Source organism: Coffea arabica, chromosome 2e (assembly GCF_036785885.1).
Source record: "Coffea arabica cultivar ET-39 chromosome 2e, Coffea Arabica ET-39 HiFi, whole genome shotgun sequence".
Taxonomy (NCBI): domain Eukaryota; kingdom Viridiplantae; phylum Streptophyta; class Magnoliopsida; order Gentianales; family Rubiaceae; genus Coffea; species Coffea arabica.
In genome coordinates, this window is record NC_092313.1 from 21,925,582 (window position 1) to 21,986,529 (window position 60,948).

General features: G+C 38.8%; 3 protein-coding genes across 5 annotated transcripts; 1 reads left to right on the forward strand and 2 right to left on the reverse strand.

The window, feature by feature from the left end:
• The first annotated feature begins 36,179 nt into the window (after positions 1 to 36,179).
• LOC113731786 (tubulin-folding cofactor D-like) lies at positions 36,180 to 51,865 on the forward strand. 2 transcript variants are annotated; one of them, XM_027257215.2, is made up of 17 exons: positions 36,184 to 36,768; positions 37,863 to 38,410; positions 38,977 to 39,079; positions 39,733 to 39,909; positions 40,487 to 40,675; positions 42,815 to 42,931; positions 43,429 to 43,533; positions 45,259 to 45,429; positions 45,538 to 45,753; positions 46,632 to 46,830; positions 47,548 to 47,753; positions 47,836 to 48,060; positions 48,141 to 48,707; positions 48,785 to 49,036; positions 50,054 to 50,098; positions 50,211 to 50,396; positions 50,539 to 51,865. In XM_027257215.2, exons 1-17 carry the CDS (start codon positions 36,568 to 36,570, stop codon positions 50,821 to 50,823), a joined length of 3,792 nt encoding a protein of 1,263 aa, XP_027113016.1. In that variant the 5' UTR covers positions 36,184 to 36,567; the 3' UTR covers positions 50,824 to 51,865. The 2 variants fall into 2 exon arrangements, with proteins under 2 accessions (XP_071936068.1, XP_027113016.1); XM_072079967.1 differs by lacking the exons at positions 50,054 to 50,098; positions 50,211 to 50,396; positions 50,539 to 51,865 and having other exon boundaries at positions 36,180 to 36,768; positions 48,858 to 49,004.
• Positions 51,407 to 58,063, reverse strand: LOC113731787 (methionine aminopeptidase 1A-like). Of its 2 annotated transcripts, XR_011840451.1 has the most exons (18): positions 57,762 to 58,063; positions 57,568 to 57,654; positions 57,256 to 57,306; positions 56,824 to 57,003; positions 56,372 to 56,447; positions 56,059 to 56,106; positions 55,912 to 55,956; positions 55,117 to 55,216; positions 54,398 to 54,449; positions 54,269 to 54,310; positions 53,759 to 53,820; positions 53,569 to 53,667; positions 53,037 to 53,110; positions 52,862 to 52,931; positions 52,576 to 52,641; positions 52,398 to 52,486; positions 52,227 to 52,293; positions 51,407 to 51,864 (listed from the first exon to the last, which is right to left on the reverse strand). XR_011840451.1 is itself a non-coding variant. In XM_027257217.2 (17 exons), exons 2-17 carry the CDS (start codon positions 57,642 to 57,644, stop codon positions 51,787 to 51,789), a joined length of 1,209 nt encoding a protein of 402 aa, XP_027113018.1. In that variant the 5' UTR covers positions 57,645 to 57,654; positions 57,762 to 58,008; the 3' UTR covers positions 51,407 to 51,786. The 2 variants fall into 2 exon arrangements, 1 of the variants encoding a protein (XP_027113018.1); XM_027257217.2 differs by lacking the exon at positions 52,227 to 52,293 and having other exon boundaries at positions 57,762 to 58,008.
• Positions 58,064 to 58,711: 648 nt separating this feature from the next.
• Positions 58,712 to 60,746, reverse strand: LOC113728745 (pectinesterase-like). The gene is made up of 3 exons (XM_027253109.1): positions 60,206 to 60,746; positions 59,604 to 59,933; positions 58,712 to 59,403 (listed from the first exon to the last, which is right to left on the reverse strand). The coding sequence occupies exons 1-3, from the start codon at positions 60,744 to 60,746 to the stop codon at positions 58,712 to 58,714; spliced, it is 1,563 nt and encodes a 520-aa protein (XP_027108910.1).
• Positions 60,747 to 60,948: the final 202 nt, after the last annotated feature.

Below are 60,948 nucleotides of genomic sequence, written 5' to 3' on the forward strand. Positions count from 1 at the left end.
CTGAAGCCTAAGCTCTGATACTAACTGTGACGACCCCACTTCTCCCAAGGGCGAACCCAAGGGTATCGGCGGGCCGCCTGCCTAGCTCGCGCCAGGACTCAAAACTTAAAACAATAAAACGAGATAGATCAAAAGAGCACTATACACAATATATACAATCCCAAAAAAAAACTTCAGGAGTCTCGAGTCAAACCACTCTAATACACTATAACCACCACCAGCAGAAGATAGACCCTAAGAAGGGTTCTTATATAAATCACCAAAACAAAAACAAACATCCTAACTGTTCAACTATTACAAGCCAATCTAACTATACTAGTATACGAGCCAAAAGTCCCCGCGTCGGCCCCTGCTAAGGAAAACAAAAGGAAAGGGGTAAGCTATATGCTTAGTAAGTAAACAGGGGCGAAAGCATAAATTTACGTAGCAACAATTACACAATAAGAGTAAAGCAAAAGCAGAAAAGTAACATCACATAATAAGGATACGGGTGGCTCCAAAGCCAATTCATGTGCCATGTATGATCTCCTGCCGACACTCCGTCGACCGCAAAAATAGTCCGTAGAACTTCACTTGTACACCCACCGACACCTTATCACCCTCACTGGCCAGTCACCTCACAAACTTGCCCGGGCGAACGAAATCACAAACTTGAGCTTGAGTCACAAGCTCGGGTCACAAACTTGGTCACCTTCTCGGTGAACCGGATTCACAAAATTGGTTCATAACATGAACCCAAAAACTTGGTCACCTTCTCGGTGAACCGGATTCACAAAATTGGTTCATAACATGAACCCACAAACTTGGTCACCTTCTCGGTGAACCGGATTCACAAAATTGGTTCATAACATGAACCCACAAACTTGGTGACCTCAGACTAAGTTGGACTGACTTCGACCAAGCCCTGACCGGCTCGAATAGTCCATCTAGGTCGGAAGATCAACTGCAAACTCACAAACTTCACAAAATTATTCAAAAGTCACCCCGAGCCACAAGCTCAAGGGTCTTGGTTCCAAAAGGGTCATATACATATGCCAAGTACAATTATACATTCAAATTAGGGTTTAGGTCGAGTGCGATAAAGTACACCCTCGCCTAAGTACCCTTTTCACATATCTCAAACACATAACAAAGAAAACACATCAAACTGGCCTGAATACTTACTCAGAAACTGAAATAGCAAAAGTACGAAGTCGGATCGAAATGAACAGCTAGTAGTGGGCCCCACCAGTTCCGCCCAGCTCACCACCGTCTGAAATAGAAGATTGTGTCACATAATATCGCAAACGGCTACTATCGTGCCTAAAACAAGCAAAACGGCAAAAACGGCACGCGCGCACATATATATGACGAACGGAGACGGAGACGGCCGTTAGCGGAAACGGCAGATTTGACACTCGTTTCTAGTTTACTCATAAGTTGAGCTACGAATATCGGATTAAGGCATATGAGACGCCATATCGAAGCTTAAAGGATGAACAACAACTGTTATGAAGACATCCAGAACTGAAACTGGAGGCTTTAGTCCCAAATGAACCAAACACAATCACTTACGAAATCTGGCAAATGCACAAATGGTCAGTTTTGAGTGCAAACTGTTTTCTATGCTACACATGGTCAAAAGAGCTGAAAATTGGCAGTTAGATAGTTCATTCCAAATGGAACAACTTTCATGAAGGTCGGCAACCCAAATTCGGAACGGAAATTGGTCATCAGGACCAAAACAGATTTCTGGTCATTTTCACGGGCAGGCCTTGTTTGCTCGGCTATATCTCAGGTTTTATAAATCCGATTCATGAAATTCCAAGGGCGTTAGAAAGCTCTGATATAGGGCTATAAGTTTGGTGTTTTGGTCGGAAGTCCAAACAGCTTGTAACTCAGTCAAATGTGAAGCCAAAGTTCCAGCCATAAACTTTCCAAAAACGTACCAGAATCACAAACCGTATTTGACCTCAATATGCGGTAATGGCACCAAATTCACTACGGTTATCGGATGGGGGTGTAAGACCCACCGTTTCGAAGCTAAGAAACAGGAGTACAACAATGTAGAAGGCCACTCAGTCCAAATCCTAGCACAACTAGGACAAATATGCAAAATACAAATCCAGAATTACCAAAACAGGTTTGCAAATCACATAAAACTGTAATCGGTATATCTCAGTCCATACAAGTCCAAATGCCGAAATTCCAAAGGCATAAGTTAGCTAAAACGTCCAGCTACATTGCATCAGAAGACACCAACAACAAAATCCAAACCAATTCCAGTGAAAACAAACGATTACTATTGCAGTTCGGACATTCTGTTCACCAAAAACAGCAACAGTAAAAACGGCATAACTCACTCTATATTACTCCAAATGCCCTGAAATTTTGCAGGCACTTCAAACTCATCAATACCTACAACTTTCATGTTTTGAGCCAAGGCCAATTCGGCCTCTATCTAGGACCAAAAATTTCGGACAGAATGAAGAACCAAGAACCCTAATTTTCCAGATTTCCTTCCAAATCCAAAATTGATTGCAATTTTCTATCATATGCACCTACTAGAGCCAAAGCCCCTTATTACCAACCATAAAAAACAATCACACCATCAAGATCATATGAAACCAGAAAATTCCTCAAAAAATAAAAAACTCAACCAAATCACTTCAAACCAAGAAATAAACCATATATATCATCACTTTAGCCACTACTAAGCATAACCTAAGCTTTATTAAGTGAAGGAGGAAGATACACACACCACTCACCTAGTAACAAGAGAGGTAGAGATGTTGGACACCTTAACTCTTCCAAAAAGCTTCACCAAATCAACCACTAACACCAACTAGAAAGATTTTATGGAGTAGAAACTAATCTAGGCAATTGTTTTTGGAAGATTGAACCAAATGGAAGCTAAAATGGTGAAGTATTTCTTTCTTCTTAGCCCAAGGGAGAGCCGGCCATGGAGGGAAAAGAAAAATGGTGAATTTTGGTGATTTTTGAAGATATTTAACAACTTGGTCAAAAGTCAAAAAAAAAATGAAATAGTAATTCATAAGTCTTCTCCAATGAAATGGTGACACTTGTCACCACCATTAATGCATTCCTATCCTTTCTTTTCTCTCTCACATCAATCATTTCTCACTCTCTACTTATCTCTTAACACCCGATAAATTTTACACAGTATCCGGAATTTAACCTAATTGGCCGAATTTTTCCGAACTTTTCGCACTAGTGGGTCCCACGTCCGATATACGTTCTTAATTTCTCAAAAACTAACTAATACTAGAAAAATCATCTAAAAACTATATTTACTCATAAAAATTATCTGGGAAATTTTCTAATAAAGAAAATGTAGAAAAAAAACGGGTTTTCAATCTTAACCGGAACTTAGGGTTTAAATCGTAATTCCTACTTAGGGTTTTCGAAATACTCCCAAAACCAAACGTTACCGCCAAATTAATGAATATATCAACGTAGTACGAACTGGGGCCTCACAATCTCCCCTCCTTAAAAGAATTTCGTCCTCGAAATTCCAACTTGCACTAATCAGATCAAATAATCCTCAAAAGCAGTCAAGTACACAACAGGCAATGCCTCAAAAGTTCAACCACACGAGTAGTAGCCGGTCTACAACCACACAAGTACTCAAATAAGTTCAAAAGCCGGGTTCAAACAAATAAGCTCAAAAGATTATACTCAAATATACATATTTTTACAAAGTCACACTAAAAATATACAAGTTATCCGACATCCGGTCGGTGCAAAATCCATTATTTACGTGAGCACTACGGCTCCAAAAATGTAGTCAATCACCGGGTAACAAAAGAAACCAGGCATACTGGTTATAACAAAATAAACATGGCAGATATAACAAAATAAACATATCAGATAGTTAAAAGGAAATCCCATCAACGGCCCTACGCGCCTCCCCTACGGAACCTACCTAATCCACCAGCACCGCCCCGGCGGCCCTAGGGTGCAAGCCTAAAGAATAGGTCCAAATAGCTAACTTCAATATTAAGTAAGAATCAAATCGATTCACACTGGGACTGGCCATCTCCAAGTGTAATCAACTCAATCCCCACTTTGCCTTATGAAAAAAAAAAATTACAAAAGTCAATATCAAAATCTTAGCATTCAATATTTACCTTAATAGCCAAGTATCCCACAGTCCGGCATCCTAAACTTCAAGCCTAGGATACACTACAGAAATCTGAAGCCTAAGCTCTGATACTAACTGTGACGACCCCACTTCTCCCAAGGGCGAACCCAAGGGTATCGGCGGGCCGCCTGCCTAGCTCGCGCCAGGACTCAAAACTTAAAACAATAAAACGAGATAGATCAAAAGAGCACTATACACAATATATACAATCCCAAAAAAAAACTTCAGGAGTCTCGAGTCAAACCACTCTAATACACTATAACCACCACCAGCAGAAGATAGACCCTAAGAAGGGTTCTTATATAAATCACCAAAACAAAAACAAACATCCTAACTGTTCAACTATTACAAGCCAATCTAACTATACTAGTATACGAGCCAAAAGTCCCCGCGTCGGCCCCTGCTAAGGAAAACAAAAGGAAAGGGGTAAGCTATATGCTTAGTAAGTAAACAGGGGCGAAAGCATAAATTTACGTAGCAACAATTACACAATAAGAGTAAAGCAAAAGCAGAAAAGTAACATCACATAATAAGGATACGGGTGGCTCCAAAGCCAATTCATGTGCCATGTATGATCTCCTGCCGACACTCCGTCGACCGCAAAAATAGTCCGTAGAACTTCACTTGTACACCCACCGACACCTTATCACCCTCACTGGCCAGTCACCTCACAAACTTGCCCGGGCGAACGAAATCACAAACTTGAGCTTGAGTCACAAGCTCGGGTCACAAACTTGGTCACCTTCTCGGTGAACCGGATTCACAAAATTGGTTCATAACATGAACCCACAAACTTGGTCACCTTCTCGGTGAACCCACAAACTTGGTCACCCGGATTCACAAAATTGGTTCATAACATGAACCCACAAACTTGGTGACCTCAGACTAAGTTGGACTGACTTCGACCAAGCCCTGACCGGCTCGAATAGTCCATCTAGGTCGGAAGATCAACTGCAAACTCACAAACTTCACAAAATTATTCAAAAGTCACCCCGAGCCACAAGCTCAAGGGTCTTGGTTCCAAAAGGGTCATATACATATGCCAAGTACAATTATACATTCAAATTAGGGTTTAGGTCGAGTGCGATAAAGTACACCCTCGCCTAAGTACCCTTTTCACATATCTCAAACACATAACAAAGAAAACACATCAAACTGGCCTGAATACTTACTCAGAAACTGAAATAGCAAAAGTACGAAGTCGGATCGAAATGAACAGCTAGTAGTGGGCCCCACCAGTTCCGCCCAGCTCACCACCGTCTGAAATAGAAGATTGTGTCACATAATATCGCAAACGGCTACTATCGTGCCTAAAACAAGCAAAACGGCAAAAACGGCACGCGCGCACATATATATGACGAACGGAGACGGAGACGGCCGTTAGCGGAAACGGCAGATTTGACACTCGTTTCTAGTTTACTCATAAGTTGAGCTACGAATATCGGATTAAGGCATATGAGACGCCATATCGAAGCTTAAAGGATGAACAACAACTGTTATGAAGACATCCAGAACTGAAACTGGAGGCTTTAGTCCCAAATGAACCAAACACAATCACTTACGAAATCTGGCAAATGCACAAATGGTCAGTTTTGAGTGCAAACTGTTTTCTATGCTACACATGGTCAAAAGAGCTGAAAATTGGCAGTTAGATAGTTCATTCCAAATGGAACAACTTTCATGAAGGTCGGCAACCCAAATTCGGAACGGAAATTGGTCATCAGGACCAAAACAGATTTCTGGTCATTTTCACGGGCAGGCCTTGTTTGCTCGGCTATATCTCAGGTTTTATAAATCCGATTCATGAAATTCCAAGGGCGTTAGAAAGCTCTGATATAGGGCTATAAGTTTGGTGTTTTGGTCGGAAGTCCAAACAGCTTGTAACTCAGTCAAATGTGAAGCCAAAGTTCCAGCCATAAACTTTCCAAAAACGTACCAGAATCACAAACCGTATTTGACCTCAATATGCGGTAATGGCACCAAATTCACTACGGTTATCGGATGGGGGTGTAAGACCCACCGTTTCGAAGCTAAGAAACAGGAGTACAACAATGTAGAAGGCCACTCAGTCCAAATCCTAGCACAACTAGGACAAATATGCAAAATACAAATCCAGAATTACCAAAACAGGTTTGCAAATCACATAAAACTGTAATCGGTATATCTCAGTCCATACAAGTCCAAATGCCGAAATTCCAAAGGCATAAGTTAGCTAAAACGTCCAGCTACATTGCATCAGAAGACACCAACAACAAAATCCAAACCAATTCCAGTGAAAACAAACGATTACTATTGCAGTTCGGACATTCTGTTCACCAAAAACAGCAACAGTAAAAACGGCATAACTCACTCTATATTACTCCAAATGCCCTGAAATTTTGCAGGCACTTCAAACTCATCAATACCTACAACTTTCATGTTTTGAGCCAAGGCCAATTCGGCCTCTATCTAGGACCAAAAATTTCGGACAGAATGAAGAACCAAGAACCCTAATTTTCCAGATTTCCTTCCAAATCCAAAATTGATTGCAATTTTCTATCATATGCACCTACTAGAGCCAAAGCCCCTTATTACCAACCATAAAAAACAATCACACCATCAAGATCATATGAAACCAGAAAATTCCTCAAAAAATAAAAAACTCAACCAAATCACTTCAAACCAAGAAATAAACCATATATATCATCACTTTAGCCACTACTAAGCATAACCTAAGCTTTATTAAGTGAAGGAGGAAGATACACACACCACTCACCTAGTAACAAGAGAGGTAGAGATGTTGGACACCTTAACTCTTCCAAAAAGCTTCACCAAATCAACCACTAACACCAACTAGAAAGATTTTATGGAGTAGAAACTAATCTAGGCAATTGTTTTTGGAAGATTGAACCAAATGGAAGCTAAAATGGTGAAGTATTTCTTTCTTCTTAGCCCAAGGGAGAGCCGGCCATGGAGGGAAAAGAAAAATGGTGAATTTTGGTGATTTTTGAAGATATTTAACAACTTGGTCAAAAGTCAAAAAAAAAATGAAATAGTAATTCATAAGTCTTCTCCAATGAAATGGTGACACTTGTCACCACCATTAATGCATTCCTATCCTTTCTTTTCTCTCTCACATCAATCATTTCTCACTCTCTACTTATCTCTTAACACCCGATAAATTTTACACAGTATCCGGAATTTAACCTAATTGGCCGAATTTTTCCGAACTTTTCGCACTAGTGGGTCCCACGTCCGATATACGTTCTTAATTTCTCAAAAACTAACTAATACTAGAAAAATCATCTAAAAACTATATTTACTCATAAAAATTATCTGGGAAATTTTCTAATAAAGAAAATGTAGAAAAAAAACGGGTTTTCAATCTTAACCGGAACTTAGGGTTTAAATCGTAATTCCTACTTAGGGTTTTCGAAATACTCCCAAAACCAAACGTTACCGCCAAATTAATGAATATATCAACGTAGTACGAACTGGGGCCTCACAATCTCCCCTCCTTAAAAGAATTTCGTCCTCGAAATTCCAACTTGCACTAATCAGATCAAATAATCCTCAAAAGCAGTCAAGTACACAACAGGCAATGCCTCAAAAGTTCAACCACACGAGTAGTAGCCGGTCTACAACCACACAAGTACTCAAATAAGTTCAAAAGCCGGGTTCAAACAAATAAGCTCAAAAGATTATACTCAAATATACATATTTTTACAAAGTCACACTAAAAATATACAAGTTATCCGACATCCGGTCGGTGCAAAATCCATTATTTACGTGAGCACTACGGCTCCAAAAATGTAGTCAATCACCGGGTAACAAAAGAAACCAGGCATACTGGTTATAACAAAATAAACATGGCAGATATAACAAAATAAACATATCAGATAGTTAAAAGGAAATCCCATCAACGGCCCTACGCGCCTCCCCTACGGAACCTACCTAATCCACCAGCACCGCCCCGGCGGCCCTAGGGTGCAAGCCTAAAGAATAGGTCCAAATAGCTAACTTCAATATTAAGTAAGAATCAAATCGATTCACACTGGGACTGGCCATCTCCAAGTGTAATCAACTCAATCCCCACTTTGCCTTATGAAAAAAAAAAATTACAAAAGTCAATATCAAAATCTTAGCATTCAATATTTACCTTAATAGCCAAGTATCCCACAGTCCGGCATCCTAAACTTCAAGCCTAGGATACACTACAGAAATCTGAAGCCTAAGCTCTGATACTAACTGTGACGACCCCACTTCTCCCAAGGGCGAACCCAAGGGTATCGGCGGGCCGCCTGCCTAGCTCGCGCCAGGACTCAAAACTTAAAACAATAAAACGAGATAGATCAAAAGAGCACTATACACAATATATACAATCCCAAAAAAAAACTTCAGGAGTCTCGAGTCAAACCACTCTAATACACTATAACCACCACCAGCAGAAGATAGACCCTAAGAAGGGTTCTTATATAAATCACCAAAACAAAAACAAACATCCTAACTGTTCAACTATTACAAGCCAATCTAACTATACTAGTATACGAGCCAAAAGTCCCCGCGTCGGCCCCTGCTAAGGAAAACAAAAGGAAAGGGGTAAGCTATATGCTTAGTAAGTAAACAGGGGCGAAAGCATAAATTTACGTAGCAACAATTACACAATAAGAGTAAAGCAAAAGCAGAAAAGTAACATCACATAATAAGGATACGGGTGGCTCCAAAGCCAATTCATGTGCCATGTATGATCTCCTGCCGACACTCCGTCGACCGCAAAAATAGTCCGTAGAACTTCACTTGTACACCCACCGACACCTTATCACCCTCACTGGCCAGTCACCTCACAAACTTGCCCGGGCGAACGAAATCACAAACTTGAGCTTGAGTCACAAGCTCGGGTCACAAACTTGGTCACCTTCTCGGTGAACCGGATTCACAAAATTGGTTCATAACATGAACCCACAAACTTGGTCACCTTCTCGGTGAACCGGATTCACAAAATTGGTTCATAACATGAACCCACAAACTTGGTGACCTCAGACTAAGTTGGACTGACTTCGACCAAGCCCTGACCGGCTCGAATAGTCCATCTAGGTCGGAAGATCAACTGCAAACTCACAAACTTCACAAAATTATTCAAAAGTCACCCCGAGCCACAAGCTCAAGGGTCTTGGTTCCAAAAGGGTCATATACATATGCCAAGTACAATTATACATTCAAATTAGGGTTTAGGTCGAGTGCGATAAAGTACACCCTCGCCTAAGTACCCTTTTCACATATCTCAAACACATAACAAAGAAAACACATCAAACTGGCCTGAATACTTACTCAGAAACTGAAATAGCAAAAGTACGAAGTCGGATCGAAATGAACAGCTAGTAGTGGGCCCCACCAGTTCCGCCCAGCTCACCACCGTCTGAAATAGAAGATTGTGTCACATAATATCGCAAACGGCTACTATCGTGCCTAAAACAAGCAAAACGGCAAAAACGGCACGCGCGCACATATATATGACGAACGGAGACGGAGACGGCCGTTAGCGGAAACGGCAGATTTGACACTCGTTTCTAGTTTACTCATAAGTTGAGCTACGAATATCGGATTAAGGCATATGAGACGCCATATCGAAGCTTAAAGGATGAACAACAACTGTTATGAAGACATCCAGAACTGAAACTGGAGGCTTTAGTCCCAAATGAACCAAACACAATCACTTACGAAATCTGGCAAATGCACAAATGGTCAGTTTTGAGTGCAAACTGTTTTCTATGCTACACATGGTCAAAAGAGCTGAAAATTGGCAGTTAGATAGTTCATTCCAAATGGAACAACTTTCATGAAGGTCGGCAACCCAAATTCGGAACGGAAATTGGTCATCAGGACCAAAACAGATTTCTGGTCATTTTCACGGGCAGGCCTTGTTTGCTCGGCTATATCTCAGGTTTTATAAATCCGATTCATGAAATTCCAAGGGCGTTAGAAAGCTCTGATATAGGGCTATAAGTTTGGTGTTTTGGTCGGAAGTCCAAACAGCTTGTAACTCAGTCAAATGTGAAGCCAAAGTTCCAGCCATAAACTTTCCAAAAACGTACCAGAATCACAAACCGTATTTGACCTCAATATGCGGTAATGGCACCAAATTCACTACGGTTATCGGATGGGGGTGTAAGACCCACCGTTTCGAAGCTAAGAAACAGGAGTACAACAATGTAGAAGGCCACTCAGTCCAAATCCTAGCACAACTAGGACAAATATGCAAAATACAAATCCAGAATTACCAAAACAGGTTTGCAAATCACATAAAACTGTAATCGGTATATCTCAGTCCATACAAGTCCAAATGCCGAAATTCCAAAGGCATAAGTTAGCTAAAACGTCCAGCTACATTGCATCAGAAGACACCAACAACAAAATCCAAACCAATTCCAGTGAAAACAAACGATTACTATTGCAGTTCGGACATTCTGTTCACCAAAAACAGCAACAGTAAAAACGGCATAACTCACTCTATATTACTCCAAATGCCCTGAAATTTTGCAGGCACTTCAAACTCATCAATACCTACAACTTTCATGTTTTGAGCCAAGGCCAATTCGGCCTCTATCTAGGACCAAAAATTTCGGACAGAATGAAGAACCAAGAACCCTAATTTTCCAGATTTCCTTCCAAATCCAAAATTGATTGCAATTTTCTATCATATGCACCTACTAGAGCCAAAGCCCCTTATTACCAACCATAAAAAACAATCACACCATCAAGATCATATGAAACCAGAAAATTCCTCAAAAAATAAAAAACTCAACCAAATCACTTCAAACCAAGAAATAAACCATATATATCATCACTTTAGCCACTACTAAGCATAACCTAAGCTTTATTAAGTGAAGGAGGAAGATACACACACCACTCACCTAGTAACAAGAGAGGTAGAGATGTTGGACACCTTAACTCTTCCAAAAAGCTTCACCAAATCAACCACTAACACCAACTAGAAAGATTTTATGGAGTAGAAACTAATCTAGGCAATTGTTTTTGGAAGATTGAACCAAATGGAAGCTAAAATGGTGAAGTATTTCTTTCTTCTTAGCCCAAGGGAGAGCCGGCCATGGAGGGAAAAGAAAAATGGTGAATTTTGGTGATTTTTGAAGATATTTAACAACTTGGTCAAAAGTCAAAAAAAAAATGAAATAGTAATTCATAAGTCTTCTCCAATGAAATGGTGACACTTGTCACCACCATTAATGCATTCCTATCCTTTCTTTTCTCTCTCACATCAATCATTTCTCACTCTCTACTTATCTCTTAACACCCGATAAATTTTACACAGTATCCGGAATTTAACCTAATTGGCCGAATTTTTCCGAACTTTTCGCACTAGTGGGTCCCACGTCCGATATACGTTCTTAATTTCTCAAAAACTAACTAATACTAGAAAAATCATCTAAAAACTATATTTACTCATAAAAATTATCTGGGAAATTTTCTAATAAAGAAAATGTAGAAAAAAAACGGGTTTTCAATCTTAACCGGAACTTAGGGTTTAAATCGTAATTCCTACTTAGGGTTTTCGAAATACTCCCAAAACCAAACGTTACCGCCAAATTAATGAATATATCAACGTAGTACGAACTGGGGCCTCACAATCTCCCCTCCTTAAAAGAATTTCGTCCTCGAAATTCCAACTTGCACTAATCAGATCAAATAATCCTCAAAAGCAGTCAAGTACACAACAGGCAATGCCTCAAAAGTTCAACCACACGAGTAGTAGCCGGTCTACAACCACACAAGTACTCAAATAAGTTCAAAAGCCGGGTTCAAACAAATAAGCTCAAAAGATTATACTCAAATATACATATTTTTACAAAGTCACACTAAAAATATACAAGTTATCCGACATCCGGTCGGTGCAAAATCCATTATTTACGTGAGCACTACGGCTCCAAAAATGTAGTCAATCACCGGGTAACAAAAGAAACCAGGCATACTGGTTATAACAAAATAAACATGGCAGATATAACAAAATAAACATATCAGATAGTTAAAAGGAAATCCCATCAACGGCCCTACGCGCCTCCCCTACGGAACCTACCTAATCCACCAGCACCGCCCCGGCGGCCCTAGGGTGCAAGCCTAAAGAATAGGTCCAAATAGCTAACTTCAATATTAAGTAAGAATCAAATCGATTCACACTGGGACTGGCCATCTCCAAGTGTAATCAACTCAATCCCCACTTTGCCTTATGAAAAAAAAAAATTACAAAAGTCAATATCAAAATCTTAGCATTCAATATTTACCTTAATAGCCAAGTATCCCACAGTCCGGCATCCTAAACTTCAAGCCTAGGATACACTACAGAAATCTGAAGCCTAAGCTCTGATACTAACTGTGACGACCCCACTTCTCCCAAGGGCGAACCCAAGGGTATCGGCGGGCCGCCTGCCTAGCTCGCGCCAGGACTCAAAACTTAAAACAATAAAACGAGATAGATCAAAAGAGCACTATACACAATATATACAATCCCAAAAAAAAACTTCAGGAGTCTCGAGTCAAACCACTCTAATACACTATAACCACCACCAGCAGAAGATAGACCCTAAGAAGGGTTCTTATATAAATCACCAAAACAAAAACAAACATCCTAACTGTTCAACTATTACAAGCCAATCTAACTATACTAGTATACGAGCCAAAAGTCCCCGCGTCGGCCCCTGCTAAGGAAAACAAAAGGAAAGGGGTAAGCTATATGCTTAGTAAGTAAACAGGGGCGAAAGCATAAATTTACGTAGCAACAATTACACAATAAGAGTAAAGCAAAAGCAGAAAAGTAACATCACATAATAAGGATACGGGTGGCTCCAAAGCCAATTCATGTGCCATGTATGATCTCCTGCCGACACTCCGTCGACCGCAAAAATAGTCCGTAGAACTTCACTTGTACACCCACCGACACCTTATCACCCTCACTGGCCAGTCACCTCACAAACTTGCCCGGGCGAACGAAATCACAAACTTGAGCTTGAGTCACAAGCTCGGGTCACAAACTTGGTCACCTTCTCGGTGAACCGGATTCACAAAATTGGTTCATAACATGAACCCACAAACTTGGTCACCTTCTCGGTGAACCGGATTCACAAAATTGGTTCATAACATGAACCCACAAACTTGGTGACCTCAGACTAAGTTGGACTGACTTCGACCAAGCCCTGACCGGCTCGAATAGTCCATCTAGGTCGGAAGATCAACTGCAAACTCACAAACTTCACAAAATTATTCAAAAGTCACCCCGAGCCACAAGCTCAAGGGTCTTGGTTCCAAAAGGGTCATATACATATGCCAAGTACAATTATACATTCAAATTAGGGTTTAGGTCGAGTGCGATAAAGTACACCCTCGCCTAAGTACCCTTTTCACATATCTCAAACACATAACAAAGAAAACACATCAAACTGGCCTGAATACTTACTCAGAAACTGAAATAGCAAAAGTACGAAGTCGGATCGAAATGAACAGCTAGTAGTGGGCCCCACCAGTTCCGCCCAGCTCACCACCGTCTGAAATAGAAGATTGTGTCACATAATATCGCAAACGGCTACTATCGTGCCTAAAACAAGCAAAACGGCAAAAACGGCACGCGCGCACATATATATGACGAACGGAGACGGAGACGGCCGTTAGCGGAAACGGCAGATTTGACACTCGTTTCTAGTTTACTCATAAGTTGAGCTACGAATATCGGATTAAGGCATATGAGACGCCATATCGAAGCTTAAAGGATGAACAACAACTGTTATGAAGACATCCAGAACTGAAACTGGAGGCTTTAGTCCCAAATGAACCAAACACAATCACTTACGAAATCTGGCAAATGCACAAATGGTCAGTTTTGAGTGCAAACTGTTTTCTATGCTACACATGGTCAAAAGAGCTGAAAATTGGCAGTTAGATAGTTCATTCCAAATGGAACAACTTTCATGAAGGTCGGCAACCCAAATTCGGAACGGAAATTGGTCATCAGGACCAAAACAGATTTCTGGTCATTTTCACGGGCAGGCCTTGTTTGCTCGGCTATATCTCAGGTTTTATAAATCCGATTCATGAAATTCCAAGGGCGTTAGAAAGCTCTGATATAGGGCTATAAGTTTGGTGTTTTGGTCGGAAGTCCAAACAGCTTGTAACTCAGTCAAATGTGAAGCCAAAGTTCCAGCCATAAACTTTCCAAAAACGTACCAGAATCACAAACCGTATTTGACCTCAATATGCGGTAATGGCACCAAATTCACTACGGTTATCGGATGGGGGTGTAAGACCCACCGTTTCGAAGCTAAGAAACAGGAGTACAACAATGTAGAAGGCCACTCAGTCCAAATCCTAGCACAACTAGGACAAATATGCAAAATACAAATCCAGAATTACCAAAACAGGTTTGCAAATCACATAAAACTGTAATCGGTATATCTCAGTCCATACAAGTCCAAATGCCGAAATTCCAAAGGCATAAGTTAGCTAAAACGTCCAGCTACATTGCATCAGAAGACACCAACAACAAAATCCAAACCAATTCCAGTGAAAACAAACGATTACTATTGCAGTTCGGACATTCTGTTCACCAAAAACAGCAACAGTAAAAACGGCATAACTCACTCTATATTACTCCAAATGCCCTGAAATTTTGCAGGCACTTCAAACTCATCAATACCTACAACTTTCATGTTTTGAGCCAAGGCCAATTCGGCCTCTATCTAGGACCAAAAATTTCGGACAGAATGAAGAACCAAGAACCCTAATTTTCCAGATTTCCTTCCAAATCCAAAATTGATTGCAATTTTCTATCATATGCACCTACTAGAGCCAAAGCCCCTTATTACCAACCATAAAAAACAATCACACCATCAAGATCATATGAAACCAGAAAATTCCTCAAAAAATAAAAAACTCAACCAAATCACTTCAAACCAAGAAATAAACCATATATATCATCACTTTAGCCACTACTAAGCATAACCTAAGCTTTATTAAGTGAAGGAGGAAGATACACACACCACTCACCTAGTAACAAGAGAGGTAGAGATGTTGGACACCTTAACTCTTCCAAAAAGCTTCACCAAATCAACCACTAACACCAACTAGAAAGATTTTATGGAGTAGAAACTAATCTAGGCAATTGTTTTTGGAAGATTGAACCAAATGGAAGCTAAAATGGTGAAGTATTTCTTTCTTCTTAGCCCAAGGGAGAGCCGGCCATGGAGGGAAAAGAAAAATGGTGAATTTTGGTGATTTTTGAAGATATTTAACAACTTGGTCAAAAGTCAAAAAAAAAATGAAATAGTAATTCATAAGTCTTCTCCAATGAAATGGTGACACTTGTCACCACCATTAATGCATTCCTATCCTTTCTTTTCTCTCTCACATCAATCATTTCTCACTCTCTACTTATCTCTTAACACCCGATAAATTTTACACAGTATCCGGAATTTAACCTAATTGGCCGAATTTTTCCGAACTTTTCGCACTAGTGGGTCCCACGTCCGATATACGTTCTTAATTTCTCAAAAACTAACTAATACTAGAAAAATCATCTAAAAACTATATTTACTCATAAAAATTATCTGGGAAATTTTCTAATAAAGAAAATGTAGAAAAAAAACGGGTTTTCAATCTTAACCGGAACTTAGGGTTTAAATCGTAATTCCTACTTAGGGTTTTCGAAATACTCCCAAAACCAAACGTTACCGCCAAATTAATGAATATATCAACGTAGTACGAACTGGGGCCTCACAATCTCCCCTCCTTAAAAGAATTTCGTCCTCGAAATTCCAACTTGCACTAATCAGATCAAATAATCCTCAAAAGCAGTCAAGTACACAACAGGCAATGCCTCAAAAGTTCAACCACACGAGTAGTAGCCGGTCTACAACCACACAAGTACTCAAATAAGTTCAAAAGCCGGGTTCAAACAAATAAGCTCAAAAGATTATACTCAAATATACATATTTTTACAAAGTCACACTAAAAATATACAAGTTATCCGACATCCGGTCGGTGCAAAATCCATTATTTACGTGAGCACTACGGCTCCAAAAATGTAGTCAATCACCGGGTAACAAAAGAAACCAGGCATACTGGTTATAACAAAATAAACATGGCAGATATAACAAAATAAACATATCAGATAGTTAAAAGGAAATCCCATCAACGGCCCTACGCGCCTCCCCTACGGAACCTACCTAATCCACCAGCACCGCCCCGGCGGCCCTAGGGTGCAAGCCTAAAGAATAGGTCCAAATAGCTAACTTCAATATTAAGTAAGAATCAAATCGATTCACACTGGGACTGGCCATCTCCAAGTGTAATCAACTCAATCCCCACTTTGCCTTATGAAAAAAAAAAATTACAAAAGTCAATATCAAAATCTTAGCATTCAATATTTACCTTAATAGCCAAGTATCCCACAGTCCGGCATCCTAAACTTCAAGCCTAGGATACACTACAGAAATCTGAAGCCTAAGCTCTGATACTAACTGTGACGACCCCACTTCTCCCAAGGGCGAACCCAAGGGTATCGGCGGGCCGCCTGCCTAGCTCGCGCCAGGACTCAAAACTTAAAACAATAAAACGAGATAGATCAAAAGAGCACTATACACAATATATACAATCCCAAAAAAAAACTTCAGGAGTCTCGAGTCAAACCACTCTAATACACTATAACCACCACCAGCAGAAGATAGACCCTAAGAAGGGTTCTTATATAAATCACCAAAACAAAAACAAACATCCTAACTGTTCAACTATTACAAGCCAATCTAACTATACTAGTATACGAGCCAAAAGTCCCCGCGTCGGCCCCTGCTAAGGAAAACAAAAGGAAAGGGGTAAGCTATATGCTTAGTAAGTAAACAGGGGCGAAAGCATAAATTTACGTAGCAACAATTACACAATAAGAGTAAAGCAAAAGCAGAAAAGTAACATCACATAATAAGGATACGGGTGGCTCCAAAGCCAATTCATGTGCCATGTATGATCTCCTGCCGACACTCCGTCGACCGCAAAAATAGTCCGTAGAACTTCACTTGTACACCCACCGACACCTTATCACCCTCACTGGCCAGTCACCTCACAAACTTGCCCGGGCGAACGAAATCACAAACTTGAGCTTGAGTCACAAGCTCGGGTCACAAACTTGGTCACCTTCTCGGTGAACCGGATTCACAAAATTGGTTCATAACATGAACCCACAAACTTGGTCACCTTCTCGGTGACCTTCTCGGTGAACCGGATTCACAAAATTGGTTCATAACATGAACCCACAAACTTGGTGACCTCAGACTAAGTTGGACTGACTTCGACCAAGCCCTGACCGGCTCGAATAGTCCATCTAGGTCGGAAGATCAACTGCAAACTCACAAACTTCACAAAATTATTCAAAAGTCACCCCGAGCCACAAGCTCAAGGGTCTTGGTTCCAAAAGGGTCATATACATATGCCAAGTACAATTATACATTCAAATTAGGGTTTAGGTCGAGTGCGATAAAGTACACCCTCGCCTAAGTACCCTTTTCACATATCTCAAACACATAACAAAGAAAACACATCAAACTGGCCTGAATACTTACTCAGAAACTGAAATAGCAAAAGTACGAAGTCGGATCGAAATGAACAGCTAGTAGTGGGCCCCACCAGTTCCGCCCAGCTCACCACCGTCTGAAATAGAAGATTGTGTCACATAATATCGCAAACGGCTACTATCGTGCCTAAAACAAGCAAAACGGCAAAAACGGCACGCGCGCACATATATATGACGAACGGAGACGGAGACGGCCGTTAGCGGAAACGGCAGATTTGACACTCGTTTCTAGTTTACTCATAAGTTGAGCTACGAATATCGGATTAAGGCATATGAGACGCCATATCGAAGCTTAAAGGATGAACAACAACTGTTATGAAGACATCCAGAACTGAAACTGGAGGCTTTAGTCCCAAATGAACCAAACACAATCACTTACGAAATCTGGCAAATGCACAAATGGTCAGTTTTGAGTGCAAACTGTTTTCTATGCTACACATGGTCAAAAGAGCTGAAAATTGGCAGTTAGATAGTTCATTCCAAATGGAACAACTTTCATGAAGGTCGGCAACCCAAATTCGGAACGGAAATTGGTCATCAGGACCAAAACAGATTTCTGGTCATTTTCACGGGCAGGCCTTGTTTGCTCGGCTATATCTCAGGTTTTATAAATCCGATTCATGAAATTCCAAGGGCGTTAGAAAGCTCTGATATAGGGCTATAAGTTTGGTGTTTTGGTCGGAAGTCCAAACAGCTTGTAACTCAGTCAAATGTGAAGCCAAAGTTCCAGCCATAAACTTTCCAAAAACGTACCAGAATCACAAACCGTATTTGACCTCAATATGCGGTAATGGCACCAAATTCACTACGGTTATCGGATGGGGGTGTAAGACCCACCGTTTCGAAGCTAAGAAACAGGAGTACAACAATGTAGAAGGCCACTCAGTCCAAATCCTAGCACAACTAGGACAAATATGCAAAATACAAATCCAGAATTACCAAAACAGGTTTGCAAATCACATAAAACTGTAATCGGTATATCTCAGTCCATACAAGTCCAAATGCCGAAATTCCAAAGGCATAAGTTAGCTAAAACGTCCAGCTACATTGCATCAGAAGACACCAACAACAAAATCCAAACCAATTCCAGTGAAAACAAACGATTACTATTGCAGTTCGGACATTCTGTTCACCAAAAACAGCAACAGTAAAAACGGCATAACTCACTCTATATTACTCCAAATGCCCTGAAATTTTGCAGGCACTTCAAACTCATCAATACCTACAACTTTCATGTTTTGAGCCAAGGCCAATTCGGCCTCTATCTAGGACCAAAAATTTCGGACAGAATGAAGAACCAAGAACCCTAATTTTCCAGATTTCCTTCCAAATCCAAAATTGATTGCAATTTTCTATCATATGCACCTACTAGAGCCAAAGCCCCTTATTACCAACCATAAAAAACAATCACACCATCAAGATCATATGAAACCAGAAAATTCCTCAAAAAATAAAAAACTCAACCAAATCACTTCAAACCAAGAAATAAACCATATATATCATCACTTTAGCCACTACTAAGCATAACCTAAGCTTTATTAAGTGAAGGAGGAAGATACACACACCACTCACCTAGTAACAAGAGAGGTAGAGATGTTGGACACCTTAACTCTTCCAAAAAGCTTCACCAAATCAACCACTAACACCAACTAGAAAGATTTTATGGAGTAGAAACTAATCTAGGCAATTGTTTTTGGAAGATTGAACCAAATGGAAGCTAAAATGGTGAAGTATTTCTTTCTTCTTAGCCCAAGGGAGAGCCGGCCATGGAGGGAAAAGAAAAATGGTGAATTTTGGTGATTTTTGAAGATATTTAACAACTTGGTCAAAAGTCAAAAAAAAAATGAAATAGTAATTCATAAGTCTTCTCCAATGAAATGGTGACACTTGTCACCACCATTAATGCATTCCTATCCTTTCTTTTCTCTCTCACATCAATCATTTCTCACTCTCTACTTATCTCTTAACACCCGATAAATTTTACACAGTATCCGGAATTTAACCTAATTGGCCGAATTTTTCCGAACTTTTCGCACTAGTGGGTCCCACGTCCGATATACGTTCTTAATTTCTCAAAAACTAACTAATACTAGAAAAATCATCTAAAAACTATATTTACTCATAAAAATTATCTGGGAAATTTTCTAATAAAGAAAATGTAGAAAAAAAACGGGTTTTCAATCTTAACCGGAACTTAGGGTTTAAATCGTAATTCCTACTTAGGGTTTTCGAAATACTCCCAAAACCAAACGTTACCGCCAAATTAATGAATATATCAACGTAGTACGAACTGGGGCCTCACAATCTCCCCTCCTTAAAAGAATTTCGTCCTCGAAATTCCAACTTGCACTAATCAGATCAAATAATCCTCAAAAGCAGTCAAGTACACAACAGGCAATGCCTCAAAAGTTCAACCACACGAGTAGTAGCCGGTCTACAACCACACAAGTACTCAAATAAGTTCAAAAGCCGGGTTCAAACAAATAAGCTCAAAAGATTATACTCAAATATACATATTTTTACAAAGTCACACTAAAAATATACAAGTTATCCGACATCCGGTCGGTGCAAAATCCATTATTTACGTGAGCACTACGGCTCCAAAAATGTAGTCAATCACCGGGTAACAAAAGAAACCAGGCATACTGGTTATAACAAAATAAACATGGCAGATATAACAAAATAAACATATCAGATAGTTAAAAGGAAATCCCATCAACGGCCCTACGCGCCTCCCCTACGGAACCTACCTAATCCACCAGCACCGCCCCGGCGGCCCTAGGGTGCAAGCCTAAAGAATAGGTCCAAATAGCTAACTTCAATATTAAGTAAGAATCAAATCGATTCACACTGGGACTGGCCATCTCCAAGTGTAATCAACTCAATCCCCACTTTGCCTTATGAAAAAAAAAAATTACAAAAGTCAATATCAAAATCTTAGCATTCAATATTTACCTTAATAGCCAAGTATCCCACAGTCCGGCATCCTAAACTTCAAGCCTAGGATACACTACAGAAATCTGAAGCCTAAGCTCTGATACTAACTGTGACGACCCCACTTCTCCCAAGGGCGAACCCAAGGGTATCGGCGGGCCGCCTGCCTAGCTCGCGCCAGGACTCAAAACTTAAAACAATAAAACGAGATAGATCAAAAGAGCACTATACACAATATATACAATCCCAAAAAAAAACTTCAGGAGTCTCGAGTCAAACCACTCTAATACACTATAACCACCACCAGCAGAAGATAGACCCTAAGAAGGGTTCTTATATAAATCACCAAAACAAAAACAAACATCCTAACTGTTCAACTATTACAAGCCAATCTAACTATACTAGTATACGAGCCAAAAGTCCCCGCGTCGGCCCCTGCTAAGGAAAACAAAAGGAAAGGGGTAAGCTATATGCTTAGTAAGTAAACAGGGGCGAAAGCATAAATTTACGTAGCAACAATTACACAATAAGAGTAAAGCAAAAGCAGAAAAGTAACATCACATAATAAGGATACGGGTGGCTCCAAAGCCAATTCATGTGCCATGTATGATCTCCTGCCGACACTCCGTCGACCGCAAAAATAGTCCGTAGAACTTCACTTGTACACCCACCGACACCTTATCACCCTCACTGGCCAGTCACCTCACAAACTTGCCCGGGCGAACGAAATCACAAACTTGAGCTTGAGTCACAAGCTCGGGTCACAAACTTGGTCACCTTCTCGGTGAACCGGATTCACAAAATTGGTTCATAACATGAACCCACAAACTTGGTCACCTTCTCGGTGAACCGGATTCACAAAATTGGTTCATAACATGAACCCACAAACTTGGTGACCTCAGACTAAGTTGGACTGACTTCGACCAAGCCCTGACCGGCTCGAATAGTCCATCTAGGTCGGAAGATCAACTGCAAACTCACAAACTTCACAAAATTATTCAAAAGTCACCCCGAGCCACAAGCTCAAGGGTCTTGGTTCCAAAAGGGTCATATACATATGCCAAGTACAATTATACATTCAAATTAGGGTTTAGGTCGAGTGCGATAAAGTACACCCTCGCCTAAGTACCCTTTTCACATATCTCAAACACATAACAAAGAAAACACATCAAACTGGCCTGAATACTTACTCAGAAACTGAAATAGCAAAAGTACGAAGTCGGATCGAAATGAACAGCTAGTAGTGGGCCCCACCAGTTCCGCCCAGCTCACCACCGTCTGAAATAGAAGATTGTGTCACATAATATCGCAAACGGCTACTATCGTGCCTAAAACAAGCAAAACGGCAAAAACGGCACGCGCGCACATATATATGACGAACGGAGACGGAGACGGCCGTTAGCGGAAACGGCAGATTTGACACTCGTTTCTAGTTTACTCATAAGTTGAGCTACGAATATCGGATTAAGGCATATGAGACGCCATATCGAAGCTTAAAGGATGAACAACAACTGTTATGAAGACATCCAGAACTGAAACTGGAGGCTTTAGTCCCAAATGAACCAAACACAATCACTTACGAAATCTGGCAAATGCACAAATGGTCAGTTTTGAGTGCAAACTGTTTTCTATGCTACACATGGTCAAAAGAGCTGAAAATTGGCAGTTAGATAGTTCATTCCAAATGGAACAACTTTCATGAAGGTCGGCAACCCAAATTCGGAACGGAAATTGGTCATCAGGACCAAAACAGATTTCTGGTCATTTTCACGGGCAGGCCTTGTTTGCTCGGCTATATCTCAGGTTTTATAAATCCGATTCATGAAATTCCAAGGGCGTTAGAAAGCTCTGATATAGGGCTATAAGTTTGGTGTTTTGGTCGGAAGTCCAAACAGCTTGTAACTCAGTCAAATGTGAAGCCAAAGTTCCAGCCATAAACTTTCCAAAAACGTACCAGAATCACAAACCGTATTTGACCTCAATATGCGGTAATGGCACCAAATTCACTACGGTTATCGGATGGGGGTGTAAGACCCACCGTTTCGAAGCTAAGAAACAGGAGTACAACAATGTAGAAGGCCACTCAGTCCAAATCCTAGCACAACTAGGACAAATATGCAAAATACAAATCCAGAATTACCAAAACAGGTTTGCAAATCACATAAAACTGTAATCGGTATATCTCAGTCCATACAAGTCCAAATGCCGAAATTCCAAAGGCATAAGTTAGCTAAAACGTCCAGCTACATTGCATCAGAAGACACCAACAACAAAATCCAAACCAATTCCAGTGAAAACAAACGATTACTATTGCAGTTCGGACATTCTGTTCACCAAAAACAGCAACAGTAAAAACGGCATAACTCACTCTATATTACTCCAAATGCCCTGAAATTTTGCAGGCACTTCAAACTCATCAATACCTACAACTTTCATGTTTTGAGCCAAGGCCAATTCGGCCTCTATCTAGGACCAAAAATTTCGGACAGAATGAAGAACCAAGAACCCTAATTTTCCAGATTTCCTTCCAAATCCAAAATTGATTGCAATTTTCTATCATATGCACCTACTAGAGCCAAAGCCCCTTATTACCAACCATAAAAAACAATCACACCATCAAGATCATATGAAACCAGAAAATTCCTCAAAAAATAAAAAACTCAACCAAATCACTTCAAACCAAGAAATAAACCATATATATCATCACTTTAGCCACTACTAAGCATAACCTAAGCTTTATTAAGTGAAGGAGGAAGATACACACACCACTCACCTAGTAACAAGAGAGGTAGAGATGTTGGACACCTTAACTCTTCCAAAAAGCTTCACCAAATCAACCACTAACACCAACTAGAAAGATTTTATGGAGTAGAAACTAATCTAGGCAATTGTTTTTGGAAGATTGAACCAAATGGAAGCTAAAATGGTGAAGTATTTCTTTCTTCTTAGCCCAAGGGAGAGCCGGCCATGGAGGGAAAAGAAAAATGGTGAATTTTGGTGATTTTTGAAGATATTTAACAACTTGGTCAAAAGTCAAAAAAAAAATGAAATAGTAATTCATAAGTCTTCTCCAATGAAATGGTGACACTTGTCACCACCATTAATGCATTCCTATCCTTTCTTTTCTCTCTCACATCAATCATTTCTCACTCTCTACTTATCTCTTAACACCCGATAAATTTTACACAGTATCCGGAATTTAACCTAATTGGCCGAATTTTTCCGAACTTTTCGCACTAGTGGGTCCCACGTCCGATATACGTTCTTAATTTCTCAAAAACTAACTAATACTAGAAAAATCATCTAAAAACTATATTTACTCATAAAAATTATCTGGGAAATTTTCTAATAAAGAAAATGTAGAAAAAAAACGGGTTTTCAATCTTAACCGGAACTTAGGGTTTAAATCGTAATTCCTACTTAGGGTTTTCGAAATACTCCCAAAACCAAACGTTACCGCCAAATTAATGAATATATCAACGTAGTACGAACTGGGGCCTCACAATCTCCCCTCCTTAAAAGAATTTCGTCCTCGAAATTCCAACTTGCACTAATCAGATCAAATAATCCTCAAAAGCAGTCAAGTACACAACAGGCAATGCCTCAAAAGTTCAACCACACGAGTAGTAGCCGGTCTACAACCACACAAGTACTCAAATAAGTTCAAAAGCCGGGTTCAAACAAATAAGCTCAAAAGATTATACTCAAATATACATATTTTTACAAAGTCACACTAAAAATATACAAGTTATCCGACATCCGGTCGGTGCAAAATCCATTATTTACGTGAGCACTACGGCTCCAAAAATGTAGTCAATCACCGGGTAACAAAAGAAACCAGGCATACTGGTTATAACAAAATAAACATGGCAGATATAACAAAATAAACATATCAGATAGTTAAAAGGAAATCCCATCAACGGCCCTACGCGCCTCCCCTACGGAACCTACCTAATCCACCAGCACCGCCCCGGCGGCCCTAGGGTGCAAGCCTAAAGAATAGGTCCAAATAGCTAACTTCAATATTAAGTAAGAATCAAATCGATTCACACTGGGACTGGCCATCTCCAAGTGTAATCAACTCAATCCCCACTTTGCCTTATGAAAAAAAAAAATTACAAAAGTCAATATCAAAATCTTAGCATTCAATATTTACCTTAATAGCCAAGTATCCCACAGTCCGGCATCCTAAACTTCAAGCCTAGGATACACTACAGAAATCTGAAGCCTAAGCTCTGATACTAACTGTGACGACCCCACTTCTCCCAAGGGCGAACCCAAGGGTATCGGCGGGCCGCCTGCCTAGCTCGCGCCAGGACTCAAAACTTAAAACAATAAAACGAGATAGATCAAAAGAGCACTATACACAATATATACAATCCCAAAAAAAAACTTCAGGAGTCTCGAGTCAAACCACTCTAATACACTATAACCACCACCAGCAGAAGATAGACCCTAAGAAGGGTTCTTATATAAATCACCAAAACAAAAACAAACATCCTAACTGTTCAACTATTACAAGCCAATCTAACTATACTAGTATACGAGCCAAAAGTCCCCGCGTCGGCCCCTGCTAAGGAAAACAAAAGGAAAGGGGTAAGCTATATGCTTAGTAAGTAAACAGGGGCGAAAGCATAAATTTACGTAGCAACAATTACACAATAAGAGTAAAGCAAAAGCAGAAAAGTAACATCACATAATAAGGATACGGGTGGCTCCAAAGCCAATTCATGTGCCATGTATGATCTCCTGCCGACACTCCGTCGACCGCAAAAATAGTCCGTAGAACTTCACTTGTACACCCACCGACACCTTATCACCCTCACTGGCCAGTCACCTCACAAACTTGCCCGGGCGAACGAAATCACAAACTTGAGCTTGAGTCACAAGCTCGGGTCACAAACTTGGTCACCTTCTCGGTGAACCGGATTCACAAAATTGGTTCATAACATGAACCCACAAACTTGGTCACCTTCTCGGTGAACCGGATTCACAAAATTGGTTCATAACATGAACCCACAAACTTGGTGACCTCAGACTAAGTTGGACTGACTTCGACCAAGCCCTGACCGGCTCGAATAGTCCATCTAGGTCGGAAGATCAACTGCAAACTCACAAACTTCACAAAATTATTCAAAAGTCACCCCGAGCCACAAGCTCAAGGGTCTTGGTTCCAAAAGGGTCATATACATATGCCAAGTACAATTATACATTCAAATTAGGGTTTAGGTCGAGTGCGATAAAGTACACCCTCGCCTAAGTACCCTTTTCACATATCTCAAACACATAACAAAGAAAACACATCAAACTGGCCTGAATACTTACTCAGAAACTGAAATAGCAAAAGTACGAAGTCGGATCGAAATGAACAGCTAGTAGTGGGCCCCACCAGTTCCGCCCAGCTCACCACCGTCTGAAATAGAAGATTGTGTCACATAATATCGCAAACGGCTACTATCGTGCCTAAAACAAGCAAAACGGCAAAAACGGCACGCGCGCACATATATATGACGAACGGAGACGGAGACGGCCGTTAGCGGAAACGGCAGATTTGACACTCGTTTCTAGTTTACTCATAAGTTGAGCTACGAATATCGGATTAAGGCATATGAGACGCCATATCGAAGCTTAAAGGATGAACAACAACTGTTATGAAGACATCCAGAACTGAAACTGGAGGCTTTAGTCCCAAATGAACCAAACACAATCACTTACGAAATCTGGCAAATGCACAAATGGTCAGTTTTGAGTGCAAACTGTTTTCTATGCTACACATGGTCAAAAGAGCTGAAAATTGGCAGTTAGATAGTTCATTCCAAATGGAACAACTTTCATGAAGGTCGGCAACCCAAATTCGGAACGGAAATTGGTCATCAGGACCAAAACAGATTTCTGGTCATTTTCACGGGCAGGCCTTGTTTGCTCGGCTATATCTCAGGTTTTATAAATCCGATTCATGAAATTCCAAGGGCGTTAGAAAGCTCTGATATAGGGCTATAAGTTTGGTGTTTTGGTCGGAAGTCCAAACAGCTTGTAACTCAGTCAAATGTGAAGCCAAAGTTCCAGCCATAAACTTTCCAAAAACGTACCAGAATCACAAACCGTATTTGACCTCAATATGCGGTAATGGCACCAAATTCACTACGGTTATCGGATGGGGGTGTAAGACCCACCGTTTCGAAGCTAAGAAACAGGAGTACAACAATGTAGAAGGCCACTCAGTCCAAATCCTAGCACAACTAGGACAAATATGCAAAATACAAATCCAGAATTACCAAAACAGGTTTGCAAATCACATAAAACTGTAATCGGTATATCTCAGTCCATACAAGTCCAAATGCCGAAATTCCAAAGGCATAAGTTAGCTAAAACGTCCAGCTACATTGCATCAGAAGACACCAACAACAAAATCCAAACCAATTCCAGTGAAAACAAACGATTACTATTGCAGTTCGGACATTCTGTTCACCAAAAACAGCAACAGTAAAAACGGCATAACTCACTCTATATTACTCCAAATGCCCTGAAATTTTGCAGGCACTTCAAACTCATCAATACCTACAACTTTCATGTTTTGAGCCAAGGCCAATTCGGCCTCTATCTAGGACCAAAAATTTCGGACAGAATGAAGAACCAAGAACCCTAATTTTCCAGATTTCCTTCCAAATCCAAAATTGATTGCAATTTTCTATCATATGCACCTACTAGAGCCAAAGCCCCTTATTACCAACCATAAAAAACAATCACACCATCAAGATCATATGAAACCAGAAAATTCCTCAAAAAATAAAAAACTCAACCAAATCACTTCAAACCAAGAAATAAACCATATATATCATCACTTTAGCCACTACTAAGCATAACCTAAGCTTTATTAAGTGAAGGAGGAAGATACACACACCACTCACCTAGTAACAAGAGAGGTAGAGATGTTGGACACCTTAACTCTTCCAAAAAGCTTCACCAAATCAACCACTAACACCAACTAGAAAGATTTTATGGAGTAGAAACTAATCTAGGCAATTGTTTTTGGAAGATTGAACCAAATGGAAGCTAAAATGGTGAAGTATTTCTTTCTTCTTAGCCCAAGGGAGAGCCGGCCATGGAGGGAAAAGAAAAATGGTGAATTTTGGTGATTTTTGAAGATATTTAACAACTTGGTCAAAAGTCAAAAAAAAAATGAAATAGTAATTCATAAGTCTTCTCCAATGAAATGGTGACACTTGTCACCACCATTAATGCATTCCTATCCTTTCTTTTCTCTCTCACATCAATCATTTCTCACTCTCTACTTATCTCTTAACACCCGATAAATTTTACACAGTATCCGGAATTTAACCTAATTGGCCGAATTTTTCCGAACTTTTCGCACTAGTGGGTCCCACGTCCGATATACGTTCTTAATTTCTCAAAAACTAACTAATACTAGAAAAATCATCTAAAAACTATATTTACTCATAAAAATTATCTGGGAAATTTTCTAATAAAGAAAATGTAGAAAAAAAACGGGTTTTCAATCTTAACCGGAACTTAGGGTTTAAATCGTAATTCCTACTTAGGGTTTTCGAAATACTCCCAAAACCAAACGTTACCGCCAAATTAATGAATATATCAACGTAGTACGAACTGGGGCCTCACAATCTCCCCTCCTTAAAAGAATTTCGTCCTCGAAATTCCAACTTGCACTAATCAGATCAAATAATCCTCAAAAGCAGTCAAGTACACAACAGGCAATGCCTCAAAAGTTCAACCACACGAGTAGTAGCCGGTCTACAACCACACAAGTACTCAAATAAGTTCAAAAGCCGGGTTCAAACAAATAAGCTCAAAAGATTATACTCAAATATACATATTTTTACAAAGTCACACTAAAAATATACAAGTTATCCGACATCCGGTCGGTGCAAAATCCATTATTTACGTGAGCACTACGGCTCCAAAAATGTAGTCAATCACCGGGTAACAAAAGAAACCAGGCATACTGGTTATAACAAAATAAACATGGCAGATATAACAAAATAAACATATCAGATAGTTAAAAGGAAATCCCATCAACGGCCCTACGCGCCTCCCCTACGGAACCTACCTAATCCACCAGCACCGCCCCGGCGGCCCTAGGGTGCAAGCCTAAAGAATAGGTCCAAATAGCTAACTTCAATATTAAGTAAGAATCAAATCGATTCACACTGGGACTGGCCATCTCCAAGTGTAATCAACTCAATCCCCACTTTGCCTTATGAAAAAAAAAAATTACAAAAGTCAATATCAAAATCTTAGCATTCAATATTTACCTTAATAGCCAAGTATCCCACAGTCCGGCATCCTAAACTTCAAGCCTAGGATACACTACAGAAATCTGAAGCCTAAGCTCTGATACTAACTGTGACGACCCCACTTCTCCCAAGGGCGAACCCAAGGGTATCGGCGGGCCGCCTGCCTAGCTCGCGCCAGGACTCAAAACTTAAAACAATAAAACGAGATAGATCAAAAGAGCACTATACACAATATATACAATCCCAAAAAAAAACTTCAGGAGTCTCGAGTCAAACCACTCTAATACACTATAACCACCACCAGCAGAAGATAGACCCTAAGAAGGGTTCTTATATAAATCACCAAAACAAAAACAAACATCCTAACTGTTCAACTATTACAAGCCAATCTAACTATACTAGTATACGAGCCAAAAGTCCCCGCGTCGGCCCCTGCTAAGGAAAACAAAAGGAAAGGGGTAAGCTATATGCTTAGTAAGTAAACAGGGGCGAAAGCATAAATTTACGTAGCAACAATTACACAATAAGAGTAAAGCAAAAGCAGAAAAGTAACATCACATAATAAGGATACGGGTGGCTCCAAAGCCAATTCATGTGCCATGTATGATCTCCTGCCGACACTCCGTCGACCGCAAAAATAGTCCGTAGAACTTCACTTGTACACCCACCGACACCTTATCACCCTCACTGGCCAGTCACCTCACAAACTTGCCCGGGCGAACGAAATCACAAACTTGAGCTTGAGTCACAAGCTCGGGTCACAAACTTGGTCACCTTCTCGGTGAACCGGATTCACAAAATTGGTTCATAACATGAACCCACAAACTTGGTCACCTTCTCGGTGAACCGGATTCACAAAATTGGTTATGAAATTGGTTCATAACATGAACCCACAAACTTGGTCACCTTCTCGGTGAACCGGATTCACAAAATTGGTTCATAACATGAACCCACAAACTTGGTGACCTCAGACTAAGTTGGACTGACTTCGACCAAGCCCTGACCGGCTCGAATAGTCCATCTAGGTCGGAAGATCAACTGCAAACTCACAAACTTCACAAAATTATTCAAAAGTCACCCCGAGCCACAAGCTCAAGGGTCTTGGTTCCAAAAGGGTCATATACATATGCCAAGTACAATTATACATTCAAATTAGGGTTTAGGTCGAGTGCGATAAAGTACACCCTCGCCTAAGTACCCTTTTCACATATCTCAAACACATAACAAAGAAAACACATCAAACTGGCCTGAATACTTACTCAGAAACTGAAATAGCAAAAGTACGAAGTCGGATCGAAATGAACAGCTAGTAGTGGGCCCCACCAGTTCCGCCCAGCTCACCACCGTCTGAAATAGAAGATTGTGTCACATAATATCGCAAACGGCTACTATCGTGCCTAAAACAAGCAAAACGGCAAAAACGGCACGCGCGCACATATATATGACGAACGGAGACGGAGACGGCCGTTAGCGGAAACGGCAGATTTGACACTCGTTTCTAGTTTACTCATAAGTTGAGCTACGAATATCGGATTAAGGCATATGAGACGCCATATCGAAGCTTAAAGGATGAACAACAACTGTTATGAAGACATCCAGAACTGAAACTGGAGGCTTTAGTCCCAAATGAACCAAACACAATCACTTACGAAATCTGGCAAATGCACAAATGGTCAGTTTTGAGTGCAAACTGTTTTCTATGCTACACATGGTCAAAAGAGCTGAAAATTGGCAGTTAGATAGTTCATTCCAAATGGAACAACTTTCATGAAGGTCGGCAACCCAAATTCGGAACGGAAATTGGTCATCAGGACCAAAACAGATTTCTGGTCATTTTCACGGGCAGGCCTTGTTTGCTCGGCTATATCTCAGGTTTTATAAATCCGATTCATGAAATTCCAAGGGCGTTAGAAAGCTCTGATATAGGGCTATAAGTTTGGTGTTTTGGTCGGAAGTCCAAACAGCTTGTAACTCAGTCAAATGTGAAGCCAAAGTTCCAGCCATAAACTTTCCAAAAACGTACCAGAATCACAAACCGTATTTGACCTCAATATGCGGTAATGGCACCAAATTCACTACGGTTATCGGATGGGGGTGTAAGACCCACCGTTTCGAAGCTAAGAAACAGGAGTACAACAATGTAGAAGGCCACTCAGTCCAAATCCTAGCACAACTAGGACAAATATGCAAAATACAAATCCAGAATTACCAAAACAGGTTTGCAAATCACATAAAACTGTAATCGGTATATCTCAGTCCATACAAGTCCAAATGCTGAAATTCCAAAGGCATAAGTTAGCTAAAACGTCCAGCTACATTGCATCAGAAGACACCAACAACAAAATCCAAACCAATTCCAGTGAAAACAAACGATTACTATTGCAGTTCGGACATTCTGTTCACCAAAAACAGCAACAGTAAAAACGGCATAACTCACTCTATATTACTCCAAATGCCCTGAAATTTTGCAGGCACTTCAAACTCATCAATACCTACAACTTTCATGTTTTGAGCCAAGGCCAATTCGGCCTCTATCTAGGACCAAAAATTTCGGACAGAATGAAGAACCAAGAACCCTAATTTTCCAGATTTCCTTCCAAATCCAAAATTGATTGCAATTTTCTATCATATGCACCTACTAGAGCCAAAGCCCCTTATTACCAACCATAAAAAACAATCACACCATCAAGATCATATGAAACCAGAAAATTCCTCAAAAAATAAAAAACTCAACCAAATCACTTCAAACCAAGAAATAAACCATATATATCATCACTTTAGCCACTACTAAGCATAACCTAAGCTTTATTAAGTGAAGGAGGAAGATACACACACCACTCACCTAGTAACAAGAGAGGTAGAGATGTTGGACACCTTAACTCTTCCAAAAAGCTTCACCAAATCAACCACTAACACCAACTAGAAAGATTTTATGGAGTAGAAACTAATCTAGGCAATTGTTTTTGGAAGATTGAACCAAATGGAAGCTAAAATGGTGAAGTATTTCTTTCTTCTTAGCCCAAGGGAGAGCCGGCCATGGAGGGAAAAGAAAAATGGTGAATTTTGGTGATTTTTGAAGATATTTAACAACTTGGTCAAAAGTCAAAAAAAAAATGAAATAGTAATTCATAAGTCTTCTCCAATGAAATGGTGACACTTGTCACCACCATTAATGCATTCCTATCCTTTCTTTTCTCTCTCACATCAATCATTTCTCACTCTCTACTTATCTCTTAACACCCGATAAATTTTACACAGTATCCGGAATTTAACCTAATTGGCCGAATTTTTCCGAACTTTTCGCACTAGTGGGTCCCACGTCCGATATACGTTCTTAATTTCTCAAAAACTAACTAATACTAGAAAAATCATCTAAAAACTATATTTACTCATAAAAATTATCTGGGGAATTTTCTAATAAAGAAAATGTAGAAAAAAAACGGGTTTTCAATCTTAACCGGAACTTAGGGTTTAAATCGTAATTCCTACTTAGGGTTTTCGAAATACTCCCAAAACCAAACGTTACCGCCAAATTAATGAATATATCAACGTAGTACGAACTGGGGCCTCACATAGTTCACCCCGGGTATTCCCAGGGGCCGAGGTTCTTCCTCAGGTCGTCGCTCCAAGAGCCCCCGGGAAAATGCCTTGGTCAGGGAGGCTACCTTAGAGGTGGTTTTGGAGAATGCCCGCTTCGAAGCACTCCGGCTTAGGCGCCTCCCATCAGATTCCTCGTCAGATGAACCTTCAGGGGATCCATCTGACTTCCTTTTGGAGGACTCAGCTTTCTGCTTGCCCTGCCTTTTTAGGTACCTCCCCAATTCCTCAAAGATGTTGGGGTTCTCGGTTACAAACTCGGCCATACGTGTTATGGCTTCTTCGTTTGCGGGCTGAGTCCTTGGGGACTCCTGCCCTTCTGAAATATCTTCCTGTTGAGCTGCATTGCTTTGCTCAGCACCAATAGTGAGAGCTTTCCTGCTCTTAGAACGCGTAGGCTTCATATTCTGATATCTTCACGTTCCCACAGACGGCGCCAATTGAAGAGGTGAATTTTGTACCGCTGGAGTGAACCTTCTGGTTACTCTGGGTGGTCCACTGGGACGAGGTCACCTGCTTAGATCACAAGAGGGGCTGAATCCCCCGGTAGAACTCCGAAACTTAAGTCAGTTCGGGAGTGAGAGAATAGCTAAATAGAAGAGAGTATCAGTGTGGTTTTACCCGAAGATTGGTCATCATCCCCTTCTTAGTAGATACATTGGGTATTTATAGGGGATGCGTTGGGAAGAGGGACTGGCATCACGGGTCCCTAAAGATCTGAGATAGTCAGTGCATCTGGTGGATTTGACTGCTCTTTACGAAAAGGCTCGATGGGACACTTGCCAGTTTCAAACGGCATGTGTCAGAGCAGCTGTCCATCAGATGTCAGGCGTATCAGGTGTCATTTCCTATCTTTCGTAGGCGTCCATCAATCAGGTGTCACCTCGGCTAATGACCTGAGGGTTTAAGCCGAGGTGGTACACAGGTTACGATGTCCTCGATAAACAAGGTGCCGAGGAGGCACCTCGGGAGGTATCAGAGTACAAGGCCTCGGATTATCTGGCCGAAACGACCATCCTCAGTTGGTTTCTTGCATTATGTGTTTTTATATGCTCCAAATTTGTACAAGCGACGGCTGTTTGCTTAGCTTTAGTTGGGATATTCTGCTAGTATTTTTCTTCAAAGTTGATGGAAGTAGTTTAAGAGTTTAGCTGGAAGTAGTAGTATATTTTATATAGCAGGCTCTCTCTCTCTCTATACTCTTGTGTACATTCACAGCGATCTTACATTATGCCTTGATATGTCAATCAGTAAGGAGATCTGCTATTTTAGTGCTTAATTACTTTCACCCTCGGCAGTTGATAAATAGGTATGAAAGGAAAGAACAGGTATCTAAGATTTTCTTTAATGATTTTTAGTGGCAATTGATAGTGTGAGAAAACTCTGCAACAATGGAAATCAAACTAGGAAGTAAAGAAGTGCTACTCAAAATTCTCATAAATATTGAGTCACAAGCTAATAGCTCCACAGCATTTGCAAATATTACCACGTTCCCCTTCGTTTGCATTCCTCAAGTGCCACTATAACCTTACTGACATCAGTATCCCGACACAGGAAAAATGTCATTATGTCAAAAAGTGCTAGTGAAGTTTACATATCAATTGGCAATTCTAAATGCTATTAAAAGCCAAAATTTCTTGTAGTCTTTATCTCCAATTTTTGCAAATTATAACCTTAATTAATTCACACTTATTTGGGATGAGACATTGACCTAATGATCAAGGTTGAGACCCCAACATTAAATCTCTTGAAAACTAAGCTTTACAAAATGTGAGTTTACCCTAATTATATGTTAGTTTACATATAATCTGCCACAGCTCCCTTTTTCAGTTATAACATCCTTGAGCCGGTGGAAGCAGTCTAGACCCGCCTCTGCTAACTGCTGAAGTGCTCACTAGTACTAGACAAGCATCTTCGCATGGCTCATTCTTGTGGGCTATTACAAGTATGTTAGTTTTCTATGTATCTGTGTGAGTACAGATAATACAATATCAACAGCATATAATACCATAGGCAGCTACGTTATATGCCAGGAGATGGACCAACTCTAAAGTACGTCATTTTTTCTTTCCCTTTTTCTCAACAATGCAACAATCTATACTGCTCGTCTTATGAGGGAGAGGGAGTTCAACTGGAGCTTGTATGAAGGTTGTGTTGCGGAAGCTTTATCAAATTAAGGTATAACGAGTAAATTATTGTACCTAAAATTGCAAAATGGTAATTTCCAAAAAATATTTGGTGAGGCACACTGGCCTGCTTAAGTACCAATTTTCTAGACAGAATCACCTATATATGCAATTAATTGCACCATAACTCACTACAAATATAGCTACTAAATAGACAATAAAATAGATCACCAGAATTTAACGAGATTCGGCTAATTTACCTACGTTCTCAAACACCATTGACAACTTAATATTTCACTAAAAGAAATATTACAAAGAGAGAGAAGGAAGCAAGTTATAATTTTCTTGCTTGGTATATTTTATCCTATCAAAGGATCCTTCTATTTATAGTTTATAAATGAGAGAATTCCTAACAAAACTAACGATGTGGGATGTAGAGTTTGTGCACGATTGTCAACAATTGTAGCTTTGCACAATTGACAATTGTGGCTATTGAACTAATAAGTCAACAAATTTTCACCTTGGCAAATTCTCTACATCTTCAATGCTTCACTCTTCTCCCAACATTCGATGGTGTCTTCAAATGCGTTGTCAAGCGTCAATCTTCAAGTTGTGCATAACATTTATTAAATTCAAATAATGTTGGAATTTGATATTTGTTGTGCACAACTTGAAGATTGGCGCTTGACAGCACATTTGAAGACACCACCGAATGTTGGGAGAAGAGTGAAGCATTGCAGATGTAGATATTTCGCCAATGTGGAGATTTGTTGACTTATTGGCTCAATAGGTACAATTGTCAATGGTGCAAAGCTACAATTGTTGACAATCGTCAACAAACTCTACATCTCACATCATTAATTTTGTTAGGAATTCTCTCATTTGTAAACTATAAATAGAAGGATCCTTTGATAGAATAAAATATAGCTACTAAATAGACAATAAAATAAATCACCAGAATTTAATGAGGTTCGGCTAATTTGCCTACGTTCTCGGATACCACTAACAACTTAATATTTCACTAGAAAAAATATTACAAAGAAAGAGAAGGAAGCAATTGTTGCGGAAGTTCTACCAAATTAAGGTATAACGAGTAAATTATTGTATCTAAAATTGCAAAATGATAATTCCCAAAAAATATTTGGTGAGGCACACTGGCCTGCTTAAGTACCAATTTTCTAAACAGAATCACCTATATATGCAATTAATTGCACAATAACTCACTACAAATATACTTACAAATATAGCTACTAAATAGACAATAACGAGTCGCATTTTTTATCCGAGTAATTCGATTGAACTTAATAAAGAAGGACGTATATGTCATTTCACAATTCAAAAAAATAAAAATTGAAAATTATAGATTTTTATTGTGGTTAAACTCGTGCAAGTTCGGCTCGTTTGTGATAAACGAGTCGAACTCGAACTCGAACTCGAACTCAAGTCATATGTCTCATTTGGCAATCTGACTTTGAAGTTCGAACATATTTTAAAACTTGTCGGCCTAGTCGAGCGGAGCTTGAGTCTGACTCGAGTTGAGCTCGGCAATCAAATTCTAGGCTCGATTGACAGCACTACCTTTGAACGAGACAAGTACCCTTTGGCGCCGGTTGAATTTGGAGAAGTCACGTATGCCAAATTATGTGCTCGGCCCATACTGATAGGAGGCAAATTAATACGGACATGAGAAGGCATCATAGTTGAGTTGTGTCCTGGTGGATCCGGGGATATAGAATCGGAGCAGCAGTGCTAGCGGGAAATTATATACAAATCAAATCACATTTCAGATTTTCTCTTTTCTTCAGTTGCTCGTTCTGAGATTAGAATTCAATTGTCTCTCCCTCCCAAGAAAGAAAAAGAAAGGAAAAAAAAAGAGAGAGAAGTAAAGAGAGAATGGCGGTGGCGACTAAGGTAGCAATCGAAGATGTAGTGAAGCAAGTGGTAAGTGAAGACGATGACGAACGAGATACTTGCCACATCGTTATGCAGAGATACTTCCTCCAAGAATGGAAGATCGTTAAGTCCCTTCTCGACGACATCGTTGCTGCCGGACGCGTCTCCGACTTCTCCTCTGTTCGCAAGATCCGATCCATTGTAAATGCTCAATGCTCAATGCTCACCTTCACCTCACACTTATCCACACACTTGATTCATATTATTAGAATCGAATTAGATTTTTTTTTTGGATGGAATCAGCTGAAGTATTCAAAGACAATCTGATATGGGAAATGGATGTAAGAAAGTTTTTTTTTTTTCTTTTTTGGGTCTCGCAATTTTTGGGATAATAACTTGGGGCAATAAAGTGGGAATCTTTCGTTGAGATTCTCTAATGGAATGATTGTCATTGGTACAAAGATTATTACTTGGGCAAAATTTGTAAGTTTCGAAAATGTAGATTAATACTTATCGACTAGCTCCTGCTATCCTAGTTGGATAGATGGTCAAGTGCTGCTCTCTAATTGATAACGGGTGATTAACTAGTATACATAATTACTTATGCACGTCTATCCTTCTTACAGCTTGTTTTTGGAGGAGATTGTCATTTGCGATTACAGCTAATTTCTGTTTCAGCTGAATAATTGTATTGCTGCGTTCTTTGCTGCAAGTAGCCAACTTTCAGAAGCACCCCAGAGCTGCTTCTGGAAACAGCTCTTAGTTTTTTTGAACATTTAAAGGAAAAATGTGGTTTCATTTTGTTTTCCGCAGATTTTCTGTAAACTTCTTAGTCTATTAACCAATGGACAGGATGTCTTCACATATTGTACCATAGTTATGATTATAAGTAAAGTGCTTTTTACAAGATTACATGAACTTGTTTGGGAGAAGGGGTAATATTCAATGTGAAGATTCTTAAGATGGTTAGGATAAGGCGGTGAAGAGGATGTTCTAGGACTATCTGAATAAATGTGTTAGAATTTCAGTTTCTCAAAAATTTGTTACTATATGCTTCACATGTTTTGTACACATAAGGAGAAGCTTCTAGTATGGAGTTTGTCGATTGAATTATAGGAACTGTGGTGTACAATCAGTGATAAACTCTGTCAGAAAATTTACTCATCTATTGGCTACTCCAGTTTGCGGGAAAATCAGTACTCTGTCATCTTATGTCTATTTAAATTTTTTTTGAAGCTCTTGTAGTGCATGGGTGTAGCTATTCCTTGACATTCTCAGAATGTGCGCTTTTGCAGCTGGACAAGTATCAGGAACAAAGTCAACTGGTAGAGCCTTATCTGGAGCACATTGTTCCTCCCATAATGTTTATTATTCGCTCTCAAACCGCTGAACTAGGGGTGGCGTCAGAGGGAATTCTTGATGTGATCAAACCTTTATCCATCATAATTTATAACGTCGTAACAGTCTGTGGTTATAAGGCTGTCATCAAGTTCTTCCCACACCAGGTTTCTGATTTAGAACTTGCAGTCAGTCTCTTGGAGAAATGTCACAACACTGATTCTGGAACATCACTGAGGGAAGAAAGTACAGGAGAGATGGAGGCAAAATGCGTGATTCTACTCTGGCTTTCAATTCTTGTGCTGATTCCTTTCGATTTATCATCTGTTGATACTAGTATGGTCGATGGTAATAATGTTGACAGAGGAGAGCTGCCTCCCCTTGTACAAAGGATTATAGGGTTTGCAAAAGATTATTTGTCAAGTTCAGGTCCAATGCGTACAATCGCTGGATTATTGCTCTCAAGGCTTTTGACTCGCCCTGATATGTCAAAGGCTTTTTCCAGGTCTCTTTCTTATTTATAGTATCTCCACCCACTTGTGTCTTAATTAAATGACATGGTTTAGGCTGCTCATTAGATCAAGTAATTACCATTGCAGAGCTCTTGATTTATGCCTCTCTTGAACTCTGTAAACAAAAGGATTATAGAACTTGGATGAATTTTTTTTTTTAATATTTATCAGGTTAAAGGCATTTAGTATCTGAGATTAAGAAACCTGCACAAATGGCAAACACTCTTAAAGATGTTATACTGGTTGATAGTGGACATGGCAAAGGCTATAGTTAACCTTTTATCCCCTTTTTTGACTTAAAGGTTTATTGAACACTAAAATAGATCTAATTATTTAATCTTCTAGACTAAACGAGGACAGTAAATGATTATAGTGAGGTTTACCAGTTTATCTGTTTAATTTGGTGTTTTGAAGAGATTTGTTTCATCTTAGATTCAATCAACTTTCTACAACTTTGTTGCTTTTCTTAGTTATTCATTTTTTCAAATTAATTAAGTTGGTATTCTTTCTTTGTTTCTTTTCTTTTCTGTTTTTATTTTATTTATTTATTTGTTTGCAGCTTTACTAATTGGACCCATGAAGTTCTATCTTCTCAGACAAACGATGTTACTGATCATTTCCGATTATTAGGTGCAGGAGAAGCTTTGGCTGCCATTTTTAAGGTCTACTTTTGGTTCTCTTTGTCACTATTCTGCAAATAAATGATTTCTGGTTTAAATTGGGAATAAAAAAGGATGTTTTTAAAAGTGTAACTGATGTTAGCTTTTTGGCATTGATGTTTCATATGTATATAATTTCCATTTGATTTTGTTTATGTCAGCTAGATGTATTAATGCTATTTGGGTTTTGGATTTATCTTACATCAAATCCTTGGTTGTGGTTCATGTCCTTTTTTCCCTTTTTTTTTGGGGAGGTGGGGCTGTTGGTAAGAAGGGGTTGGAGGAGGCTAAATTTTAGCTTGTCATTGGCTCCTTTCAACTTAGTATCTGCATCTAAGATGTTGTCCATTTTTTGGCTAAAAGTCAGCTTTGTGTTGTCCCCCTTTACATGGCATGCATGTTTCAAGGCCTCATTCAATCTTCTTATTACCAAAGCAAGGTACTAAAAAATTGGACTTAACTTCACTAACAAGTAGAAAGTGAATCAATGCATAACTGGGGAAAACACCTGAAGAACTAAATTATTTGTTTTCACTAATACATCTATCTCAACAGGAACTTGGACGTTAATTTTCCATAGTATCCTTGTTTGTTAATAACTGTTTGTATTTTTGAGTCTTGGGAGTCCTATTTTCAGAACTTTTTTGAATATGCAGACTGGCAGCCCTAAACTGCTACTTGAAGTGGTTCCAACTGTTTGGAGTGACACATCAGCTTTGATGAAGTCGAACACTGCAGTTCGTAGTCCTTTACTTCGCAAATTCTTAGTGAAGCTATCTCAGCGGATTGCACTTGCTTGCCTGCCTAACCGTCCACCATCATGGCACTATGTGGTTAGATATGCTTCATTAGTTTTAAAATCAATCTATTTACATCTTACAGTTTCTTCCTTATGATTGTCTTTGAGTTTATGGTGTCACCTCCAACTTTTCTTTCCATATATTCCATTCTTGATGTCCAGAATTGTTAACCTTTTCAAACAATCTATGAAACCTATTCTCATCGCTTTCTGGAATTGCCTCCCATCCTTTGATTAGTAAAAGATGAAATACTTCAAATAAATGTATCCCATATTAAGATTGCTATGTGGTAAGGGATCAGAATGCCTGATAATGTGTTGAACTATTCAGGGGTGGCTTCTTGCACAAGTCATTGATGTGACAAGGCATTCTGCTTCTGTTTTTTGTCATTGACTACTTCATCATTCTTCCAAAAATGACATCTATGGTGAATCTTTAGAGGCTTTAATGGTTTTGGGAGCTTTAGATCTTTTGTCTTGGTTTTTTTTTGGTTCTCTATTTATGCTAGTATTCTGCTCTCTCTGTTGAAAACAAGCTATTATTTTTAAAAAAATTCTAAAGTTTCTGTGTAGAAGAATCATGTTTTAACTAAGACATGTTTTGTGTGTAGGGTAGAACTAGCACTCTTGGAGAGCATATCCCTTCAGGTGTCCCCAAAAGTGATCAAGGCAATGATTCTTCAAAGATTTTTTCTAACTTTTGCGACCAAGATGAATGCTGCCCTCAAGAGGAAGATATGGATGTTCCAGAAATAGTGGAAGAGATTATCGAACTACTGCTTTCAGGACTGAGAGACACGGTATGTTTGCAGGGTGAGATTCTACCATAATCTAACAATTCTTTAAGAGCTATCTCCAGCAGTTTGTTTGATGATGACCTATAATTCAGGCAGCGGCTGAGACCGCTGCACTAAGGCAGCTGTTTTCTGCCTTCTCACTCATTTCCTGAGAAGCTGTAAACACCATTTAAGTATTTTCCAATCATGAGGTTCTTTTGCTGCCACCCAAGTGCTGGCAATGTGAAGGGCTTGCAACTCCTGTTTATATCCTATATTCTCTTTGCTTGTAATGTTCCTTGCAAAGATTGTTGTAACATGCATTTGAAACCGAAGTTTGTGTCAAAAGTTTATTGTGCTTGACCCCTTACGCTAAAGTAGCTGTTCTTTTTCCATAGTGAAGAGTAGATGACTTGAGCTGAGTTTCCAGACTCCCTATGTAGCTTATGTACCAGCATTGAATGATGTATTTCAAACAGACAGTCATGAATGACAACCTATTGGGTTTTTGAGTGGTTGATATGTGCTAATTGTTTTAGTGGCTGGGATTCTGTAATTGGATGTATGACCAAGCTTCTTTCACACTTTAGTATTTTCTCACCATGTACACGTGGTTGTGGTAAAAACTAGAATAAGCAGAGTGGATTCATGGTTGACATTAAAAGTAGAAACACCGAGTGAAGGTTGTCTGGCCTGCTAGATAGATTCCTGGTATTTCTCTCATACTTGTGGCAATTGTGAGCTTGTTTAGATTTGATATGGTAAGTCGGCAAATGTTGTTTTCTGTTACAAATTAGGGCATTTGCAAGGTTTGATGGCAGCTTCTAGAATCAAAGGTTCACTTCTTTCAATGCATTGTGTCGTATCTTGAAAGCATGCTTAACAATTGTGACTGCTGAGTAATAAGCATCTAAATGAATTTTGAGATAAATTGTTGGGAAATTTCCAAAGAATCAAGTTCTTGATGAATAATGTTTTTATATGAAGGCCCCAAAAAAAAGTATTGAATATGAAGTCTTGTGAGTTAATGTATCCATTGAAATGCTCCGTAAATTTGTTATCTGTTACAAGTCATAGAAATTGGATCCATTCTCTTGCTTCAAAATTTTGCTGTGTTTTGTTTATCAATTTTCCTTTAGTAGATTGCACAAAGCATTTCAAGATGTTGACAAACAGGTAACATTTATGGATAAAGTAAGCCTTGTGATTTCTGTTTTCAATGATGATGTGAATGAGTAAATCTCCAAACCATATTACCAGCCAAAAGTGCCAGCTATTAGCATGTTGGAAACTCATAGTTACTAAGGACAACAACATTGGTTTTGCATGAGAGTTATAGCTTGACCAGTTTCATACGTTTGCCTTGTTAGTTGGCCTAGATGGTCAAACCAAGAGCTGGTTATTCAGCATCCTACAAAAGGAGTTAGTAAACTTCCTTTACCTTCAGGTCTACGGGCCCAATAGTGGGACTGGTTGCCTGCCCACAAACTGAGAAGGTTAAGTGCTGAATAAATTCCTAGGTGCAAATGTTAGGAACTTAATTTGCACCTGATGGTTAAATTGATAACATGTATAAATAGGTATACAACATTTTATTATAATGTGTTAATAGGATTACTTTTTTCTAGTCTATTACAAGCGAACCTGATAAAAGGATTTCACTGGTGGTTGCATGGTAATTATCCCGGCTTGCGTGTGTAAAGAAATTTTTCCCTAATGATGTGTTTGAGATTTATTTAATTCTTTTATGAATACTAAGGAGCAACAACATAAATGGTTTGCATTTGTGGGCTAAGGCTGTCAGGCGTTGCTTATTACTTTGGTATAAAGGTTTTACACCTTTTACTTTATCCTTTGATATTCATGGCTTAGAGCTTCATGATATTCTTGACTATTGCCTTTGAGAAATAAGCCATTTTATACTCTGTAACAGGGTATATTTTTTTAATCTCTTGGCTTCTCATGTACACAAGCCTTAAGTTTGTGCTCCTTTATTCAATTTATTAGTGCTTTTATGTGGTTAAGTTTTCTGCATTTTAAACATTCACATTATTTATATACAGAAATTACTTATCCTTAGTTTCTTCCAATCGTTTGTGTAAGTCAGCTCTCATCAAGTGACAGTTTTGACATTGGTGACTTTTTATGATTTTTATGATGTAGGATACTGTTGTGCGCTGGTCTGCTGCGAAAGGTATTGGTCGCATTACTTCACACTTAACTTGCACACTTGCAGATGAAGTCCTTGCATCTATACTGGAGCTATTTTCACCTGGCGAGGTAAGCTGATGCAGTGTTATTTAGTCTGTTCATCCACAATTTAATAAGTAGGAGCAGTTTTTCAAATATATTTTGACAATACTAAAGTGAAATTGTAATGTAAATATAAATTAAAGGAAAAGTATAGATATGTCAACTAAAAGTTTGACTTCATTAAGGCTTTGTTTGGATGGAAAGTGTATCCCTAGGTTATTTGAAGTGAAGCAAATAGTTTGCTTTACTTTCGGTGCTTGTGTAACAAATTGTTGGGCATTCTCATGGTAAAGAGTATGATCCTTGATGGCTTTCTATAAAATCTTGAAATTCTGAAAGACACAATGTATAGCAATTTTCTTTTTCTTTAGGAAATTAACCATTCTGGTAATGTATGAAACAATGGATAACAATTATTAAGTTTGTGCTTGAGTGCTTACCTCCTGGTAATGTATGAAACTAAGCAAACTTTGCTTCAGTTAATCTCTTACTTTTATAAGTTATACTGTGTCCTCATTTGGTAGGGCGATGGTTCCTGGCACGGTGGTTGCTTGGCCATGGCTGAATTGGCACGAAGAGGATTACTTTTGCCCATCAATTTTTGTAAAGTTGTGCCAGTTGTTGTGAAGGTTTGCAGCTTCTGTCATCTCATATTTTTCTCTTATTGCTTTTTATCAAGATTGTGAAGTTGTTTTTTTTGCATTTAACTTATAATCTTGTCCATTGTAACTATTGTCCCTATTTGTAGTCCATTGCTGTTAAAGGAGGATAAAGAACTACTCTCTCTTTCCCACTTTGATAGTAAGCTAGATTTATTCTTCCAACAAAGTTAACTTTTCTTAAACCATGTGAAAAAAAAAAACCAAACCTATCAAAGTGGGATGGAAGGAGTATATTGAAAATGCCTTATTCGTCTAAAGAGGAAAAAATGAAGCTGTTTGTGCTTCATTAAATTTGCAAGGAGGAAATAAACAGCTCAGTTATATTTGTGGTTATGTTATATTATTTTTTAAAAAAACCCAATATTGCTAAGTGTTATCCCTTCTTCTGCCCCATGTAGATAGCTAAGTGTTTATCAGCTGGAAGCTGTATGACCATTGTCGTCCATGTCAGGTTATGTGAGAATATTGCTTAGCGTTTGTGATTATGTACCGCTTTCTCATGAATATGGGTCTTGCCACTTTCTTTATTTGTTATTCTCTTGCCTCCTTTTTTTTTGTTGTTTGGGGTGGGGGGGGGGGGGGAGGGTGTGTGGGGGTGTTGGGGCCTGGCTTTGCGGAGGGGAGGGTGGAATGTGGTTGCCAATTTAGCATATATGGCCCTGCATCTGAATTTCTTGGCGCCCTTCAGGAGGCTACTTTTGTGCATTTTTATGCAATATGTATATTTTAAGCCTTTAAGGTGTAGAATGATGAGAAACAAAAAAAATTCCCGAAGCAGTCATTGGAAAATTAGTGACTACACCTGAAAACAAATGAAAATAGAGCCTGAAAGAATCCTCATTGCAAAGAATTTTGAATCTTTTAAATTGGATTAATTGTGTTTATTTGTTTGGAAGTTTGGAAATTGAGCATGAAGAACAAACTGTAAGTGTGTGCTTGTGTGTGTGTGTGAGAGAGAGAGAGAGAGATAGAGAGAGAGAGTCAAGGAAAAAGAGAAATGGAAATAGGCCAGCAGAAGGTGCTGAGAGCAATTCTTTTGGGGTTTTGGAAGTGTGTGGGCCAGGGTTTGGGGGATTGGAACAGAGGAAGAAAGATATTTTGTTTGATTATTAGATTTACAGAGGTTGTCATCTCTGCTGACAAATTTTCATGCTGTCAAAGTTGAACCGTGTAACCTATTTGTTGGTGAGATTTTATGTCAATCTGATAACATTCTATGCTATTATAGACAGTTCGACCCTTTTGATTTTAAGTCAACAATCAGACACTTAGTAGTCCAAAATGATTATTTTGAAGAAGCATATGCCTGAAATTTACCCTCTGCTCAATGCGCTTCAGTATGACATGTTTTCTACGGCGTTAATTATTCTTAATGATTTGACCTCAGAGTTTATTTTACTTGAATTTTTCTTCTTCTAATTCATGCTTTGACACTTTAATCTTGCTACGCTCAATTCAGACCATACTCACTGAATTATTGTTTTGGAAGAATTCTACTTTAGTGCAACCTTTACACCATTTACAAGATCTTATTGGGGGCTTGTGAAACCATCATGTGCTATGTTCCTACTATTCCTGTCCCTGGTCTCTTGTTTTTCCTTTTTGTCTAAAGTGTATGACTTTCCCCAGGAACTTGGAGTGGTTGTGCTATATTACTTGATTAATGTCATTGATAAAAATACTGTGTAACAGGCATTACATTACGACATTCGAAGAGGTCCACACAGTGTTGGATCCCATGTACGTGATGCTGCTGCATATGTTTGTTGGGCATTTGGCCGCTCATATTATCACACAGATATGAGAAGTGTACTTGAACAGCTGGCTTCCCACCTCTTAACCATAGCTTGCTATGACCGTGAGGTGCTCAAATCATGATACTGTTTTCTGTTTTTCTACTGTATTTATGTTTGTCCTAAAAAGATACTTATTCATTTACTAAAGATGGTAAAATTATGATTCTATTAAAAGGTTAACTGCAGAAGAGCAGCAGCAGCTGCTTTTCAGGAGAATGTAGGGAGACAAGGGAATTTTCCCCATGGCATTGATATTGTGAATACAGCTGATTACTTTGCACTCTCTTCAAGGGTAAACTCCTATCTCCATGTTGCTGTCTGCATTGCTGAGTACGATGACTATCTTCACCCTTTTGTGGATGAATTGCGGCATAGCAAGATCTGTCATTGGGTATGCTATATCTTTCTCCATATCAAAAGTTGGTCTTCAACTATCATTTGCCCTATTTCTTTTTTCTAAAAGTTAAATCATGAAAGTTCTTATCTGTAGGCCTCTTGTATGTTTTTATTAGATTCCAAACTTTAAAAGATTAGGACAAATATAGTAACTTATTTTGATCAGAGCTATATAATCAACAACCTAGAAAATTTTCTTCAGATCTTCTCCTAATGCTTCCTTGTGCTGCTGAGTTCATCACAATTTTGTAAAATCAGCCAAAAATCTCATCCTGATCGCAATATATTTTTATTGGATAGGCCTTTGGATAGAGTTCAATCTAGGCATTTAAAGCAAATCCTTATTGTAGGGAGTGGGCCAAATGCCTTCCAAAAGAACAGTTTAATATCATTTTTTATTTCCCAAATTAGTCTTGCATTGAAAACTAGAGTACATGTTCAGTGTTAGTTGCCTTGTTTTTTCACAAAACTAACTGACATTCCAGTCTCCTCCATTTGAGCACACTCATTGGTTTTGCCTCGATCACTAGTGCTAAGTTTCTTATTTAAGTATTTCATCTTCTTTGACTCCATTTTGTTCTCCTGAGTACATTGACCAAAATGAAAATTAAGCAAAGTGGAAAGGAGAAGCCTTAGTCCTACAACAGTGTCTTATTCTACTTGTCTAAGTGGGACAAGATAGGGATTTTGCGGATTTCCTGTAATTTCCTGATAGTGCTATTGTCCATATCGAAAATTACTGACAACTAAGTTGTCTGTTTATTTTTTTGTGAACTTGAATCTTGTTTGAAGAACTTAATAGCTGTTTTGTGCCTCATATTGTTGCTTGGCTGGATATTCCATAGAAGCTCAATTTATCATTGCTATATACAGGACAAAGGTTTGAGAGAGCTTGCAACAAATGCTCTTTCTGCCCTTGTAAGATACAAGCCTGATTATTTTGCGGGTGTCATTCTTGAGAAATTAATTCCTTGCACCCTGTCATCTGATTTATGCATGCGGCATGGTGCAACTTTAGCAGTTGGAGAAGTTATTTTGGCTTTACACAAGTGTGGCTATCTTCTTTCAACAGGTTGGTTCTCATCTGCTGATTTGAACCTCACTTTGTCTAATTGGTTCTTCGCTTTGTCTAATCGGTTCTTATCAAGTGTTACTTCATAGTTTTCTTAATGCAGTTTTCTTTAAATTTTTCGACTTGCCTTCAAGTACTTTTGGTGTTGGTTTCTTTAACAATTTACTTCAATGCCCATATCTAGTTAAAGTTATGAAGAAAAATTTGTTCAAAGAGTTGATTTGTCTCAATAAATATGTGTATCAATACTGAGAAGTTAGTGGCTGATCAGCGATGAACGGTTTATTGTCATTTCTCCTTTTAGACTTTGATTCGACAGACTAATAAATAGCCAAACTTAACTGATACTTGTCTCATTTGTACTCAAAAGTTGAGAAGCAGTCAACCTGAGCTTGTTTATCCCTTACTTGTTTAACAATGCATCAGGGGTTATGTTAATTAAGAATTAGTAGGAGATATGGACGTTCCATGGCTATCTGGGGATTTGTCACACTATCTTTATAAGTGATACCATCATTTACATTGCTTAAACGATTGCATGAGAACTTCAGATCTGTTAGTTCATAGGTGAATTAGTTGGTTTTTTACCTTAGATGATGGGATAAATTTCTCCTAAATCTTTTTAATTACGTAGAGCTTGTAGTTTGTCTTTAGTGTGTTTGTGCTCACAAAGTTATACCATAAAATTGCTGACCCTGCTTCATTAATATGATGCAGATAAGCAAAAGCAAATTGCTGGTATAGTTCCTGCAATTGAGAAAGCGCGTCTTTATCGTGGGAAAGGTGGAGAAATAATGCGCTCTGCTGTTTCACGCTTCATTGAGTGCATTTCCTTGGCTCATATACAGTTGACAGAGAAAATAAAGCGAAGTTTTCTTGATACTCTTAATGAGAATCTGAGACATCCTAATTCTCAAATACAGGTTTTGCAACTTGTGGAAGTATTTTCAGTGGTTTTACGAAAAGTTAATTTCCTGTATGAACTCTCTTCATTGTGATGTACAGCATGCTGCTGTTGAAGCCCTGAAGCGCTTTGTCTGTGCTTACCTTGTTGGATTGGGAAATAAAAGCATTTATGACATTTTGCCGAAATACCTTGAACAATTAAGTGATGCTAATGTGGCTGCAAGACGGGGATCTGCACTTGCACTAGGTGTTTTGCCTTCAGACATTCTTGCTAGTCAATGGAAAGTTGTACTTTTGAAGCTCTGTAGCTGTTGCGAAATTGAGGTAGAAATTACTTATGTTGCCTCAACTGCAGAAAATCTATAGAAAGCCATACCTGTGATTGAACAATTCTTGATGTGCAGAATAATCCTGAAGATCGGGATGCTGAGTCACGGGTGAATGCTGTCAAAGCACTTGTCTCAGTTTGTGAAACTTTAACTCAGGAAATTGAGCATTCTAGTTTCTTCTCTAGTGAAGATACTGTTTCTTTTCTTTTATTTGTGAAAAATGAAGTTATGCAGAGTCTGTTTAAAGCTCTAGATGATTACTCTGTGGACAATAGAGGTGATGTAGGCTCTTGGGTTCGTGAGGCTGCCATTGTTGGCATTGAAAAGTGTACATATATTCTATGTCGTAGAAGTTCCTTGGTCTCTACAAGTCAATTACAAGAAAGTAAATCCATTCCAGAATGGCAGAACGAAGATAATATTCCAGATGATGGGGTCCAATCATATTTTGATGCAAGTCTTTCAACTAGTTTGGTTGGTGGCCTTGTTAAGCAAGCGGTGGAGAAGATGGATAAGATAAGGGAATTAGCTGCTAAGGTTCTTCAAAGGATTTTGTATAGCAATACGGTACCAGTTCCATTTATAGCTTGCCAAGAGAAATTAAAAGATATAATTCCTGAAAAAGCCGATTCAGAATGGGGGGTAAGTAAAGCAAGTTATTTTGAAAAATTCAACTTCAATATATTTTGCCAAACATGCCATTTTATTTTTATTTGCAGGAACCAGCTTTCTTATATCCTCGGTTTATTCAGTTACTTCAGCTCAGTTGTTACAGTAAATATGTGATATCAGGGTTGGTTATTTCTATTGGTGGACTGCAAGATTCTTTGAGAAAGGTGTCACTGAGTGCTCTGTTGGATTATCTTCAAGGGAAAGAAGCAAAGGATAGGGAGTCGAGTCTCGCCTCTGATATTCTTTGGGTTCTTCAGAATTACAAAAGATGCGACAGAGTCACAGTACCAACTTTAAAGGTACTTAGGGGGTTAAAGTTCTCAAAAAATGATGGTTATATTTTGGTTTATGTCAGTGTTGGAATGGCCAATTTACTTTCTGAATTATGTAAAAGCATCTTCTAATATTTTGCGTACAAACATGGCTCTCAATACTTGAACAAGAAAATAAACATTCTCAGATTAAAAAAAAAATAGATGCCTAAAATAATTCTCAGGTAGGAGTGCAATGAAACAGATGCGGACCTATTAGTTGGAAGGCTGGTATATTTAGAATCATCTGCACTTCTATTTTTTTTCTTCTTCAAGAAGTAAGAGTAAATAAAGCTTTTGTATGATAGGCATGCTTGTATGGAGTCAATAACTTTTGTATGATTCAATTGTAACTGCTATTGAACCATGAATTTAATTTTATGCTAAACAGAAGAACATCATTTGTTAAAGAAAAGAATATGAATAATTTATTCTTTTATTCATTCTGGTGCTAGAAAACACTCATCCTCATGTTCTGTTGATGTCCTGAGAAAAGTGGAGTTGTTTTCTTTTCTTTCTGCAGCTTATGGTTAGAATCTGGAAGTTTTTGTTACCGTTATGTTTTAAATTTTTAAAAAACTTGAAGAAATTGAAGAATGAGACATTTTGTTTGTTATACCTGGATCTGAGGTAGTCTACCTTCATTTCATCATCCTGTCCCATGGTGGTAGTGCTGGTTATAAATCATGGATGAGTGATCCCTTTAGTAGGCTCAATTGCTATGCTGATAAATGTGTTGCTGTTTTAATTGTTATTTAAAGTGCGATGAGTTTCGTACTGCAGGCATTAAAAGAGAGTATTTAGCCCTTATTCCCCATAAGACGCAGTTGACATCTCAATTATTCAAATTTTCATTTCCTTTAGAAAATTGCTTTTCTTAGCTCTAAATCTGTATTAACTCCATTTTGTGTGTTTGAGCGGTCAATCTTTTGCACTCATGATTCATTTGGCTGTTTTCTTATCTCATAATTTCTCATTTTTCATGTTTATAATTTTTCTTTTCAGACTATTGAGATTCTTTTCAGCAAAAAGGTGTTCTTAAACATGGAGGTCAGTTGATTCTCCATAGTGAAATGACATAGCTTTTGGTACTTCATTTGTAAATATACTTTATTTCTCCCTTCTCCCTAATAAAATGGCTTTCTTCCTAATAATCTTTTAGGCATATACTCCAATCTTTTGTGCTGGCATTCTGGATTCCATCACAGTAGAGTTGAAAGGATCTAAGGATTTTTCGAAGTTATACTCTGGGATTGCAATTCTTGGATATATTGCTTCGCTTTCAGATCTCATTAATAAGTGGGCCTTCACGCATCTTCTGACTTTTCTTAGCCATAGATACCCCAAGGTATACAGCACTAGAAGGTTCTTAAGAAATGGTTCTTAAGAAATGGTCTATGATGTAGAATTCTCCTACTGTTTTTCCCAGTGTTGATGTGATTTCTTCTGTGGCTGTTTATTCATGCACTGTAATCACCTTGTGTGTGCAGATTCGTAAGGCTACTGCAGAACAAGTGTATCTTGTCCTCCTGCAAAATGGGAGTTTGGTAGCAGACATAAATTTGGAGAAAGCACTTGATATTATTTCAGAAACCTGTTGGGAAGGTGACTTTGATGAAGTAAAACGTAAAAAGTTAGAACTCTGTGATATGGCAGATGTTGAAGCTGGTCAGCTTCCTAAAGCTACCAGTGAACAAAACAACACTGTACAGAGGCGTGAAACACTTGATGAAAACGCGTCATATTCCTCATTAGTTGAATCAGTTGGGTTTTAGATAATTCAGTCAAAACCATTTGAGGAAGGAGAAAGATGGTAGGGGTGTTTATTATGTAAGAAAGATGCTGCGAGGAATTGAAATCTATTGCGTGTCTTTTCTTTTTCAGTATGTGAGTGCTCATCCGATCAGCCACCTTTTATTTCAAGAATTCTTGCTATTGCTAGGACTTTGCATCAGTCTAATTGCAGCTTGACCTGCAACTCTGTCATCTTGGCATATTTAATTTCCTCGTGTTCGAAATGACTTTGGCTTGGGTACCACTTTCTGAAAATAGGCTTCAACGGGCTGTTATTGAGGCTGTTGCCGCAGATGGTGTGAGAGCTGTTATTGAGGTAACAAAAACTTTCATGCTGGTGCGTTAGGTAAGATTCTGAGACTGCAGTAGCGCGGATGGCAATTTGGCTGGCAGAGCCTTCTGTTGTGTTAGGTTTCGAAGGACAAGTTGATGCTCTTAATGTGATCTATATACTTCATCGGTCCTATTGCTGAACAAAATTAAGGGCTATATTGTATGGCTAGAGGTTAGCGAAGTGTAAATAACTGCACACAGGAGTAATGAGAGTGCATTATAACAACGTAATTATCGAATCAGCATCTTTGAGCTTTCTAAATCACATTATAAATCTACATGGACTGTATTATTAGCACACAGTCATTTAACTCCTAAGCAAACCAATATTAAAAGCGGACGCTAGCAGATTCTTAAGAAAAAGAGAACTTGGATCTTTGAGTGGCTTGTAGGTGCTTTCTACAGCCAGACACATTTCGAACTACAAACCTTCTTATCAAAATTTTCAATCCAATAGATTACAAATGCAAGTCAATTTGATAAAGTCGTGTAAAAAATCCAGCAAAAAGGTATGATATTCCCCCGAGAATGCGAAGCGGGTACCACTGGCTTCTTGTCAAAGCTCTAAAGCACAAAAATAGGTTGAGATTGATCTGGCTGGATGATATCGGTTATGAATGTATCCAGGGGAACACGTTGGGGGATGTTGGCAAGCGTGCTGTGAGAACTTCAACCCCCGTCTCTGTCACCTGCAAAATTGCACTTCATTATATTGTGCATCACTAGTTGAAATTATATTATCCCAAAAAAAAAAATGGTTAATCAGATGCACGACTTTTCGTTGCACTTGGCATACATCAGTTTCCAAGCAAAGAGACCATGCTAGAATGATAATCCTAGAAAACTAAGTTGTTCTGTTGCAGGGATGTTAGTAAACACCACAAATGCCTTGCAACTTTTGTAAACTTTGAAGACTTCTTAGCAGGTGAACCTTGGGTCTAGTCTATTGCCACTAAATTAACTTTAGCAGTGATTCACAGAGGTGGCAAGGTACTTAAGGAATACAGTCAAGGTGGAAATGCATTGAAATTATGGATGGAAGTAGCAATACATGCATGAGATATTGTCCCTCTTGAAGGAGTCTAAATTCTCATGTGGTGTACGAACTCATTGCATCACTAAAATGGACCAATTTCATCAGCTCCCAAGTATATGAAAGAATATCCAAAGACCAGTAGCAAACAAATCAGTGTTAATGTGTTCAACACTAACAGAATCTCACCAAAAGAGTGTGTTCAAACTGAGCACTGCATTTTCCATCTGCAGTAACAGCTGTCCATCCATCAGGCCACATCCGGTCACGCCAAACACCTGTCAGTGGGAAGTAGTTCAATATATAACATTGAGAAAACCTAAACCTATACATATCGGTTGTGATATCATGTGAATGAAACTAGTACCTGCATTGATCATTGGTTCTATAGTAAAGGTCTGGCCAGCCTTCATTATACCAACTGCTTTATTTCCTGCTCGGAGTTAAAGGGCAAAACCAGAGAAATGGGAATTCAACAGCAACGGCAATCAATCCTTTCTATCTTCTATAATTTATCTATTTAGTACCATTCAGATTCACTGTACCCAAAGACAGATTTCATGGAGAAGCCATATTTCAAACCTAAAACTGGGAACCAGAAAGTTTCAAGTGAAAAAGATTTCATAATGTCAAGCAGCTTTTCTCAAGGATACTAGCATAATGCGGAATATTTGGTGCACAATGGAATAGCTCTCCAATACCATGACCACAATAAGATTTGACCTGTTTTACATGCCAGAAATGTAAAAAATTTTAAAAAAAATGAAATTGAAGAAATATTTTAAATTCTTTAAGCAAGACGTGGGGAAAAAGGTACTAGCAGTTTACCACAGAGAAGCCTGACATCAAAGCGTGTCGATTGATGACCTCTCCAACTTCACGAAATCGTACCCCAGGTTTGACTAGAAGTAACAATACAAAGTAGTTAAAAAAAAATGATACTCACTGAATCTACAACTTTAACTTCCCAAGAAAGTTGGAATTTTGTAAGCGACAGCATTCCAAAACTGAAAGTAATATCAGAACTTTGTGGACAGATGCAAATTGAAACATGCAAAACCGGGATGAAACAAAGCACATGCAATATTACTTCTAAATAAATCACAACTTTGTATCTCTCCTTTAAATTAACAATATTTTTCCAGATGGAAGAATTTTTTTTGCAAAGAAATGAGATGCATCAGAAAGGAAAGAGTACACGTCACAGATAGAAGGAAAAGAGGGAAAGAAACTGCATAATAAGGCTACTAGAAATGTCAAGTGATGGTAAAGTTCAGCGCTGATCTCTAAGAAACAGTTCTGGGGCTGTCAGGAGATAGAATACAACTTTGATGTACAAAGATCTCAAAGCAACACCCACCAATAGATATTGCCTTCTCCAAGCACTCATATGTACATTGCACGAGCCGCTGAGATGCTTCATCAACGTTGCCCACAAAGAATGTTTCATTGAGATCACCTGCATACTCAGCATAACAGACCAGTTAATCTTGTAAGTTTATAGTAATCAGATTAACACAACAAAAAAATCAATAGAACCAAGAGTTTACCATGGACCCCTTTATGGTACACAGTTACATCTACATTTACAATGTCGCCATCCTCTAATTTCCTGAGAAGATTAAGTATATAGCATAATGTATAGAGGCTCAACCCAACTTTCAGCGAGGCTTAGATATAAAATATAACAGATTGTTACTAGATCCTCCTTTCAGACTGTATTACATAATAAAAAGCAACATGATCCCAAATTATATATATATATATATAAGCAAGCATGAAGCACCTCATAAAATGGAACATAAACTAACGAAAGTAAGACAAAAATGCAGTGATCAGCAGCATTCTTTTACCTGCCTTCTGATATTGTGGAATGAACAGAAAAAAGAGTTTCATATGAAAAACTAATTGTGCAGAGAGAACATAGTCACACAATTTTAATCGATATGTTAAATTCAGAAGTCAGAAGACATGGTTAGGATCAGCAAAAGAATGTACGATGTTTAACAGAAAAACAGAAGCGACTACCATGAATATGCTTGGTTTCAAGCAGGAGGTACCTTGCATCCGGAATTCCATGGCAGATTACCTCATTAACTGACCTGTGACCACAAGGCAGAAAAATGTCGAAAATGCAGGATGATAACAAAGAAGCATGAATGTACCGTGCACAATGTGGAAGTACCTACGTGCAGCAAGATTTTGGGAAGAAATGATAGTTCAGAGGCGATGGATATCCACCTGCAGTGGATAAAACTGAAAGTGTCATGAAGGTCACAGATAGTTGCCATGTGCAATATCATATGAAAGAACCAAGAATAAGAAACATAAAAATTGCTACAAGTCAAACAACAAGATAGGACCACCTGTGCAATAATAATTATAGTACCTAACAAGAAAAGAGAAAAGAGAGGGAGTGGTAACATCTAAGAAGGGGTAAGAATTTCAAGAAAATTTTACTATCATAAGAAGGATCTCAGACTATCTACATCACTGAGAAAACTAAAATGACTAATCCTAATGTACAATTTCAGACTTGTTTGCCTCTCATATCAATAGTTTATCTAGATAACCACCAATCAAAAGAAACAGGTAAGTTTTCTAACAAGATGTCTGCCTTGCTCAAATGTGGTAGAAATACATGCCAGTGATCTAAATCCAAAAATTGGCTTGAAGCTAACAATGCAAAAATGTCTTCCAAACTAAAACAAGGCAGAGAAACAAGTTGGATTGTTCGCCAACACACATCTGGAAAAATAAGTAGCCCAGATGACAAATTTTCAGTGTACCAACAAATTCAAGTTCTCAATATAAAAATTCTTCTCAAAACACAAACATGAGTGTACAAAGGCACATGAGAGAGAAGGAAAAAGTAATAAATTTGAATAGCATCCTAAAGGAAAAACACCTGCAGAAACAGTAGCTTCATGAACCACCGCATCAATTTCATCAGTAGTTATGCCAGGTCGAATAACACGGGCAGCTGCATCCAAAACTTCTCTTGCAATCTGCGGGTCACAAACAATACTCATAACCAATTCAAAAAACTTGTGTGTTCAACTAGCATCTATAGTAAGGTTAACGTCAAATTTTATCTTTGTCATAAAAGACTGAAGTTCTTCCACGAGGATAAATACATAGAAAATAAGATAGCAAGTTAAGCAAAATATGAAAATTGCATGGAAGTCAAGATGAATCCCCCCCCCCTCCCAAAAAAAAAAAAAGTTTTTTCTGAGTCTCAATCAAGTGTAAGATAATTTACTTTTCTTCATCAGTTCCAGACTACCTTCTTCCTTGACCGAGATAACATAAAACATCATATTCATATTTCTCTCTCTAACTTCAGATAATGTTTTCCATGATCAATTCCTTTCTTTGTCCATTTTGTTGTTCTAAAGAGCCATTGTGCCTCTTGCTTTTTAAAAAAAAAAATTTGAGGAATGGGATTTAAGAAGTGGCGAGGGGGAAGGGGGATCAGAACCCAGGACTTCTAAGTCGTGAAGCCTCAACCTCAGCCACTAGACCAAGGCCTCTTTGGCTTACTGTGCCTCTTGCTTCTTAATGCAGATTATTTATAAACAGAGACATAAATTCTGCGGCATGTACTTGGTTGATGTGATTCACAACTTATAACATAAAGATTGATATCTCAAACCACCAAATAGAACAATGTACCAAGTTAAACAAAAAGACAATTACTTACTCGACAAGTTTCTCGCATTCTCTCAATTTGGTCGGGAGTCTTGATCTTCAAATTACGTGTATTTGCAAAACATAAACAAAACTAAGTCACAACTCTCTCTTGTGCAGAAATTTGAGACTAAAATGTTTAGCTTCAATCAGAGGATACCTCAACAGTGTGCTGCAGGTCACTATTTGGCTCAACCTTTGGGATTCCCTGCCATGTTAAACATACGAAGTTAAGCAAACTCAAGAATTATAGCATGAAGTTCCAATGCAAAGTTAAAATTACAGTCCACGAGCCTAACTGAAATAAAGGATTACAATTTCCATATAACAACCAAGGAGATAAATTAGTAATGAAACCAACTGATCATTAAAATCACATTCATTCAAATAAAAAAACTCTGTAGAATTTCTGCTCTATACTTCAAAACCTATAAGACAAAAACAACATTTGAATTGGGAAGTGACACACTCACATCACTCGCCCAATCAGGTTGTTCAATGTGAGCAGGAACTTCACGCTTTTTTGATATAGGGTACGGCCTTAGTGTCCTGAGCCAAAACAGAAGAGATAATTCAAAAGAACATCCCCAATAAATCAAGGTATTGGCCATTTTGAGTCCCTAGTTAATCCATAGCTCTCATTCTAACACTTTTTCTTTACATGAAAGGATTACAATATTCCAAAATTTTTGGCAAACCTGAATCTCAAGCAAAAATTACAATGACTTACGAGAGAAGTTGCTATCACAACATACTTAATTGCACTTGCATAAAACACGTAGAAAAGGAGAAATTTTTCCTCCAAGATCCCAACTCTTTATTCATTGGAAACAATTTATGAAAAATCATCACTAGGAAAGGCAACTTCTTTAGCAAGAGGATGAGAAGAATTGGCCACACCAAGAGTCAAAATTGAGTAAAATACCCTGTCCAATCAAAGTTTGGCATTTTCAGTGTACGAGCCTGTCCTTTCTTCAAGCAATAAAGCCAACTGCTTGCAGGAGAGGTAGCATCTTGCTCATTGCCAGGTGAAAGTTCCAATAATTTCGCCTTCAAGTGAATTGATTTATGTGAACCCCAGGATGCCTTGAAACAGTCCTGTGTGCTAGTAACAAATGCATCTCCGTCAAGGTAAAATATAAGCCATGCCAAAATATTAAATGTTTGAATACATTCAGGCATACATACATGTTTCAGCGGCTCTTTTATTGTCAAATTTATAAAACTAAAGAGTAGCTGTTTTCAGAAGTCTTCCTTCCTTTTTTTTTTGTTTCAGCTCTATCTTTGCTAATTGACTCTTTCAGGAAGTTAAAACCCAGAAACATGAATATACAATTCACAGGTCAGAATTACAAACCAGAAAGCAGCACCTTCACGAGGAAGCTTTAGCTCTACACATTTGGGGCACCTGCAAGGGAAAATCCCACTGCTTATTATCTATGAACCACCAAGACAATCATCAATTTAGTGTAATATACACATGGCCCATATAAGATTACTTCAGTAAGGAAAAAAGAAAACGCATGAGTTTCTTCACCTTTTCACCATTTTTAAACAAAAATGCTTTTACAGCGATGTGAATCATTGTACAATTTTGAATTTGTACGGCAGAATGAGTAATGATTAGTGTAAACAATTTAAGAAAGTATATAGGATAAAGATCACTTACTGAAGATGAGCTGGCTTGCCACATTTAGCACAGCACAAGGCTGCAGTTTCAACAGCATCTGCTCCTCCACCCGCCATCAAAAAAAATCTGATTTTTCACAAATTATCAATCAGATTTTTGAATATTTTTCAAAAATTTTATATGGGTTCGAAAAAGATTGCATCTTTTTCGGTTGTTGTATATGAATAACTGACCTGGAATCTGGGTTCTGATCGTTTCCAGTAGGAAGATTTAGGAATTTAATGGAGGGAGGGTTGAGCTAGGGTTTTGAAGTTTGTAGAAAAAGGAAATTTAGTAGCAGAATAGCAACAAAACGTTTTTTTTAAAAAAAAAAAGAAAAGAAAAGAAAAGTAGTTGAACAGGGCCTCTCTTTTCTCTTTCTAATTCGGGTGTGGAAATTTTTACCATATACATATTAGGATTAATTTCAATAAGGCCCGCCTCAAAGAATGGCCTTTTACTCCATTGTTTTAGGAGAATTTTCACTTGTTGGACCCTCGCTGTATGAAATTATTATTTCATCCCAATTTTGTCCCTCTTGTTCAAAATATTAGGACATTTGATAGCTTATCTTATATGAAAAAAAAAAAAAAGAGAGAGACTAAAGCGCATTTCCCCCCTCCATTCTGGTTAATGGGCTGCAAAAGGAGGGAAAGAAACAACTAACATGAAAGAGCGGAGGATTTTATAGGTGAACAAACCTCATTGTTATTTAACATTCTATTCTTACTAATATGCTACTACCAATTAGTAAGGATGCTTTTGCGAAACAATTAAACAGTCAAAATGTCACACCTGAATCATATAATATCGAAACAAATTATTGCATTTATTAGATTGACGTCTCAATTCTCGTGCAAAGATGATCGCCTGCCTGCCTCTCGTTTACAGATTGTGATTCTTGAAGCAATAATAAGGGGCAGTTTTCACTTTTGTTTTTCCACGATTCATTGATTCGTTATATACTACTCAGTTAGGTGAAATGAAAACTGCAGGAAGGAGAGATTTTAGTTCGGTTGAGGATTTTGATTTTTAGGCTAATGAAATCCAATTAAACTAGCCACGTTCCGAGTGGAATATACAGTTCTAACTGCCAAAGTACAAGTTAAACTAGTAGGAGGCATATTGTCAAAGCTCTCAAAATTCAAACATCAAGCGAAGATGGTACTCCGGTGGCAGAAAGCCACAGGTCCCCCTGGATGAAATTTCTTACAGAAAACCAACTAGCCTCACGGGGATCGTACATTGGATGAAATCCAGGCCATTTCACCCTGTTTGCAGTAGAAGCTCCACGTCCTGTGTTCATATACTCCCCATAATACAGTGTTGAAAGAGCAAAATTTCCAGCCCATTCGCTCCATCCCCGTGGATGAACTAAGCCACCCAAGTCCGTCTTAAGAAATACGGTTCTTGAATATTGCTTCCACGGCCGACCAAGGTAACTATTGAACCTCCCCGTAAAGGGGCTGAAATCAGAGGATGGTGCAACTCGACAGTTTATTATTGAAATCCCCGTATTCTGATCAGGGTGATCCCTCCCTTGTGCAGTTATCATGTTAGACTGGTCATCCATTGGCCTACGCACGAAAATGTCGCAATTTTGGAAGACAGCTGATGCATCACCAAAGATGAAGTCGATGGTCCCATGTATCTGGCAATCGCGATAGAATTGTCTTAGCGAATGAACCAAGAGGGTGTCTTGGTAACCTTTGAAACTGCAGCGATAGAAGACCGCGAGGTCTGAGCCTACCCTAAGTGCCACGGCCTGCCTTTTTTGAGGTCCTGCTGTGTTCTCAAACGTTATGTCTCTTGCCCAAAAGCCGTTTCCAGAAATACCTACGTGCAGAAAGGGTGATCATTCAATATTTCTGAAGCTGACATACAACTATGTCAGACATTTTACGTATTATCTTAATGGAAAATCGAACATCTTTAGCTGGATCAGCTTTTAATTTATCTGGCAAATTCAGAATCTGGTTAGTAAAGTCTTCATGGGAATAGTGAACATTAAGAAGAATAATAGATTTCAAGCTTACCAAAGGTAGCAGAGCTCAAGGTACTTGCACCATCAACGACATTTTGATTGCCGGTGACAATTGTTTTGTCGATACCATCCCCAACAAACATGACATTCTCCAAATTTCTCGGGATCTCCACCTTCTCATGGTATAACCCCGATTTCACGTATACTACTGCTCTTCCTGGCCTATTATGTCCCATTCTACCAAGAGCAGCCACTGCCTCCTTTATCGTCTTAAAGTTTCCTGATCCATCTTGCGCAACTACAATATCAGCCTTCGACGTTGCTGGACTCCATGATGCTAATAGCCCCCAATATTGATTAGTGCCCCGTTTTCTTGGAATCCCTGAATAAAAAATTAGTTAGCAAAAAGGATTATAGCGAGCATCCCCTGCTTAGTGTAACTTTTAATGAAAGGAGCGATATTTCCACTCAGAAACAGTAAATATTTCACCAATACATTTTGTTCCCACGTTACTTTTTAAGTGATCATGCCCTGTTTTCGTGTTTGTTAGGTAATTTTACATGAATATAGACACTCACTAACCATTCTGCCAAGACAGGTACTAGACGGATAAGTTGCACAAAAGGCCTAATTACTCTGAGAAGCTAGCTTACCATGCCTTAGTGGCCTTCCAAAATTGACTTGTAGCTTTACCGAAGCCAAAGCTGCGTGAAGCAACAGAGTTAAGTTTTGTGCTGCCTGCCTATCAAAAGACAAACCCTTCTCCTCCAAGCCATCCAAACAACTTCTGTGGCTAGCCAAGGCCGCACTCAACCAGGTGACTGCATCAGCTTGGCTGTAATTCTTGCTAGACAATTCTAACCATGCAAGCAATGGCTCAGACTCCTCATAAAGCTTCAAGCAATCAGCAATAGCAATATCACCAAATCTTGAGCCATGATCCAAGTGATCATGATATCTTCTCAAGCTTTGAGCCCAGTTAACGGCTTGCAAAATGCCAAACCTGGCCGCTCGGACTGCCTCAAGTTCTTGCTCGCAGGAGATATAGCTTGGTACTGCAAAGACAATGAAAAGGAAGATCGCAAACCCTGAAGTCATTTTGAAAAAGCAGACGGCGGTGAAGTTTGGAGATGTTGGTTTCCCACTATACAAGGCACTTTGGAGAATTCTTAGATATAAGCGGTGCCGCAGCATGTATCACTGAGATGGAATATTTTTCTGATCCGTCCTCCTGAGTGAAACTTATTTTTGTGTCATAGTAACCGTTAATCATTTAGAGGTGCATAAATAGGCCTACTACTAGCTGCCAATATAGGTTGATACATTCTGATTGCACAATCTATAGGAGGCACTCATGGTCATGTATATGTTAGTTCAGAGTTATTTCATATATATT

Bases quoted from the DNA above. Each gene is read 5' to 3' on its own strand.
- LOC113731786 (XM_027257215.2), top strand. From the start codon at position 36,568: ATGGCGGTGGCGACTAAGGTAGCAATCGAAGATGTAGTGAAGCAAGTG. The intron at 39,080-39,732 runs GTCTACTTTTGG...TTGAATATGCAG, and splicing joins CTTTGGCTGCCATTTTTAAG to ACTGGCAGCCCTAAACTGCT. The intron at 48,061-48,140 runs GTAGAAATTACT...CTTGATGTGCAG, and splicing joins GTAGCTGTTGCGAAATTGAG to AATAATCCTGAAGATCGGGA.
- LOC113731787 (XM_027257217.2), bottom strand. From the start codon at position 57,644: ATGGCGGGTGGAGGAGCAGATGCTGTTGAAACTGCAGCCTTGTGCTGT. The intron at 54,450-55,116 runs GTGTTTTTCCTT...TATCCACTGCAG, and splicing joins TGAAGCTACTGTTTCTGCAG to GTGGATATCCATCGCCTCTG. The intron at 52,642-52,861 runs GTATCCTTGAGA...AACTCCGAGCAG, and splicing joins AAATATTCCGCATTATGCTA to GAAATAAAGCAGTTGGTATA.
- LOC113728745 (XM_027253109.1), bottom strand. From the start codon at position 60,746: ATGCTGCGGCACCGCTTATATCTAAGAATTCTCCAAAGTGCCTTGTAT. The intron at 59,934-60,205 runs GTAAGCTAGCTT...TTTTTTATTCAG, and splicing joins TGGAAGGCCACTAAGGCATG to GGATTCCAAGAAAACGGGGC. The intron at 59,404-59,603 runs GTAAGCTTGAAA...TTCTGCACGTAG, and splicing joins CTTGAGCTCTGCTACCTTTG to GTATTTCTGGAAACGGCTTT.